This window comes from Rosa rugosa, chromosome 2 (genome assembly GCF_958449725.1).
Source record: "Rosa rugosa chromosome 2, drRosRugo1.1, whole genome shotgun sequence".
Lineage (NCBI taxonomy): Eukaryota > Viridiplantae > Streptophyta > Magnoliopsida > Rosales > Rosaceae > Rosa > Rosa rugosa.
This window is the reverse complement of record NC_084821.1, coordinates 64,805,902-64,869,720: the sequence shown is the minus strand read 5'-3', so window position 1 is coordinate 64,869,720 and position 63,819 is coordinate 64,805,902. Positions and strand designations below refer to the sequence as shown.

Genomic DNA, 63,819 nt, shown 5'->3' with positions numbered 1-63,819 from the left:
TCGTGGTCGTGGACACGAGTACGAAGCTTAGAGGAGTGTGGAATTAGTTCGAACGATTTTATTTTGAAAACTGAACGTTTTAGGGGGGGTCAAAGGAGTTGACTTTTTATACATTGGGAAATTGGGAAAACTTCCTTCATGAAAGTTGTAGAGCGCGTCGATACGAGTTCGTGGACATATGGAACGTAATATTCGGAGTTCGTATGAATAAGTTACGAATATTTGAAAATTGGGATTTTCTATAAATATGAAAAAAAATCCGAATATTGCAAATGAGGACAGAATTTCTGGAACTCCAGAAATTTCTCCCCATTTCTCTCCCGAGCCCAGCCGCGACCCCCTCCCTTCGTCACATTCGTTCTTCCTCATCCGGCCACCGATTGATGTGAAACAAAGTGGGTTTTTCTGGTCTCGACCCCCTTTACGAGTTTGTAGAAGAAATCGAAGTGAAATACGAGCTGTATGAGGCTCTACAAGGTCGAGAAGAGAGCCTCGTCGGAGACGAAATCGCTCTTCCCCACTTTTTCTGGGCTCTACTTTGTCTGGCCATATCTTCCTCTACAGGCCTCCGATCGACCTGATTCCAAAAGCAATTTTTCTCACCGTGAAGTTTTCTACAACTTTCCAGAAGACATCGACTTGAGATAACCATCGTGGTGGCCGCTAGAAGACCGAGAAGCCGCACAGCCGAGCTGGAAATCGTCTTCCTTCGCCACCTTGGTTCTCCCAGCTCCGGCCACTATAGCTCGAGTTCTTTGAGGGCTTTTCTAGCCCAGAGGAAGTAGAAGCTATCCCCAAGAAGGCTTGCAGCGATTTGATCCGGGGTGATCGAATTTTGAAGATTGGGAAACTAGGGTTCTTCGGGTTTCAAAACTTGCGAGGTAAAATTCTACTTTTTGGCTTATAATCTGACTTTGGTGTAGTTATGAAAAGTGAAATTGGAGTTGAGTTGAAGGACTTTGATGTTGGGAGTTTTGTCTAATTTTGACTTTGGATGGGTGGCGGTGCCGCCACTGTGATGGTGGTTTCCGGCGACCTCCGGACACCCCAAGGACAGTTTCTGTCCATTTTTGTGTTCTACGTGTCGATACGATCGTTTGCATATATAATTCATAATTTTTGGATATCGTATGATGAAGTTATGAATTTTTAAGTTTCGATCGATTTCGATCGTTAGATTTGTGATATGTGAAGTTAGGACCGTCAGATGGACTTGTAGTTTTGATACGATGATCTTATGACTGTCCCAGTGGCTTTGTGTGGTCATGGGCGAAGATCCGACCGTTGGATCTTCGTATAAATGCAAAACGGTGATTAGGGAGGCGATTCGTGAGAATCCGTCCGTCGGATTTTTGTATAAATTTGTGAAGATGTTAGTAAGGACGATTCAGGAAGATCTGACCGTTGGATCTTCGTGATGATTTTTGGGGGGTGATCCTAAAGGCGATCCGTGAGGATCCGACCGTTGGATCATCATTTAATTTCGATCCGACCGTTGGATTGTCGTTTGAGTATGTTTTTGAGCTATTGGCTAAGTTAAGGTCATGTGTGATTAGGTGATTGACGGTCTCCCTTGGGTGAACGATTTCGGTGTGTATTGTGTTGAATTGAAGACGCAGCGGGAATATCGAGGTGAGTAAATCGCACATGGTTCATTCACGAACCGAAATTCGGTGATTTTATTTAATTGAGAAATTGTGGAAATTGTTTTACGAAAATAAATATTTGTTTTAAATTATATGGACTTGATCGACTACGGTCCATAGGTAAGTAAAATGTATATAAACTATAAAAATGAATTTCTAGATTTTATTGCATGTGAACTATAGTTGGTATTAGTGGTCACTCTTGTGTGGGTGACTACGTATATATATATTTACGTGGAATATATATTGGATGGTGTGATTTACTGAGTTATATTTTGAGCATTACCCTTGGAATATGTGATTTATCTTAGATGTTGTGTTGTCTATGATAATGGGTAATTGAGTAAAGTGCGATAGTTGAGTCGTTGAGATGAATTAAATGAGGAGTCGAGTGAATTGAGAAAAGCAGTCATTCGTAAGGTGAACCTTGGCCCAGGTGACACTTTACGATACAGTTAGAGCTCTAGTCTGTCTGCCATCATACTGCTTGGGGGATAAACGAGTTATCATATGCCCTTGGGTATGACATGACATACTGAATGGGGTGATTAATATAATTAATCATAAGCCTGTAAGTATGATATACTGAATGGGGTGATTAATCTAATTAATCATAAGCCTGTAAGTATAATATACTGCATGGGATGATTTATATAAATAAATCATAAGCCTGTGAGTATATATTGAGTAAACAGTTGTTTGTTTTTGAGTAGTCATGTTGAGATGTGAGTTGATTGATGCTTGAAGTGACATTGTACACTTCAATTATTATGCAAAGAAAATACTTGAGTTAAATTTATGCATGAGTTGATTTGGTTACTTTAAATCGTGCAATCCTTTCATTTACTCATACGAGCTTTGCAAAAAGCTTACCGGGTTTGTATTGTTGCAATCCCGGTACACTATTCAAACGGTGTAGCGGGTAATCCTGCAGGTCAGGAGAATCAGGGCGGTGATCGAGCGGGTTAGAGTATTTGTTATAGTTTTACAGCATTTGTAATAGTGAGGTGAGTTAAGCTCATTGAGCCTTACAATTTGATTTAGTGAGAGTGTGTTGTAATAATTAACTTGAGGATTTGATTTATTGTAATATTGAGAGGTGTGAAGTGTGGTTGTTTGTGAGAAAAAAATTCAGGACGTTTATTCTATTAAGTTGTATAATTCATGTTTCGGATTTGGATTTGTTATTCAAAATCCGGGGCGTGACAGTTTGGTATCAGAGCGTAAGGTACATATTTGGTGATAATCAGTACTCCCCGAGTGATGGCCCGTCTGCAGCGGATCCCCATCATATACTCTTCGGTACTGGTATAATCATTGGGTATGTCTTAGTATGGGGTCTAGACAGCGTGTATGTCAGTAGGACGGTAGAGTTGTCTTCTAAGTTCGTATTAGAATAAGTTTAGTTTCCGCAGGTTGTAATCTTCGAGGAATAGAGACCTCTAGATTTAACTCTGATGAGTCGGTGAGATTTGTTTTATGGAAGTGAGGTCCTTTTGGATGTTGAAGTGTTGGTTGAAGGCATAATGTTGACCTATGCACGTACCTAGTGTGGATACGAGTATGAATTGATATAAATTTTGCCTTCTTAAGTTGGACGTACAGATGTTTGGATGGGACGTACGTATCAGGGATTAGATATCCTGTTTTGTAATGGGATGTGCTTGTGGAGTTTGTGAGTAAGGTTGAGGTTAGGGAAGAAATTATTGTGGTTAATTCTTCCTTGTGATTGTAAGTTGTTAAGCAGGGTTTAAGGTGCGAGACCAGAGTTTTATTTTGTACTCAATGGTTAGAGATGAACGACCATTGTTTTGGGTTGTCGTTGAGTACTATAATTCCTTCAGAATCAGGATTGTTGGTAGAATTGAAATTAGTAGTAGTTTTGGTGATTCTGAATTTGAATTGAGTTCGCGAGATGTGTCTTATATATGTGGTTGATGTTGCTAGCATCATTTTGGAACGATACTTTACGATTCACAAAGAAAACTGGATTTGAAATTTATTCATTTGAACATCATGGGTTGATGACCTGACCGTGACTTGTGAACCTAGTTTTGTTCAAGTGAAGGGAATTGAATTTTTGTGGCCTTTGTGTGGTGAACTAGTTTTCTTAAGTTTTGGATCGTAATATGGAGATGGACTGAAGTGAATTTGAAGTCGTGTGGTGTTTTAAGTTTACGTAGGCGGGACACTTAATGTTTTGCAATGGAGTTGATTTTGGTCAGTAAATAATTGGGAGAGTTAGAATCAACTCTTTGTAAAATGATATTGGACGATAGTGTGCGCCTTTGGTGGCTGATTTTAGATGAAGTGGTTAAACACAAATTTGAGTATTGATTTTAGTGACTTGTTAGGTATCCATAGTGGTTCAAGTGAATTACTATGTGATATGGAGTGTGATTCGATTTCTGAATCGCTAAATGTTAAGGATTGAATTGTGGTGAGTTTTTGTTGAAGCAATTGATAGATGGAATTATCGAGATTCTATAAGAGTTGTAAGAGTAACTCTAAAGATGTGGGTTTTTCCTAGCTAACTCAGGATGTGTTTAGCTTTATAAATCCCTAATCCTATCGATGAAATTGTTGTGTTTGGTTTGACTCAGAGGATACTAGCTAGACCTCGATGCGACTTAATTGATTGTTGGATTCTTTTTGAGTGATTGTTTTTATTGCATCATTATGAAAGATGTGTGCAGTAGAGTTGTTTATGGTTTTGAAAATAGTATTGGGTGACCAAGGTTCGATCCTTGGTGTTGTTGTTGGTTAAACAAAAAGAAAAGAAAACATGCACACCATCTTATTGATTTTACATTACAAAAAAAAAAAAAAAAAAAAAAAAAAAAAAAAAAAGGAAAACGAGGACCATGCTATACTAAGCCTAGTCAGCAGCTCCGGATGGATTGAGGCTGAGCTCAAGAGAAACGTTTGAGCCACTGTGGTAACCGCCTGAGCCACCAGAATAGTAACCAAACGCGCTACCTTCCTCGGAAGTAGCCTTCAGGTTACCAAAGACGTCCTCGCCGTGCACGGGGAACAGAGGAAGAGTTTGAACCTCCTGGTGATCTCCTCCTCGTTGTTGCAGGGATGTTTGTCCTCCTGTTGTGCCAAAAGAGTTGTACTGGTATTAGTGTTGAAGTGTGAGGAAGAATATGAAACAAAATTTAAATCAAGAAATCCTTCATTACCAGTAGAATAGGTGGAACCAAAGTTGAGATCAATGGATCTACCATCATCAGTAGAACTAGTGGACCCAAAATTGATGTCAATGGATCCACCAGCTGGCCCAAAATTGATGTCGATGGATCCACCAGTACCAAGAGCACTAGTTCCCATGGGCACTGGAGCAGCCTGATTACACCTATTCATCTGCTTCTCTCGAGCCCTGACGTTCTGGAACCAAAAGTAAATGTTCTTACCCTCAACATGTCCATACTGGTTCAGCTGGAGGCAGATCTCGTGAATGTGCTCTGAAGTTGGGCACTTAAATCCCTTGACGTAGTAAAGATCCTTGAGGATTCTTATTTGTTCTGGAGTAGGAATCCACCTGGTACGGCTTCGCCAGAAATCCATGTTGGCACTACTTCCAGCTGCTTGGGTGTTTCCTCCCTCCTCTGTTGGTTGCTGTTGTTGTGGTTCCATTTGTTGCGGGGTTTGGAGCTCCATTAGTTGCAGAGTTCGTGGCTCTTGGGTCATGGAGTGAGAGGATGTGAAAATCGAGGAATACATGGTTTAGTGTTTGAGGGAGATTTTGTTAGAAGGATTGGAGTTGTTGAACTGGTGATTGGAGATCTGAGATTCTCAGAGGAAAGATGAGATCGAATCTTCAAATGGAAGAAAAGATCTGAGAAAGAAGGATTGAAGATTTGGAGGAAAAGATTGAAGATCTGAGAGTGAAAAACTGGGGATTTGAGAAGAGAAAGGCTGAAGAGTTGAGAGAGAAAGGCTTGAGCTCGGAAGAAAATTTCTTTTCCTTTGGAGTGAACAGTCGCGTCTCCAGAATGCACCTATTTATAGAACAAGGTGAGCAGATCTCCACCGTTGGATGAACGATCTCAGAATTTGAATCCACGCGTTGGATTAAAGTCGCCCCGAAACCCGGAAAAGCTGTTGGCGCGTGTTGAGCGTGTAAGGGGACAGGCCGAACCTCGAGACGCTGTGGCAGACAGCTTTAGCAGAAAGTGATTTGCTTTCCGTAAATCACGGAAGAGACGTGTCGTGGCACGTGGAGTGTACCGACAGTTTGTTGTTATTCTATCGCTTATGATAGAATAAATGAAAGAAGTTGCATGGATAGTAACGAGAGCAGCTGGTGCTCTAGTGGTTGAAGAGCAAGGCTCTTGTACAAGAGGTCAGAGGTTCGAACCTTGCCTCTCGTTTATTTTTATTATGTTCGCTTATGACATAATAAGTATAACATTTGTACACATTATATTAAGCACAGCTTGTGCTCCAGTGGTTGGGGGACAAAGGTTTCGTGCGGCAGGTTGAGGTTTCGAACCTTGCCTTCCCCGTTATTTTATTTATGTCACTTATGACATAATAAATATAACACGTGAGCATATATTAATGAAGGCAGCTCTTGCTTCAGTGGTTGGGAGCAAAACCTTCGTGTTCGAGGTCGGGAGTTCGAACCTTACCTCTTACAAATATTTTTGGATCTCGTATATGCTTGATATACGGACGTATATACGGTATGTACGGTATACATACGTATATACGGTCTGTACGGTATGTATACGTATATACGGTATGTACAATTTCATACCGTAGCCGAGCTAAAAAGTTGTGGGCCGAATAGTAGGCCCGAATAGTAAGCCCAAATTTGGTTGGGCCTATTCAAAATGCGTTTGGTTCGGCCGATTGGTAGGCCCAAATAGTAAGCCCAATTGTTCGGCCGATTTGTAGGCCCAAATAGTAAGCCCAATTGTTCGGCCGATTGGTAGGCACAAATAGTAAGCCCAATTGTTCGGCCCGAATGGTAGGCCCAAATGTTAAGCCCAATTGTTCGGCCCAAATGGTAGGCCCAAATGTTAAACCTAAATTGGTTCGGGCCGGTTCGAAATGTGGATGGTTCGGTTTCTTCGGCCCAATTGGCCAGCCCTAATGCTTAGCCCAAGGATTGAGCAAGCCCAAGTCATCATCACTGGGTGTCAGATTTTATTGGCATGCTTTTGGGGATGATTTGTTTTGAGTGATGCATCTCTATTGTTGTGTAGAATAGTGCATGCTTAAGTTTTACTATAGAGATTTACCGTGATGCTAATTGAGTAGCGAAACGCTTTGTGAGAATGTTTACTGTGCTTGTATGCCAGTACAGGATGATGATCTATGTGAAGATCTATGTGATGATCTATGAGATGATCTATGTGAAGATCTATGTGAGGATCCATGTGGTGATTTTGTGTGAGTTTACTTTTGTGATGAAAGAATTTGTGGCCTTAGGAATGTATTTTTATACAAAGGGCTGTGGCTTTGTAGATTACTACAGCTTTGGAAAGGATGGAGATTCGATGGTTAGGTTAACCGTAATCGAGAGCAATTAACTTGCGCTTAAATTTCAGGACGAAATTTCTTTAAGGAGGGTGGATTGTAATACCCGAAAAATTCAAGTTAATTTCCGATGACGTTTTGGAAATGATTTCGTGGTCGTGGACACGAGTACGAAGCTTAGAGGAGTGTGGAATTAGTTCGAACGATTTTATTTTGAAAACTGAACGTTTTAGGGGGGGTCAAAGGAGTTGACTTTTTATACATTGGGAAATTGGGAAAACTTCCTTCATGAAAGTTGTAGAGCGCGTCGATACGAGTTCGTGGACATATGGAACGTAATATTCGGAGTTCGTATGAATAAGTTACGAATATTTGAAAATTGGGATTTTCTATAAATATGAAAAAAAATCCGAATATTGCAAATGAGGACAGAATTTCTGGAACTCCAGAAATTTCTCCCCATTTCTCTCCCGAGCCCAGCCGCGACCCCCTCCCTTCGTCACATTCGTTCTTCCTCATCCGGCCACCGATTGATGTGAAACAAAGTGGGTTTTTCTGGTCTCGACCCCCTTTACGAGTTTGTAGAAGAAATCGAAGTGAAATACGAGCTGTATGAGGCTCTACAAGGTCGAGAAGAGAGCCTCGTCGGAGACGAAATCGCTCTTCCCCACTTTTTCTGGGCTCTACTTTGTCTGGCCATATCTTCCTCTACAGGCCTCCGATCGACCTGATTCCAAAAGCAATTTTTCTCACCGTGAAGTTTTCTACAACTTTCCAGAAGACATCGACTTGAGATAACCATCGTGGTGGCCGCTAGAAGACCGAGAAGCCGCACAGCCGAGCTGGAAATCGTCTTCCTTCGCCACCTTGGTTCTCCCAGCTCCGGCCACTATAGCTCGAGTTCTTTGAGGGCTTTTCTAGCCCAGAGGAAGTAGAAGCTATCCCCAAGAAGGCTTGCAGCGATTTGATCCGGGGTGATCGAATTTTGAAGATTGGGAAACTAGGGTTCTTCGGGTTTCAAAACTTGCGAGGTAAAATTCTACTTTTTGGCTTATAATCTGACTTTGGTGTAGTTATGAAAAGTGAAATTGGAGTTGAGTTGAAGGACTTTGATGTTGGGAGTTTTGTCTAATTTTGACTTTGGATGGGTGGCGGTGCCGCCACTGTGATGGTGGTTTCCGGCGACTTCCGGACACCCCAAGGACAGTTTCTGTCCATTTTTGTGTTCTACGTGTCGATACGATCGTTTGCATATATAATTCATAATTTTTGGATATCGTATGATGAAGTTATGAATTTTTAAGTTTCGATCGATTTCGATCGTTAGATTTGTGATATGTGAAGTTAGGACCGTCAGATGGACTTGTAGTTTTGATACGATGATCTTATGACTGTCCCAGTGGCTTTGTGTGGTCATGGGCGAAGATCCGACCGTTGGATCTTCGTATAAATGCAAAACGGTGATTAGGGAGGCGATTCGTGAGAATCCGTCCGTCGGATTTTTGTATAAATTTGTGAAGATGTTAGTAAGGACGATTCAGGAAGATCTGACCGTTGGATCTTCGTGATGATTTTTGGGGGGTGATCCTAAAGGCGATCCGTGAGGATCCGACCGTTGGATCATCATTTAATTTCGATCCGACCGTTGGATTGTCGTTTGAGTATGTTTTTGAGCTATTGGCTAAGTTAAGGTCATGTGTGATTAGGTGATTGACGGTCTCCCTTGGGTGAACGATTTCGGTGTGTATTGTGTTGAATTGAAGACGCAGCGGGAATATCGAGGTGAGTAAATCGCACATGGTTCATTCACGAACCGAAATTCGGTGATTTTATTTAATTGAGAAATTGTGGAAATTGTTTTACGAAAATAAATATTTGTTTTAAATTATATGGACTTGATCGACTACGGTCCATAGGTAAGTAAAATGTATTTAAACTATAAAAATGAATTTCTAGATTTTATTGCATGTGAACTATAGTTGGTATTAGTGGTCACTCTTGTGTGGGTGACTACGTATATATATATTTACGTGGAATATATATTGGATGGTGTGATTTACTGAGTTATATTTTGAGCATTACCCTTGGAATATGTGATTTATCTTAGATGTTGTGTTGTCTATGATAATGGGTAATTGAGTAAAGTGCGATAGTTGAGTCGTTGAGATGAATTAAATGAGGAGTCGAGTGAATTGAGAAAAGCAGTCATTCGTAAGGTGAACCTTGGCCCAGGTGACACTTTACGATACAGTTAGAGCTCTAGTCTGTCTGCCATCATACTGCTTGGGGGATAAACGAGTTATCATATGCCCTTGGGTATGACATGACATACTGAATGGGGTGATTAATATAATTAATCATAAGCCTGTAAGTATGATATACTGAATGGGGTGATTAATCTAATTAATCATAAGCCTGTAAGTATAATATACTGCATGGGATGATTTATATAAATAAATCATAAGCCTGTGAGTATATATTGAGTAAACAGTTGTTTGTTTTTGAGTAGTCATGTTGAGATGTGAGTTGATTGATGCTTGAAGTGACATTGTACACTTCAATTATTATGCAAAGAAAATACTTGAGTTAAATTTATGCATGAGTTGATTTGGTTACTTTAAATCGTGCAATCCTTTCATTTACTCATACGAGCTTTGCAAAAAGCTTACCGGGTTTGTATTGTTGCAATCCCGGTACACTATTCAAACGGTGTAGCGGGTAATCCTGCAGGTCAGGAGAATCAGGGCGGTGATCGAGCGGGTTAGAGTATTTGTTATAGTTTTACAGCATTTGTAATAGTGAGGTGAGTTAAGCTCATTGAGCCTTACAATTTGATTTAGTGAGAGTGTGTTGTAATAATTAACTTGAGGATTTGATTTATTGTAATATTGAGAGGTGTGAAGTGTGGTTGTTTGTGAGAAAAAAATTCAGGACGTTTATTCTATTAAGTTGTATAATTCATGTTTCGGATTTGGATTTGTTATTCAAAATCCGGGGCGTGACATGTCTCCTTTCTTTTACCAAAAGTATTGGAACTTGGTTAGTCTTGATGTATCTAATGCAGTTACAAACTCATTGGAGATGGGGAAGTTTTGGGATCAATCTAATTATACCTACTTGTGTCTTATACCAAAAATAAGAGATCCAGCTCATTTCAGGCCTATTGCACTGTGCAATGTTATATGCAGAATAAGCTCAAAGGTTGTTGCAAATCGTCTAAAATAGTGCCTACTCGAAATCATATCACCTCTGCAAAGCGCTTATGTGTCTGGAAGACTGATATCAGATAATATATTGGTGGCAACAGAAGCTGCACATTTCATGCACAAGTTAAAACATCAGGAAACCGGTTTCTTCTCCCTCAAGCTAGATATAAGTAAAGCTTATGATCATCTGGAATGGTAATTTCTGCTGGCCATGTTAACCAAGTTAAGTTTTTGTTCTCAATGGATTGAAAGGGTTATGAGGTGTGTTACCAGTGTAAGTTATGCTATTCTTTTTCAAGATGAGCTAACATCCAAAATTCTACCCACTCGTGGTATTAGACAAGGAGACCCCTTGTCACCTTACCTATTCATATTGTGTGCTGAAGGGCTTTCAGCATTAATCACAAGTGCAGTACAGAGTAGTTTGATTACTGGACTCACCATGTGCCCCCAGGCTCCTACTCTTCACCATCTGTTCTTTGTAGATGACAATCTCCTCTTTGGTACAGCCAATGTAGCTGAATGCCACAACTTTCGTGCCATTCTCAATGTGTATGAGAAAGCCTCTGGTCAAAAGGTGAACTACCAGAAGAGTAGTATGGTTTTTAGTAAGAATGTTCCTTTGGAACAACAAAATTTCTTGGCCTCCATCCTTGATGTTTAGTGAGTTGAGGAGCATGATAGATACCTTGGACTCCCACTTCAAGCAGGAAAATCCAAAACAGTGATCTTTGAGTATATCAAAGAGAAAGTTAGCAAGAAATTAATTAGTTGGAAGTCCAAAATTTTGAGTGCAACTGCTATCTATTGCCTAAGATTTTGTGATGACATTCACCAATTATGTGCCTCTTTCTTTTGGGGTGATACTGATGAAAAGAAGAAAATTCATTCGCGCAATTGGGAGAGAATGTGTCTCACAAAGAAAGAGGGAGGTATGAGTTTTAAAAACATTTATGCGTATAATCTGGCTATGCTTGCTAAGCAGGGACGGAGACTTCTCTCAAACCCTCAATCTTTAATTGCTCAGTTGTACAAAGCAAGACATTTTCCCCACTGTTCTTTTTGGGAAGCAGATCTTGGAGATTCCCCATCTTTCTCTTAGAGAAATATACTAAATAGCAGAGCTGTTCTAAAAGCTGGAGTACAGTGAAAAATTGGGAATGGGTAGCGGGTTAACATTTGGAATGATAGGTGGCTCCCCGTGGCAGCACCTTGCTCGGTACAGAAGCCTATCAACACCACCATAGAGTATGTAGCCGACCTAATTAATGAAACTACTAGGGAGTGGATTCCTGCCTCAGTAAATAGCCTTTTCCCACCGGATATTGCTGCTAGGGTTAAGTATTCCTCTGAGCAGGAAAACATGTCAAGACAGGATTATTGTTTGGAGCTTGGAAAAGAAGGGCTTTTTTTTCTGTAAAGTCCACATATTGAATAGCTAGAGATCATACTCTTCAACATGTCTTAACGTCCACATCGAATGGAGATCCTTTTCAAGAGCTGTTGAGATAACTATAGAGAGCTAAAGTCCCCGGCAAGGTTCAGGTCTGCATTTGGAGAGCATGCAATAATTTATTACCAACAAGAGAAAGATTGCTTCTAAAGGGTTATCAAGGAGATATGAATTGTCTGTTATGCGACTCAAGGCTGGAAGACACTGCACATGTTTTCTGTAAGTGCCCCATTGCATTTGGAGAGCATGCAATAATTTATTACCAACAAGAGAAAGATTGCTTCTAAAGGGTTATCTAGGAGATATGAATTGTCTGTTATGCGACTTAAGGCTGGAAGACACTGCACATGTTTTCTGTAAGTGCCCCATTGTTGAAAGCATTCTATCTGCTCCTCCGTTTAACCTGCAACACACTTTACTTCCTAATATTAACTTCAAAGAATGGATGTTGGAAAGAGCTATGCATTGTTGACCTTTTTGCTAAACTCCTCATGATCTTATGGGCGGTCTGGAAGAACAGGAACTCCACTTTGTGGCAGAACAAACCTCAGACAGCTCAAGACCTCTTACTCGGAAGTTTTGCTTGGCTAGATGATTTTCAAAAGGTGCATTCCGGTAATAAAAAGCCTGCAGCACCGAAGAAGAAAGTTTGGAAGCCTGCCAAGCAAAGTCGACTGACTCTAACTGTAGATGCAGCGTTTCTCCCAAACCAACATCGAGGAGGCATTGGTGGTGTGTTACGTGATGGGAGAGGAAGATTTAAGGCTGCCTTTGTGCGTCCTGTACCTTATACAGCATCACCTAAGCAGTGTGAATTACTTGCCATAAGGGAAGGTCTGGACCTACTCTAGTACTTCCTCCAAGAGCATGATGTAACAGTACAAAGTGATTGTTTAGAGGCCATTTCTGAAGTTCATAGCCTTGATCACAATTTATTGGCAAACGGTGGTATCATTGATGACATAAAGCAAGTCTGGAATCGGTTGGCAGGTATTAAAATAGGGCACATTTCCAGAACTTGTAATGTGGTTGCTCACCGCTTAGCTGCTATAGGTTTTGAGGATGCTCAAGTTGCTGTTTGGTTACATCAACCACCTGAGTGCATCATTGATGTACTTCAACATGATTGTGAAATGCTCACTTGAGCAGATTATTTATAAAAGCTTTTGCTTTACCTTCAAAATAAATGTATTAAGAGGTGTAACCCTATAATCCTAATTGCAATAATTTACAACAGATATTTTGTAATATAACATAATTAACTACTAACGTCTCACTTGTTGAGATAACTTCTCATTATCTACACTAACTTTTCACGTGCTCATTATCTCACCACATCACTAGCCACACCCCAGTGTGTAAATTTTCTAATTTTGTTCTGGCTGAACGAAAATTAATGGCAATAATTAGGTTTTTAACATCAAAACTAAACTAGATACTTAACCAGCACGTATGAGCCACGTCAATAATTTAGCGGATTACATTTTTTTTTGAATGCATTAATTGAAATTCAATTGATATCCTATGTATTTTGAATTTATTGAGCTTTCTTTCCATCCCTATAAGAAGCATACAATTGCTATTTACTCTATTCCTGGAATCTCACAATTGTCAGCCGTACTGCTACTAGTTTCATTCCGCCCTTCAATTCTTAGAAGGTTGGATTGCTATTTCTTCAAAGGAGGAGCAACAGTACCGTCAACTACAAGGACAACAGGCTGCTGACGGTTTTGCATGGTTCCTCCCATCTTTACTGTGACTGGGTAGTATGCATCAATGCAGGTAAGCTTTAGCATATGCCTATCATCTCTATTTAGAGAATTATTTTATTCAGAGGTAACGCTATCTGTCCCCCTCCTTTTTTTTCTTTAAAAATAAAAAATAAAAAATTAAGATAAGACTATCATATGCCTATCATCTCTATTAATATACAACTAGAGAATGACAGAGAAAACCAGCAACAAGAATCCCAATATGGAACAAAATTTACTAAAACCACGGAAAGTAAACTTCGAAGTTCATAGAAAGAGTAAAAATTACGAGAGATTCTTATGTGGGCAAACGTACCACGTGATGGCGGGACAGTCCAATTAAAACTCAAAAAAAAATTAAATGTGTTTCCGAATTTATCTTATTAAAATAAAATACCTAAAACATCTCTTTGCATGTTCAGTCTTACCAACCACGTGGTACGTTTGTCTTACGTATGAATCTCTCAAAGATTACAAAAGCCAATAAATCAAGAATATTAAAATAATTTAGCTAGGTTACACAGTCTGTGCCGCCTTGCCCATGGCTATGTCTTTCTCTTGAACCACATACTTGCGCCAAAAAGGGTGCTGCTCCAACACCCTTCCCATCTCTTCGATGGGAACTGCTTTGGTCTCCGGCAGATACTTGAAGATGAAGCAAGTCATCACGAACAAGAAGAAATAAGAGAAGAAGAAGAACAATCCAAATTAACTTCATGTGGCAGAGCATCGCAATGAACACTTGGGCTATGGCAAAGGTGAAGATCATGTTGACAGAGACATTGATGGCCTGAGCAGCTGATCCTAGAGGTCCCAAGACCAACCAAATCCGGCAATATAGATGCAGATTAAGGTTACCAGAGTGGCAGCAAAACCCTCGGATAGTTCACCAGGGTTGCCACCAGTACCAAATTTCCAAGCCATTGCACTTCCAACTACGACCTGAGTTATGAACATCTGCAAACCACCCTCCAAGAAAATGAACCTTCTTCCAAACTCGTCAGCAAGACCAATTGAAACAAAAGTTGCAAAAAAATTAACCCCATTAGTGATCAGAGCAGAAGCGAGAGAAGCACTGCTTCCGAATCTTACAGTTTTGAACAAGACAGGAGCATAGAAAGTGATCACATTCATGCCAGTGAGTTGCTGGAAAGCAGGAATGCAGATGGCGAATACAAGCTGGGACCTGTATTTCCTCGTCAATAGTGTCGACCATGGATGTTTGACAAGCTTAGCAGCCTCACTAGCCTCCACCAAATCGTTGAACTCCTCGTCGACGTTGTCAACACCACGGAGCTTGAGGAGTTGGGCTTCTCTGTACTACTTTTTATTTGATTTTTTAATTAAAGTAGGGGGCTGTTTGCTCTCTTTATTAAAAAAATAAATAAATAAATAAATAAATAAAAAAAGAGTAAACTGTCCTAATCCTCTAGAAATACAATCTCCTATTCCTCTTAGACCTAGTCCTTGACCATGTCCTTTAATAAAGGACGAGCGTAATATTAAACCTATGTACCCTGCTATAAATTCTGTCGATTCTTGAAGCTTAATTTGAGGATACTACAAAAAGATGGAGATGGAGAAGAGGCACCGAGAAGAGAAGAAGAAGACGGAGAGAGGGTTAAGAGAAGCAACTTCTTGCAGGCCGCCGTTGCATATTCTGTTGTTTTACTTGTTTACATCGTTGTTTGGTCTGGTTTTATTCGGTGTTGTTCTTGTGGTGGTTTTTCCGGTTGTGTGTATAGGTTTTGTAGGAACAAATATCTATAGGGCGGATAGGTGGGTAGCAAACGCAAGCCGTCGAGTGACTCAATCGGCGACACGGTGTTTCACCAGCCGTCACTTAGAAGAAGAAGAAGAAGAAGAAGAAGAAGAAGAAGAAGAAGAAGAAGAAGAAGAGAAAGAGGAGAGAGTTTCAGAAGAAAAAACACGTGGACGTAGTTGGCCGCTGTATGAGATTTGTTTGCTTTTAATATTTTTATTGGTTTGCATACCGTCGGCTATGGTGTGTATACCGGTTACGTGTGTGGAAATTGTAGTTACCGGTATTTATGGGGTGATCGAATCAGCGATACAGCGTTTCACCGGCTCCGGTCACTCGGGAGAAGCAAGTGCAGAGAAGAAGAGGGAGAGAGAAGCACCTTCTGGTTGGGGTCTGATTCGTGTGTTTTTATTGGGTGCTCCAGTACTTGTGGTGGCTTTGCTGCTTGGGTGTACTGAATTTGTAGTTACAAGTATTTATAGGGTGGGTAGGTGGGTAGCAAGCTCGAGCAGTCGAGTGATCCGATCAGCGATACAGCGTTTCATCGCCTGTCATGATGATTGAGGAGGATGAATCCTCTGCTGATGATGATCTTCAGGATTTGGTAGTAAATACCAAATATATGGCATGGTTCTGCTTCTCTCTCTCACCCATTTATCTTTTTCTTTTTCAATATAAGAAATTTAGCTCACCACTGTAGACAGACTTCAATTGGGTTGGAGATAGTTTCACCCCTTTATATATACTTCCAATTTTCACACAGTTTAATAAAGACGTTTCGCGTCATTTATTTAGCCTATGTGAGGATTACATCAGACCTAGTTCTCGATCCTACAATACAATCGATATCAGGGTTGATCTCCTTAATATGTTTGAGATGTACGTAAAGGGCAACACACTGCCAATGCCAATGCCAATGCTAAGTTCCAAGAGCTCGAGGTTCAACCCACCCTATGAGATGGTCAAGGATCCAAAGCATCGAGACAAGTATGAGTGTTAGATAGCATTATTAGTATGTGAAGTGTCTGAAGAACCTCAATTGTATACTTTTCTGAAAACAGAAATTTTATGAAATTTACTTTTGTTCAACCAAATTAATCTGCATAGTCATTCATTCATTCTTACCTAATGTTATGAATTTGATTTTTGCATGTAACTAGCTAGTCATACTATTATGGTATATACTGATGCTTGAGAGAGAGTGTGTGTATATATATGTATATAGCAAGACATGAGTTGCGAATAAAATTGGTGTGACACTAAACTAGAACATGAGTTACAAAATCTGGATTGATGCATTTTAGGTTTCTTGTAGTTAATTCCATTATAGTTGTTAATTCATGATCCAAACATACAATCCACCTTTTTTTTTTTTTTTTTTTTTGGGATCATGCAATCCACCCTTTAGAATATCTGTCATTTAGATTTATATATATAAAAGACTTTGCTGATGAAACATTTGTTTGCAAATCTACCTATATATCTTTCATTATTTACTTATGGGGAAAATTTTGTTTAGTTCATGTACTATGACTCACTCATCGTTTTAGTCCCTGACATTTCAATTTCATCTGAAAAGTCCTTGAGGTCACAATTTCCGTCTTAATCGGTCCTTACTGTTAACATTCCGTCAAATTGGCCGTTAACTTGCTCATATGGCAATCCAAGCTACGCCACCTCAGCAATTTGCATGCCATGTAATCTGTAAATTATCCGATATACCCCTCCCCCCTACATTTTCCCCCATTCTTCATGAAAAATTCCCTCCAAATTGATTGAATTTTTCACTCCAAACCCCCAATTGCAGCAGTAACAAATAAAGCATTTATATTAAAACTCTAGCAAGAAATTAACATAATTAAACACAATCAGATAAGACTCAGACTTTGCCATGACCGGGAAAATCAAGCTCCAGATCGAAATGTGTGCACAAACATTCGAACATGATTAAAACAATCAGTCACCATATAAGTGAGTAGTTCTCATTCATATTCAGTTCCTTCGATCTCATGGCACACAACACAACCACTACAAAATAGAAATCTGTATCTTTCATCAAAACATTACCTTCTTCATAATCATTCCAATTTCTCCCTTCTAGGTGGTAGTCTCGGCTAATTTTCCTTAACCCAAAACTCTATGTATTCATCTCCAACCCCACAAAACAACGGTCTCAATAATCTCAATTTCACAGTTCAAAGCCTTAGGTTTCTTACCCTATTTTAATGTTTTGCCAAGGCCAAAACTCCACGATGTACTGGAACTTGCTATTTTCCTCAAATTTTCATCCTTCCCTTAAGGCTTAATAACAATCAAGACCAGAAGCTCTCCTTCAGATAATGAAAGAGGCTTCAGGGCTGGCTTACCAGAACGATTGGACTACGCCGGCATACACAGTGGAGCTATGGCAGTCCATGTGCCAGCAGTGGCGTGTGTGGCGGCTCTAATTAAGGTGCTGACTCTAATTACGGAAGTGGTTTAGCTCAATTCGAGCTGGAGGTTGGATAATGGAGAAGCATAGATTCGGCAACTTTGGCGATGGCGCGTACGACGTTCCAACCAACGGAGCCACCGCCAACCAACAGCTCATGTTCCTGATCTACAGCAAGGCTGGATTAGCGGTCTCCTCGACAAGATATGCCAGGCCCAGAGTAATAGCTTCTAGTATGGCTCCAATCGCTTCGAGAATCGCGGCTCCTTCGAAGACGACATCGCAGCTGTCATGCCCACCCACATCTTCAACTCCGCCAATCCCAACGTAGACTGGTGCGAATCGGATTGGTTTGAATTTGGTTTTGGGTAAGAAACTTGGATTTGGGTAATCTGAATCCAAATCCTCAACCCCAAATCACCATATCCGAACAAGACCTTAGGGTTTGGCAAATTCGAGATGTTTTTGGATGGTAAGCTTGGTAGTGGTGGTGCAGAGCTTGGTGGTGGTGGATTTTGGAGAAATTTTGAAAAATGACTAAGTTTTGGTCACCAATTTGATTTATAGCCTTGTTTTGTAAAATAGTTGAAATATAACCAAATGATAGTATAGAATGCCTTTACTACCCTTCATGAAAGATAAACAAAGTAATGGAAGCTGATTATTTTTCTATCCCCCTCTCCATATTCATCTGATGCATGCATGTATAATTTCAAACATGTGGCACACCACTATCTTGAGAAAGACAAAGCGTGCAGAAGACATTCTTGTGGAAACCAAGTGCAAACTGCTCATGCAGGCACAACGGCCAAACTAATGGTTGCTCTATTAATTGTCTGCTGTGGATAATTGTGCTTATGGTCTGGGGTTGGTCTCAACAACCTCTTCCTTATATTTTCTATCATTCCTGCTTCTATTCTATAACGACAACCAATTTCTCGTATAATCAAAACCTACACACTATCTTACTGATTTGAAACAAAATCAAAGCAAAGTTTCAGGACTACAATTTTTTTCTATATGCTGCATTTTACTTCTTCACCAAACTTTACATTAAGAAGCCATCTATTTTTTGATCTGGAAAATTCATCAAAGAAAGACAAAAGCCACAAAGAAAAACAAAGGAAGAACAAGAAAAAAATACATAAAGAATAAACTAAAACCAAATGACAAAAGCCTTCCAAACATCCTAATCTTGAGGGCGAGGGAGCTCATCACTTTGAAGAACAGCTAAGAGAAATATAGCAGATTGGTTTGTGCAGGTGAATAACATTGCAGCTAGCCAAGAACAACCATCAGTTTGGCCGTTGTCCCCTGCATGGGCACTTGGGCAGCTGCACTTGGTTTCCTACAAGAAAGTCTTCTGCACCTTTTGTCTTTCTCAAGATAGTCGTGTGCCCCATGTTTGAAGCTATACATGCATGCATCAAATGAATATGGAGAGGGGGAGAAAGAATAATCAACTTCCATTACTTTGTTTATCTTTTATGAAGGTTAATATAGACATTTTATACTATCATTTGGTTATATTTCAACTCTTTTACAAAACAAGGCTATAAATCAAATTGATGACCAAAACTTGGTCATTTTTCAAAATTTCTCTGGATTTTGCTCAACGCAAGGCTCTGTTCGGTAGTGCTGGATTTTGTGTGTAAAGAAAAGAAGGGAAAGAGACTGAACGAAATTAAAAGGAAAAAAAGAGAAAGAAGGAAGAACAGGGGTATAGTGGACATTATACCATCCACCTGGCTTACATGGCACTGAGTTGGCGTCTAATTGTGTGTCACGTCAGCTAGTTGACAGACTATTTAGACGGAGTGAACCGATTAAGATGGACCTTAATTAGGGACTTTTCAGATGAAATTGATGTAATACCCGCAATTTTCCATTTCGTCTCGTGAAATTGTGCGAATTGATTAAAGTGCTTTTGCACGAATATTACCCGAAATAATTCAACTTTTTGAATTATCGAAGTTTCGAAATATTCGTTTTAACAAAAGCTCGAATTGTGCGATTCAAGAAAAATCGACTTTTCTACGTACGGAATTTGGGAAAAACTTCCTTCATAAAAGTTGTAGAGCTCGTCGATATGATCGCGTGCATATGTCGAACGAAATTTTTGGAGTTCGTACGATTATGTTACGAATTTTGGAAATATGAGATTCTTTTTATAATCTCTTTTCCTCGGATTCTCTTTTAGAAATTTCTTTTTCTTCCTTTTCCTTTTCCTTTTCCTTTCCTCCGGGTCTCCTTCCTTCTTTTTCTTTTTCTCTTTTTTTTTCTTCTTTCTCTCTCTCGCTCGACCGAAACCGAAAACAGAGCAAAGGCTCTTCGGTCTCTCTCTACCTCCACCGGCCACCAAACGGCGTCGAACCACTTCCTTTTGCTTCGTCTCAGCCTTGCGCAGCTGCCAGAGGCAGCCTTGCACCGTGACACGGCCACCAGCGGCGGCGGGAAGCTCCGCCCGGTTTGAGCTCGTTTTGGAAACAAGCTTGATATCTCAAGCTACCGGTCACCAATCCTCACCAAAATCCATCCACAAGCTCGCCTCAACTTCCTGAAACTCCCAGAAGCAGCCTCACACGGCGGCGTGGCCCGTAGCAGTGGCTGCAAGTCAAACCCAACCAAGAACGAGACCGGAGCTATCGATCAAGATATCTCGAGCTGTAGGGCATCGTTTTGATTGATTCTTTTTCCAGTGGGTTCCCCTTGATGTTATTAACAACTCTCTAGAAGGCATCGAGGCCTGAAATTGAAGCTTTGACGTCGAAATCGAGCCTTGCCGGATTCTGCAAAATTCTGGAATTTTTCCGACCACCGAAGCTTTCGATCGGTATATCTCGAGCTACAGACCATATTTTTCTGTGATTCTTGAACCAGTGAGTTCTTCTTGAGTTTCTTAACAACTCTTCAGAAGGAATCGAAGCCTTAAATTGACGTTTTTACGTCGAATTGGAGCTCGCCGTTTTCTGCAGTTTCTCGCCGGTTTCTGGAAAATTCCGGCCACCTTCATACTGTTCAAGGTAATTTTCGACCCCTTCCGGTCATTTTCAGACTTCGTGCTAGTTATGAAAGTTGTCAAGCATGATGAGAGGAAGAAGAGCAGCCCGGCCCCGACACCATTGGTGGTGGTCGGCGGCGGCTCTGCCACTAACTCCGGCGGCCCTTTCCGGCCACCTCCGGGGATCAAAAATATGGTTTCTGTACATTTTCAGATTCTATATTTCAATACGATCATTTCGATATATTATACGCAATTTTTGGATATCGTATGATTAAGTTATGAATTTTTAAGTTTAGATCGATTTCGATCGTTAGATTTGTGATCTGTGAAGTTAGGACCGTCAGATGGACTTGTAGTTTTGATATGATGATCTTATGACTGTCCCAGTGGCTTTGTGTGGTCATGGGCGAAGATCCGACCGTTGGATCTTCGTATAAATGCAAAACAGTGATTAGGAAGGCGATCCGTGAGGATCCGACCGTTGGATCATCATGTAATTTCAATCCGACCGTTGGATTGTCGTTTGATTATGTTTTTGAGTTATTGGCTAAGTTAAGGTCATGTTTGATTAGGTGATCGACGGTTTGATTTGGCGGACGATTCGTGAAATTGTATTTTGAGCTGTTAAGAAGACGCAGCGGGAATTTAGAGGTGAGTAAACCTCACGTGGTTCATATTACGAACCGAGTACCTTTAATTACTTTATTTTCTGTAGTAATTGTGTGAAAATATTTATGGAATAAATATTTGTTTTAAATCATATGGACTTGATCAACTACGGTCCATAGGTAAGTAAAATGATTTAATTATACAAAATGAATTTCATGATTTTCTTGTGTGAACTATAGTTGGTATTAGTGGTCATTCCTGAGTGGGTGATTACGTATATATATATATATTTACGTGATTATATGTGGAATGGTGTGACATTGAAGAGTGTGGAATTGTGATGATTTATTTATTATGGTTTGAAATTTGACTTATCATATTTATATGTGATGATCATGATTGATGAGTTCTTGTTAATATTCATGATTTACATTGGAGTATGTATAGAGTTGGAGAATGTAGGATTCTGAGGACGAGGTGTCCGAAGTTTGACGGTTATGGATAACCGGAGTGTTTGTGTACTGAGGACGGGGATGTCCAAAGTGCGACGGTTTATTATTAACCGAAGTTGTGTACTGAGGACGGGGATGTCCAAAGTGCGACGGTTTATTATTAACCGAAGTTGTGTACCGAGGACGGGGATGTCCAAAGTGCGACGGTTTATTATTAACCGAAGTATATGGTGCTGAGGATGGGGATGTCCAAAGCGCGACGGTTATAGTGTTAACCGAAGTATTTTTGCCGTTGCTTGACCCTAGGCCAAGGTGTCAGAGGTAACGAGGCAGTTAGAGCTCTAACGTGTTATTGGGATGGACCAGAGTGGTGTTATGTGGGTTGGGTGTTTGCAGGACCAGTGTGGTGTATTGTGATTTGAGGATTGTGAAAATGTATTCCTTGTGGTTTTCCATGAGTGGTTTGATGTCTCTTTGCAGACGTAATACTGTTGAATTTTACTTGAATTGTAATTTAATAAATCAACAGTTCTTTCTTGTTTACTCATACTGGCTGTAAAAAGCTTACCGGGTTTTGTGTTGTTGCAATCCCGGTACACTATTCAAACGGTGTAGCGGGTAATCCTACAGGTCAGGTGAATCGGGAAGGTGATCGAGCTGCTTAGAGAAATTGCATTGGGTAAATCTGGATTTATATTGTGAGGTTTGTTATGCTCTTTTGAGTATTGTAAATTAAGTTGTGAGAGTGTGATGTAATAAGTAAATTGAAGATTGGTTTTTGTAATATTGAGAGGTGTGAAGTGTGGTTGTTTGTGAGAAAAAAATTCAGGACGTTATTTGTATTGATGTTAATCATGTTTCGGACTTTGAATCCTTTATTCAAAATTCGGGGCGTGACAGTTTGGTATCAGAGCGTAAGGTACATATTTGGTGATAATCAGTACCTCCCGAGTGATGGCCCGTCTGCAGCGGATCCCCATCATATACTCTTCGGTACTGGTATAATCATTGGGTATGTCTTAGTATGGGGTCTAGACAACGTGTAAGTCCGTAGGACGGTAGAGTTGTCTACTAAGCTCGTATTAGAATAAGTTTAGTTTCCGCGAGTTGTGATCTTCGAGGAATAGGAACCTCTGGATTTAACTCTGATGAGTCGGTGAGGTAGAGGTCGAGTCTGATGTAGGGACAGGATCTTTCTATGGAGACAGTTGAGGATGAGGTGGAGGCATTAGAGGTTGAGTTGCCTAGTCTACCTGTAGTTGATGTGATGGATGTTATTCTTGGGTTGAAATGGTGAAAGAGATTGAGACCCTAGGAATAGTTGAAAAGAGAATTGATCTCACCAACTCAAGATGATAGGAGTGTGAGAGATTATGAGACAGAATTCTCAAGACTATATTGGTGTACGAGTGTAGTGATGTAATTTGGGAGATACTTATGTTACCTTTAATAAGGGTAGTATGTTAAGTGATCATGGCATAGGTTGACTTTGTAAGTGAAGTGGTGGAGTTTGTGTAGCTTCTTTGAGTTATAACCTTTGAGGAATGGGAACCTTTGGATTAAACTCTGGTGGAGTTATTGAGGATGGTTTCCACAAAAAAACAGTATCCTTATGTGCATTGTAGTCGTTGGTTGTTGGGGTCATGGTGTTTGACCAATGCTTGTATCTAAAGTCGTTACGAGTATTTGACTAGTAGTTGTGATACTTTCCATTAGTTGGATATGCAGATGTTTTGAGTTGAAGAATACTTAGCAGTTATTGGTTGCTTAGTGATGGAATTGTGTTATAATGGAGCATTCATTCATGCTCAGTTGTTTGGTGTTTAGGATAGCTACTATATATTAGCTAAATGTCGGGGTGTGGTTTGAGGTCTGCGGATGGTATTGGAAATTATTGTGGAGTGCTGCTTCACTGACTATTGTTGAGTAGTAATGCATAATTCGTTGTTACTATGATGGATTTTGTGTATGGTTGACTTATGGAAAGATTGATATGACCTCGTGATAGGATTGACTGTGAAGAGACATTGTGTTGATGTATGAGCTTAGGTAATAACGTTGTTTTCAACTCTAGGAGTGCTAGGGTTGTATAACTAATTTATGAGGCCAGATACTGTTGTGAGGACAGATTATGGATTATGACGTGGTTAGTGTGAAGTGCTATAATCACAGAATTTTGACCACTAGATGTTGACTTACCACCAAATGAGCAGTGAGGTGATTCGTGGGTGAGATACTGAGTGTTGTACTAGTATCGATTAGTGGATGCTAAGATGGTACATATTGCATGTTGAAGCAATTGATAGATGGAATGATCGAGATTTTTTTTTTAGAGTTGTAAGTGTAACTCTAAAGATGTGGGTTTTTCCTAACTAACTCAGGAAGTGTTTAGCTTTATTAATCCCTAATTCTAGCGACGAAATTATTGTGTTTGGTTTGACTCAGAGGATACTAGCTTGACCTCTGTGTGACTTAATTGATTGCTAGGTTTTGAGTGATTGTTTTTATTGCATCATTATGAAAGATGTGTGCAGCAGAGTTCTCGATGGTTTTGAAAAGAGTATTGAGTGACCAAGGTTCGATCCTTGGTGTTGTTGTTGGTTAAACAAAAAGAAAAGAAAACATGCACACAATCTTATTGATTTTATATTACAAAAAGGGAAACGAGGACTATTCTATACTAAGCCTAGTCAGCAGCTCCGGATGGGTTGAGGCTGAGCTCAAGAGAAACGTTTGAGCCACTGTGGTAACCGCCTGAGCCACCAGAATAGTAACCAAATGCGCTACCTTCCTCGGAAGTAGTCTTCAGGTTACCAAAGACGTCCTCGCCGTGCACGGGGAACAGAGGAAGAGTTTGAACCTCCTGGTGATCTCCTCCTCGTTGTTGTAGGGATGTTTGTCCTCCTGTTGTGCCAAAAGAGTTGTACTGGTATTAGTGTTGAAGTGTGAGGAAGATTATGAAACAAAATTTAAATCAAGAAATCCTTCATTACCAGTAGAATAGGTGGAACCAAAGTTGAGATCAATGGATCTACCATCATCAGTAGAACTAGTGGACCCAAAATTGATGTCGATGGATCCACCAGCTGGCCCAAAATTGATGTCGATGGATCCACCAGCACCAGTAGAACCAGTGGACCCAAAATTGAGATCGATGGATCCACCAGTACCAAGAGAACTAGTTCCCATGGGCACTGGAGCAGCCTGATTACACCTATTCATCTGCTTCTCTCGAGCCCTGACGTTCTGGAACCAAAAGTAAATGTTCTTACCCTCAACATGTCCATACTGGTTCAGCTGGAGGCAGATCTCGTGAATGTGCTCTGTAGATGGGCACTTAAATCCCTTGACGTAGTAAAGATCCTTGAGGATTCTTATTTGTTCTGGAGTAGGAATCCATCTGGTACGGCTTCGCCAGAAATCCATGTTGGCACTACTTCCAGCTGCTTGGGTGTTTTCTCCCTCCTCTGTTGGTTGCTGTTGTTGTGGTTCCATTTGTTGCGGGGTTTGGAGCTCCATTAGTTGCAGAGTTCGTGGCTCTTGGGTCATGAGGTGAGAGGATGTGAATATCGAGGAATACATGGGTTAGTGTTTGAGGGAGATTTTGTTAGAAGGATTGGAGTTGTTGAACTGGTGATTGGAGATCTGAGATTCTCAGAGGAAAGATGAAATCGAATCTTCAAATGGGAGAGAAGATCAGAAGAGAAGGATTGAAATTGATGAAGAAAGGATTTGAGTTTCGAGAGGAAGACTGCAGAGTTTGAGAGAGAATGGCTGGGGAAAATTTCTTTTCTTTGGTGTGAACAGTTTTTCTCCAGGATGCACCTATTTATAGAACGAGGTGAGCAGATCTCCACCGTTGGATGGACGATCTCTGAGATTCAATCTACGCGTTGGATTAAAGTCGCCCTGAAACCCGGAAAAGTTGTTGGCGCGTGGAGAGCGTGTAAGGGGACCGAGGGAATCTCGAGGCGCTGTGGCAGACAGCTGTAGCCGAAAGCAGATTTGACTGCCGTAAATCACGGAAGGGATAAGCCGTGACACAAGTGGGCCGTACTTGGGCCTGTCTCGGATCAAGGCATCACTGTAGCTGTGGGTGGAGGCCTGATGGGCCGAGTTTCAGAAACAGTTTTGGACATGATGGGCCGAGTTTCTGAAACAGTTTTGGATGAGTTGGGCCGGATTTCTGTAACAGTTTTGGATATGTTGGGCTGGGTTTCTGCAACAGTCTTGGATGTTTTGGGCCGAATTGTTGAAACAGTTGAAACAGTTGGTTTAAATAAAAGGATTGGTATGGATAATAACGTGAGCAGCCGTGCTCGAGTGGTTGAGTGTAAAGTTCGTGTACAAGAGGTCTGAGGTTCGAACCTCGCCTCTCGTTTATTTTTATTATGTTCGTTTAAGACATAATAAGTTTAACGTTTGTACACATTATATTAAGCATAGCTTGTGCTCCAGTGGTTGGGAGCGAAGCATTGGTTTAGGGGGTCTGGAGTTCGAGACTTGCCTCCACTTATATTTTATTTATGTCGCTTATGACATAATAAATATAACAAGTGAGCATATATTAATGAAAGCAGTTCTTGCTTCAGTGGTTGGGAGCAAGACCTTCGTGTTTGAGGTCAGGAGTTCGAAATTTACCTCTTACATTATTTTTGGAATCTTGTATATACTCAGTATACGGACGTATTTTTATACGTAGAGCAGTAGTTTCGAAAATTTCTACAGTTTATTCTGTATAAACTACAGAAAACTTTAAATCGGGAGAAATGGACTCGCGATTAAATTTCGGGACGAAATTTCTTTAAGGAGGGTAGATTGTAATACCCGCAATTTTCCATTTCGTCTCGTGAAATTGTGCGAATTGATTAAAGTGCTTTTGCACGAATATTACCCGAAATAATTCAACTTTTTGAATTATCGAAGTTTCGAAATATTCGTTTTAACAAAAGCTCGAATTGTGCGATTCAAGAAAAATCGACTTTTCTACGTACGGAATTTGGGAAAAACTTCCTTCATAAAAGTTGTAGAGCTCGTCGATATGATCGCGTGCATATGTCGAACGAAATTTTTGGAGTTCGTACGATTATGTTACGAATTTTGGAAATATGAGATTCTTTTTATAATCTCTTTTCCTCGGATTCTCTTTTAGAAATTTCTTTTTCTTCCTTTTCCTTTTCCTTTTCCTTTCCTCCGGGTCTCCTTCCTTCTTTTTCTTTTTCTCTTTTTTTTTCTTCTTTCTCTCTCTCGCTCGACCGAAACCGAAAACAGAGCAAAGGCTCTTCGGTCTCTCTCTACCTCCACCGGCCACCAAACGGCGTCGAACCACTTCCTTTTGCTTCGTCTCAGCCTTGCGCAGCTGCCAGAGGCAGCCTTGCACCGTGACACGGCCACCAGCGGCGGCGGGAAGCTCCGCCCGGTTTGAGCTCGTTTTGGAAACAAGCTTGATATCTCAAGCTACCGGTCACCAATCCTCACCAAAATCCATCCACAAGCTCGCCTCAACTTCCTGAAACTCCCAGAAGCAGCCTCACACGGCGGCGTGGCCCGTAGCAGTGGCTGCAAGTCAAACCCAACCAAGAACGAGACCGGAGCTATCGATCAAGATATCTCGAGCTGTAGGGCATCGTTTTGATTGATTCTTTTTCCAGTGGGTTCCCCTTGATGTTATTAACAACTCTCTAGAAGGCATCGAGGCCTGAAATTGAAGCTTTGACGTCGAAATCGAGCCTTGCCGGATTCTGCAAAATTCTGGAATTTTTCCGACCACCGAAGCTTTCGATCGGTATATCTCGAGCTACAGACCATATTTTTCTGTGATTCTTGAACCAGTGAGTTCTTCTTGAGTTTCTTAACAACTCTTCAGAAGGAATCGAAGCCTTAAATTGACGTTTTTACGTCGAATTGGAGCTCGCCGTTTTCTGCAGTTTCTCGCCGGTTTCTGGAAAATTCCGGCCACCTTCATACTGTTCAAGGTAATTTTCGACCCCTTCCGGTCATTTTCAGACTTCGTGCTAGTTATGAAAGTTGTCAAGCATGATGAGAGGAAGAAGAGCAGCCCGGCCCCGACACCATTGGTGGTGGTCGGCGGCGGCTCTGCCACTAACTCCGGCGGCCCTTTCCGGCCACCTCCGGGGATCAAAAATATGGTTTCTGTACATTTTCAGATTCTATATTTCAATACGATCATTTCGATATATTATACGCAATTTTTGGATATCGTATGATTAAGTTATGAATTTTTAAGTTTAGATCGATTTCGATCGTTAGATTTGTGATCTGTGAAGTTAGGACCGTCAGATGGACTTGTAGTTTTGATATGATGATCTTATGACTGTCCCAGTGGCTTTGTGTGGTCATGGGCGAAGATCCGACCGTTGGATCTTCGTATAAATGCAAAACAGTGATTAGGAAGGCGATCCGTGAGGATCCGACCGTTGGATCATCATGTAATTTCAATCCGACCGTTGGATTGTCGTTTGATTATGTTTTTGAGTTATTGGCTAAGTTAAGGTCATGTTTGATTAGGTGATCGACGGTTTGATTTGGCGGACGATTCGTGAAATTGTATTTTGAGCTGTTAAGAAGACGCAGCGGGAATTTAGAGGTGAGTAAACCTCACGTGGTTCATATTACGAACCGAGTACCTTTAATTACTTTATTTTCTGTAGTAATTGTGTGAAAATATTTATGGAATAAATATTTGTTTTAAATCATATGGACTTGATCAACTACGGTCCATAGGTAAGTAAAATGATTTAATTATACAAAATGAATTTCATGATTTTCTTGTGTGAACTATAGTTGGTATTAGTGGTCATTCCTGAGTGGGTGATTACGTATATATATATATATTTACGTGATTATATGTGGAATGGTGTGACATTGAAGAGTGTGGAATTGTGATGATTTATTTATTATGGTTTGAAATTTGACTTATCATATTTATATGTGATGATCATGATTGATGAGTTCTTGTTAATATTCATGATTTACATTGGAGTATGTATAGAGTTGGAGAATGTAGGATTCTGAGGACGAGGTGTCCGAAGTTTGACGGTTATGGATAACCGGAGTGTTTGTGTACTGAGGACGGGGATGTCCAAAGTGCGACGGTTTATTATTAACCGAAGTTGTGTACTGAGGACGGGGATGTCCAAAGTGCGACGGTTTATTATTAACCGAAGTTGTGTACCGAGGACGGGGATGTCCAAAGTGCGACGGTTTATTATTAACCGAAGTATATGGTGCTGAGGATGGGGATGTCCAAAGCGCGACGGTTATAGTGTTAACCGAAGTATTTTTGCCGTTGCTTGACCCTAGGCCAAGGTGTCAGAGGTAACGAGGCAGTTAGAGCTCTAACGTGTTATTGGGATGGACCAGAGTGGTGTTATGTGGGTTGGGTGTTTGCAGGACCAGTGTGGTGTATTGTGATTTGAGGATTGTGAAAATGTATTCCTTGTGGTTTTCCATGAGTGGTTTGATGTCTCTTTGCAGACGTAATACTGTTGAATTTTACTTGAATTGTAATTTAATAAATCAACAGTTCTTTCTTGTTTACTCATACTGGCTGTAAAAAGCTTACCGGGTTTTGTGTTGTTGCAATCCCGGTACACTATTCAAACGGTGTAGCGGGTAATCCTACAGGTCAGGTGAATCGGGAAGGTGATCGAGCTGCTTAGAGAAATTGCATTGGGTAAATCTGGATTTATATTGTGAGGTTTGTTATGCTCTTTTGAGTATTGTAAATTAAGTTGTGAGAGTGTGATGTAATAAGTAAATTGAAGATTGGTTTTTGTAATATTGAGAGGTGTGAAGTGTGGTTGTTTGTGAGAAAAAAATTCAGGACGTTATTTGTATTGATGTTAATCATGTTTCGGACTTTGAATCCTTTATTCAAAATTCGGGGCGTGACAATTGAAATGTCAGGGACTGAAACGACGAGAGAGGCATAATATATGGACTAAACAGAATTTTCCCTTTACTTATTTTATTGGAGTATTTTCCCCATAAATATGTCGATGGAATGCCAACAAATATACCAATGGCAAAGATAATATCTACACTCTTCTATCCTTAAATTAGCAAACTAGCCTAACTATTATATTACGAGTTTCACATCTATCTGTCATTCTTAGGAAGAGAGTTTTTGGTTTGTATCATTAGAATCACTTGTTCCTTGTTAAAGTGGTTCGTCGTTCATACACTTGCATAGTTCTCTCGAGATCAGTGGAGAAATTCCTAGTGCAAGAAGATTGAAGGTCAAGAAGCTTTCGTGTGAAAAAGTTACAAGAGGTTCAAGTCAAATACATCATCTAGATAGTCTAGTGATTGTAGCCTTGGTTAGTGCTATTGTATGTTTGTATGAAACTCTTTCTTCACTATTAGTGGATTGCTTTTCATTTGGGCTCTCAAGAGTTAGAGCCGCAGTGTTTTTAACCTCAATTTGAGGTTTTCACTGGGTAAACAAATTACTGTGTGTATTGCAAATTTTTGTTATCAGTAACTTCACAATAGCAACCTTGCTTTCAATCCCTGACATCCAGAAAACGTTCATCCTAGCATTGTCAGAAACCTTGCTTGACTTCCGGGTGGCGTCTTTCGAAGTTTGAGAAGCTGGTTCTAGTGCGTGACCACCAGGTATCCAGTTCTAAAGGTTGGGCGATTCTTGGAATTCTTTATTTGTCAATATCATGGTACTCTCCGTCCAACTAGTTGCCGTTGTCATTGCCAGTATTAGTTCCGACGTCAATGGCGTCTTTTTGGCTTGACATCTTGAACAACCGCCATAAACTAGTTTACTAAAAACTAAAAGAACGAGAGAGAAGAGACTAGGAGAAAGACAGTAAAGACTGAGAATCTGAGAGTGAGATAGAAGAGACTAAGAGAGAGTGAAAATTTTTCTGGTTAATTTTCAGTTAGAGACGGTTGAAAGACGCAATGACTGTTATAGGAAGCCGGGTCTAAAGCTCAGGTTTCTTTTCCCTTGCCATTCCCGCCTCCATTAGCCATTACATTTTAAATTCTGGGTATTTTTCATTCAGTATTTAAAAAATAAAAAATAAAAACTTGTTCTACAAATTAGTTTATGCATGTTTTTGCACGCACTCAACAAATCAAAAGAATAATTGCAATTAGGGAGAAGACATATGTAGCTCAACCTCCCAATCCAAGAACCGACTTCTGTATTTTTCATCAACATAACTGACTTCTGTATATATATACAAGCTTGCTCTGGTAAGGAGGTCCGTTCCTTAGCTAAGAAACAGATTTCCATATTTTGACCACTTTTCGATCACATATTCACATCCTAACTGTTCAGTTTTTAGGTCCTACATCTCTACAAATTTTCAGCCAAATTGATGATCGTTAAGGTATCAAAACTGTAATTTACAATTATGAACACGAACGGTTCAGGTTGGACAGATTCGGTTTGTTCATTGATTTAATCAAGTTCGATACTTTAATGATCATCAATTTGACTGAAAATTTGCAAAAGTGATCTATACATTAGAACCTAAAAACTGAACAGTTAAGATGTGAATATGTGATCGAAAAGTGGTCAAAATATGAAAATCCGTTCCTTAGCTAAGGAACGAACCTCCTTAGCATATATATATATATATATATATATATATATATATATATATATATATATATATATATATACAAGGCCCTTCTAGTGAGGGATCCATTTTTTGGTCTTTTCTAGAGATAAGGCATTAGACCAACTTTTCGATCATATTTTTGCATCTCAACAGTTCAGTTTTTAGTTCTTAATGTGTAGATTACTTCTGTAAATTTTCAGCCAAATTGATTATCATTAAGGTATGCAAAATGACAATTTAAGATTATAAGTATGAACGGTTCAAGTTTGACAGATTTCGTTCGTTCATTGATTTAATCTAGTTTGATACCCTAACAATCATCGATTCGGCTGAAAATTTGCAGAAATAATCTACATATTAGGGCATAAAAACAGAACGGTTGAGATGCCAAAATGTGATCGAAAACTTGGTTTAATTCCCTATCCCTAGAATAGACTAAAAAAAGGGATCCCTTAGTAGAAAGCCTCTCTATATATATAAATAGCTGCAGTTTCACTCATTCCTTTCGCTCCTCGTCGGAGCAAGTACGTAGCCACTCGATCTTGTCACCCACTCTCGGAAGCTCAAGAACAATAGTATAGGGATACTCGGCCACCATTACAACGAGTTGGAAACCTTTCTTTATTTCCGGATGGCGTCTTCCAAAGTTTGAGACTGTGGTTCTCAAGCGTGGCCACCAGGTCTGTGGAGGTTGGGCGACTGTTGGAACTGTTGCTTTGTCGATGTCAGCGTACCCTCCATCCAAGTCACCCTCGCTATCTGTAACGCCCCGATTTGCACCTCATCAAATCGAGTACGTTACAGTGCCGCGGATTCCTAGAACTCAAGCCAAGATTCTTAACTCAAATCCTAAGAATCTGCTAGGCAAAACAAGGAAATTAAAATACTTTAATAAGTGCCTTACAAAAATTTGAGCGCGGAAGCATTTGTTTAAGGGAGGTGAAAACTATAAAGCTAACGGAAAATTCTTTAAACACAAATACAAGTCCTTTGAAAACAATTATCGAATATTAGTCCGGTTCAAGATCACCATCCGAAAAATTTACAAGAGGGCCGGTACTTTACGAACAATTACAAACTCGATAAACAAATTGTGAGGGAGTAAAAGAAACAAGAAAACCTGTCATGCAGATCTAACTCCGTCAATGACATAATTTGAAATATAATGTAACTAAGCCACACCCAGCGTCGTCCAGCTATCTCGTCTTCATACACAGTACCTGCATCCACAAACTGTTGTAGGGGTGAGCTTTCGTCCTCGCTGCTCAATAAGACTCTACCTCAGCTAGGTGTAAAAACAATTAAACAATGGTGCCGGCAAAGTAAGTGAGAAAACGATGCATATAAACAAACGTGTTCGAAAACACAAAACCATTGTTCGTATATATAAAAAAAAATACAATAGGGCCCAGAAGAATGAAACAGACCTGATGACCGTTCGCTATGCCAACTACAACCTTACCAAGATTAATATCGTTTACACAGACAAGGTATAGCGAGAGTGTCCACTTACGCCGTATCACCTAGAAGCAGTGCCACACCTCAAAGGATGTCAGACACTCTTCAGTCCATACAGCCCCTCCGGAGGTTTAGGGGATCGAAACCCAAGGAAGTCGCTATGCTCCTTTCACTCTCAGGTCATCAAACAATAACTCATAGAAAATGCAATAAAAACCAAATTCTTTTTCATGCATCATTAATTTCCTTAAAATATATGCATAAAAATTACTGAGGCAAGTCCAGAATCCCCTACCTGGAATATTGCAGCTCTGAACGCATTCGCTTTCCTAGGCCAACACCACCACGTTTCACATTTCGGGTAATTGGAGCCCCTAAGTCCGACAACAATAGTATTCTAGTGTTAAAACAAAATTCCATTCAATAACACACTGAAAATACTACCAAGTCCATTTAAATTATTTTCCTTCAAAATGAATTCCTTTCCTTATCGGGTGTCATCCTTTTTATTTCTTAGGACACCCAAAACTATTTACCCTTTTACACCACTCTTCAGTTTAAGCCAAACTCACACTCAATAACCGAGTTTTACTTGGTGACAATTTCATATGAACCCAAGTTCTACGTCATCCATTAACACACAATGTATATGTATACTTAGAACTTATGTCCAGTATCATAATTAATGACAAACAGAGTATACTGGAAACTAGCATATACCAGATTAACTAACAATCTATACACTTCCATCTCTCGGTTTCATAGTCTCACTAGCAAATGGTATAGCATCCAAATTTACAGTCATCGTTCTACTGGAAACTAGCATATACCAGATTAACTAACAATCTATACACTTCCATCTCTCGGTTTCATAGTCTCACTAGCAAATGGTATAGCATCCAAATTTACAGTCATCGTTCTTTTCTTTTTCATTCCACGTTTTTAAGACCAATTAGTCAATACATGATGCAGTTACCCAAAGATCTATATATCAACATTCGATTCCTAGTCTTTACACATCGAGCAATTTATGCTTTCCACAACTTGCGTTTTGATTTTTAGTCACCAATCACATATCAATTATCAAGCAGACAACTCACAATCAAACCTTATAATTCACCACCAGCCCAAATTGCAACGTCAACAAGTCCAAAAGCACGCTGTACTTCCAATAACTTGATTACAGCCACCAAGACTCTCTACCTTTAACAAATTATGCAATTAATAAACTCCCAAACAAATCAACTTCATACTCCAACCATTTCACAGCAATTCTTATCTATTTTTAGATCATTACCTTTGGTGAAAATCATAGTAACCACTCTCATTCTAGAGTTCCACACCCAAGTTTGGTCCAGCTCCACAAAGTCCCTTCTTGCGGCCTTCCACTCATGAACTCGACTCCAAACAAGACTAAAACATATGGGGTATTGGGGTTCACTCCTTTGACGAAGAACACATTAGCTGGGAAAAACCCTTCCTTTGCTCATTCCTCTACAATTTTACCCGGCACATAACAAGCCAATACATGGAATTTCGATTAACAAACTTCCATTCCAATAATTTCAGGCAGAAAACTTGAAGATAAACACAAAACTGATTTCAATTCTCCATGGAGAAATAGCTCACCTTGTTATTTACTGGAATTCCCAGCAGCGAACGCCAACGAGCTCTCCAACCAAACCATTCCATGAATTGAACATAACCGAGCTCCAATTCCAGTTCTAGGACGAGAATTTTTGTCGGGAATGAACCCAAAAACACAAGAAAGCCGCCGTGAACAGTGAACTCCGACGAAGTCCGATGACACCGAAAAACACAAATCATCAATCCGCCAATACCCAACCAAAATCGAAAACTAATTATACGAACATGTAGAGCTCGAAGAGCAGGTCACACTTCGTACCTCATGCACGACAAACGATCGCCGGAAAATGCTGCGGAACCGCCAGAAAGTTAGAAACTTTCGAGCCTCGATTTTCTCTCTTCGCTCCTTGCATGGACTATCCGTGACAAGAGGCACGTCGGCGTCGTCAAGACGAACCGAACGGTACCGGTGCGCCGCCCTATCTTCGCCAAATGGAGAGGTTCCGATCGATCACTACGCAGTTCGTCAGGTCGTTGATGGCTTTTCTCGACTTTTTTTTTTTTTTTGAATTGTCGATAGGCTATATCTATGGGGCCAATTCTTAGGTGCGGGTAGCCGCACCACGTGTACGGTGTGACTGCCCAATCAAATCTCAATTTTTTTTGTCTTTGTTCAGAAATTGTCCCTGATTTTTAAATGTGAAATACCCAAAATACCCTCCTTCTTGGACACTGATTGGTTAGCCGCATCACGTGGCGGTGTAGCTGCCCCACGCAAGAATCACTCTATATATGGTCCTTCCTTGAATGATTTTCAATAGCTCTGATCAAACAAATAATACACAGACGGCCAAGATTGCACCATAACATTTTCCTTTTGCTTTAATAATTTTCTAAATTTCAGAAATTAGTAATAAATAGCTCCCATATAAAAAAAATTCCAAAAAATTATCATGAACTCGTCGTGAAGCGTACTTTAATATCAAACCTTTAAATGGAAAGCTTCACCTCAAGAAGAATTTAGAAAATATTCTCAAAGGTCCTTAGCAATTACCGAGACTACAGATCAAATATCGAACTGTTTCACTTTAGCTCCTTGAATATTTCCGGAGCTCACACCATCGCCCTCTCCGGTATTATCTCCTGCTCCAATCACTTCTTCTTGGCTTGAGCCGCTTGACATTCTTGATCGGCCTCCAGAAACTGTTGAGAGAGAAGAGACTAGGAGAAGAGATTCAGGACTGGGAATCTGAGAGTGAAAGCTGAAAGAATGAGAGAGAGGAGACTAGGAGAAAGAGATTCAAGACTGGGAATCTGAGAGTGAGACTGTGAGAGCTGAAAGAATAAGAGAGAAGAGACTAGGAGAGAGATTCAAGACTGAGAATCTGAGAGTGAGAGAGAAGAGAGTGGAGGTTGCTTCAGTTAGAAACGGACGGTTGAAAGACGCATGCAATGACTGTTATAGGAGACCCGAGGCAGTTCAGGTTTATTTTCCTTTGCCGTTTTCTCTCTTCCCATTACATTTTCAATTCTGGGTATTTTTCTTTGATCACTCCATAAAATAAAATAAAAACAACGTGTTCTACAAATTAGCTTTGCACACACTCAACTAAACCAAAAGAATATTTGCAATTCCGGATAAGAAATATGTAGCTAAGGCTGCGTTTAGCTCCCCTGCTTATAAACACAACCAGGGGCGGATCCAAAACAATGATGGGTAGCTCAAGCCCTACCAGGAATTTTGGGAAAAAAATTTTACCTACATATACTATATATGAAACTACTTCATTTCGTTGTTGAAGCCCCACCCATAACTGGAGATTGGTCTTTACTCCCTTCGGCTACTCCGTCATACTCTCCATGACTCCACTCTCATCTATTAGTAGGTGCAGGAATGCAGCAGATTCGGTCTTTCCACGACTCCACTCTTCTCCGATACTCCGTCATACTGTCCAAGAGCCCATTCTCCTCTGATCGGTCTTTAAAGCTTCTTCTTCTCTATTTCACTCAAGCTTTGATTTAATTCTTGATTAAAGCTCTGGGTTGTTGCATTCATGTTTATGACCCAGTTTTGTTTTTATGTATTTCTTCAATTTATGAAAGTTAATGGTATGTAGGAAATTTGTTCTTTGCTGATATCAAAACCAAGCTTGAATCTTTGTTAAAAGTAATTTTATTTTGACAAAGGAAGCTTTTTTAAAAGTATAACACCAGTCAATTATATCAACTCTGACATAAAATTATATTCTGCTGCATTTGTAGCGGCCCTTGCCTAATAATATATATATCATCCTATTTCTGAATAAAGGGAAGTGATTGGTAATTTGGTATGGAGCCAAGAAAAAGACACAAGTCCAATTCCAAACTGAGAATGGAGTTGGATAGAATTAGCAACTTGCCAGGTGATGTTATAGAACTAGTTTTAACATGTTTGTCAATTACAAAGCCAGTAAGGACAAGCGTTTTATAGCTAGTGGAGGTACAGAGCAGCTTTGCTTCCACATCTTGTGTTTGATTATAAATGTGTGTTTTTGTTTGCATAGTGATCAATAAAAACTAAATCTTTTGTAGTAGCTTTAGATCAAAGGAACAAAATTGAGTCTTTTTGTTTGTATGGTAATCAATAAAGGGCATGTTTTCCTTCTAATTCATGCTTCTGTTTTGTTCTTTTTCTTATTCATGCTTGTGTTCTTATACATGAAGTATGTGGTCTGTTGCGACTTGCAAGAGTTCTTTGTAGACATGGTGTTAATCAATTAATCAATTTCTATTGCCAATATATATATATATTATTTTATTTTTTGTTAAGAAGTTCTAGCCCCACCAGGTTTTCATTCCTGGATCCGCCCCTAAGCACAACCCACTTTGGTGTTTGATAAAGTTCCTAACAGCCCGGTTCTCTAGGAAGCACCGGCTTTTTGAAGGTAAAAGCAGAAGCAGCTCTGGGCCTGCTTTTAGAATTGATGGTGAATGGTGGGTTTTGGAAGAAGCTTTGGAAATTCTTAATTCCTAATGCAGCCAAGATCTTCATCTGGAGGGTGTGTCACAATATATTACCCTCTCTAGAACGACTAGCTTCAAAGAGAGTTGAGTTGGAGTCAAAAGTGTGCTTGTTGTGTGGTCAGGGGGATGAATCTACCTTGCATATTTGTAGGGACTGCCCTTACACACAGGAAGTTCTGAAGCAGAATGGTATTTTGTGACAGGTTTGCTTTCATCCACAATCGATAACTTAAGTCTTTTACTTTGGTTGAGCTTTTGTGCAAGTCGACTGTCTTAAGTGATTTAGGGGGGTTATTTTGTCGTTTGTGGAGTATCTAGAGAGAGAGAGAGGAATTCTCGTGCTTGGGAGGATAATTAAGGCTAGCATGGCCTGTGATGTGATCATTAAGTCAGTTTCTCAACTTGAGGAGTTTAGGTACCATAATTCCAACTCTCATAACAACACTCGTAGAGGTAGCTAGGGTAGCAAAATGGGTGGCTACTCCGGTAGGTATGTGTAAAATTAATGTCGACGGTTCTTTCTTTCATGAAACTAGAACTGGGGGATTCAGTTTTGTTGTTAGAGATTCAAATAAAACTATGCTGGGCGGTGGAGCAGGTAGCATGAGGGGTTCAATCTCAGCAGAATATGCTGAGGTGCAGGCTTGCATGCATGCAGTTCATTTTGAGGCAGAACATGGGTTCAGTCCGGCTATTTTGGAAGGGGCCGTGACCACTTACCCAATTTTAACCTAAAAATTGCCCACTTGCTCCACTAAGAGTTTTTTGACCCCATTTACCCAATCTAACTTCTACTGACATAATTACCCTTATTTTAATCTCTCTCTCTCCCCCCTCACCGATTTCTCTCTCTCTCTCTCTCTCTCTCCCCCTTCCCCCCCAGCCGGACGGCCAGATGCCGAGCCACGACGCCTTCAGCACCATCTTCTCCGAGATCGGTGCCGGCAAGCATGTCCCAGGCGTAATCTTTGCCGAACTCGAGCCCACCATCTTCTTCTCCGAGATCGGTGCCGGCAAGCATATCCCAGGTGTAATCTTCGCCGACCTCGAGCCCACCGTCAAAGCCCATCGTCCCAGTCGCTGCTGCTCGTGCTGGAAGCTCCCGGAGGCGCTGGTCCCGATGTGGGAATTCGGGTCGGATAGGAACGTCGGCGTCCACCCCCGACTTGTAAGAATTCTTCCTCACCTCGATTCTTGTGCTCGACCACAGAGACATTGCACCTCTCTTTGCATATCCCAGGCGCTGCAGGTCCTCGTTCGTCTGGGCCGAGCGACGGCGCTGCTGGTGTCGCCGGAGGAGTGACATGGATTACTCCGGTTGCTGCGTTTTTTTTTTTTTAAGTATTGTTGTTCAGTTTTTTTTTTTTTTGCAAGGAATAGCATTTTTTTTTATATGTCTATTGGATTGGAGGCCAATGATCTACTATCTGTTCAACAATGTAAGTAATCTGACATTGCAATGTAACTGTGGGGTTTGTTTGATGGTCTACTGGGGGGCAGTAGACACATTATTGGCCCCCAGTAGACTTTGATACGAGGGACAGGGATTACTATAGTGTGGTGTTTTGATAAGTTACATGTTGTTTTCTGTGTATTAAAGTCAAATTATATGTGAATCCTACAAAAATGTGCATTTTTGGTGGTCTATTGGGAGGCAGTAGAGACATTGGACTTTGTATTGGGGGGCAATAATATGATTATTGGGAGGCAATAATATGATTATTGGGAGCCAATAATATGATTATAAATTGATCAATTGTGCCTGTAGTGTATTCATTTTGGTTTTGAGAGTTCATACAATTCACTGGACGGCAATAATATGATTTTTGGGAGGCAATAATATGATTATTGGGGGGCAATAATATGATTACTGGGAGGCAATAATATGGTTACTGGATATTATTAGGGACCGGTCGCCGGATTCCGGTCACCGGTCGTCGGATTCCGGTCAGCGTTTGCCGGATTCCGGTCACCGGTCGTCGGCGCCCTGCCACTGGTCACCAGAGGCCGGCAAGGTGGAGGATGACTTCTCCCTCTAAGTGAAAAAGAAGGAAAGGGCAAAAAAGTCTCAAAAAAAAATAAAAAAGAATTAATTGGGTAAAGGGGAAATAATCTCTTAGAGTGTTTTGGGTAAATGGAGTTAAAAAACAGTTGGTGGAGCAAGTGGGCAAATTTTAAGCTAAAATTGGGTAAATGAGCATTTTCCCATTTTGGAAACAGATGCTATGGAGGTTCAGAGGCAACTTGGCTCGCTCTCTACGACACTTAGTTGTTTATGTGAAGACCTGAGCAGCTGAGCTTGATGTTGGAGGACTTGTGTAATGTGAGGATAGTTTATGCTAATAGGAAGACAAACATATATGGTTGCCCATCTGCTGGCTGCACATGGGAATGATTTAGTGCAGGATAATTTTTACTTTTCTTCTCCTAGTTTTCTTATTACTGCTGTAGCAGTTGAATTCTATTCTCTGTAATCACTTTTTTATCAATAAATAGGGCTGACCTCCTTGCATCAAAAAAATGTACCACAATGATTAACAATGCCCTCATATTGTGTTTGCTATATGTGTTATTGTGTTAATAACGACTCAGTAATCAAACAATACGATTTTTTTGGGCAATTTTGTAATTTTGGTATCAATTGATTTTGTATATAAATAAATAACAATTCTTACGTTCACCCCTTGGGTGAATGAGCATATTCACCCTCTCTTGCGATATAATAACTTTATAATTTTATAATCCAACCATTCATGTTGTATATCGTAATACAAAGATTAGCTCTGTAAAAAACCAATCAAATTGAAGACCTTTTAGTTATTCATTTCTATGAAATACATGGACGATTCATCATAACAGTAGTAAGTGTTGTTAGAACTATCCATTTGTTTGATTCAATTAAATAATTAAACGATTTCTGATTTGATTGATTTTTTACAGAGATAATCTTTAAAGACTTATTTAATATATGTATTCTAAAAAAAAAAAAAAAACTTATTTAAGATATGAACCGTTGAATTATAAGTTTATTAAGTAAAAGTATGTTAATCGACAATGAGGGTGAATATTCTCGTTCACCCTAGGAGTGAACCTAAGAATTGTTCTCATATATATATATATGTCTCCACGATCAATATGAATTGTAGTTGAGATATACAACTAGACTCACTTTTCAAAAAAAAATACAACTAGACTCTAAACTGATATGGACTCTAGCTATAGTCCTAGTTCTTGTATGATACAATCGGGACTCTAACCCTAGGTGTTTGTATATAATTTTCAAATTACGTCAGAAACCTGCACCCTGCGCGTCCATCTCAGAGATCAATATGGAGAAGAAGAAAGTGGTCGTAGATCACTATAGGGTTCTGGGTTTACCATCTGGTGAGGAAGGCAGCAAGCTTAACAAGAAAGAGATTACAGAGGCATACAGAGCAAAGGCTTTGCAGTTGCATCCAGACAAGAGGCCAAACGATCCCAATGCCAAGGTCAAGTTTCAAAAGCTCAACTCATCCTATGAGATACTCATGGATCCAAAAGCCCGGAAACAGTTTGACTCTTCTATAAGACTAGACAATAAGCCATCCCCTCAACCAAAAAAAAAAGGCCTCTGAACCAAAAAAAAAAAAGGCCTCTAAACGAAACTGGGACGACCATGAAGTGATCATGTATGGTTTCTTTATCATTATTTTGGCTCCCATGGTTTTTCCGGCTGCGAGATCCCAAACCTTTTTCGCAATCAGGCCGTTATTTTTTCTGTTTGCGACTGATGAAATTTGCTTGCGTAAAGATTCAGTCCACTCGATGTTGGTTCGAGTAGGCAACTTTTTTAAACACAAGCCCCCTGAGGCTGCCAACAATCAAGAATCACAAGGAGACGATCATGAAGATATTGAGGTGAGCCTCGTTCAATCTTTACTAATTAATTAATTACTTTTTCTTTAATCAATCTGTGTTCGAGTTATAATTTTTATTTTGGTTTTTGCTGTAGGATTGGGTGATCGTTTAGCACCAGATATATAGATGATGGCCGAAGTACTCTTGTTTTGGGTTCGACATAGAAATTTGTTTTTGCTGTGGATTATGAGTAAATTCTTTTTCAATATATACAACAAATATTTCTCTAACGAGCTATTATTTTTTTTGTGAAATGGTGTAATTGGTCCTAGGTGAATCCAATGGGGTATTTTGAAAATCATGCTGCATGCATGAGTTTTTGAGGTAATTCAAAAGGTTATTTTAAGTCGACAACTATCATAGCATCCAAACTAGAAGCCATCCAAACTATCATAGCAGCCATCCAAACTATCATAGCAGCCACTACTCTGAAGGTAACATCAGGGATGAATGAGTTGTTAATGCAACCATACTCTAATGATGAAATTAAAGGAGCACTTTTTCAAATGCATCTCTCTAAAAGCCCCGGGCCTGATGGTATGTCTTGTAATACCCGAAAAATTCAAGTTAATTTCCGATGACGTTTTGGAAATGATTTCGTGGTCGTGGACACGAGTACGAAGCTTAGAGGAGTGTGGAATTAGTTCGAACGATTTTATTTTGAAAACTGAACGTTTTAGGGGGGGTCAAAGGAGTTGACTTTTTATACATTGGGAAATTGGGAAAACTTCCTTCATGAAAGTTGTAGAGCGCGTCGATACGAGTTCGTGGACATATGGAACGTAATATTCGGAGTTCGTATGAATAAGTTACGAATATTTGAAAATTGGGATTTTCTATAAATATGAAAAAAAATCCGAATATTGCAAATGAGGACAGAATTTCTGGAACTCCAGAAATTTCTCCCCATTTCTCTCCCGAGCCCAGCCGCGACCCCCTCCCTTCGTCACATTCGTTCTTCCTCATCCGGCCACCGATTGATGTGAAACAAAGTGGGTTTTTCTGGTCTCGACCCCCTTTACGAGTTTGTAGAAGAAATCGAAGTGAAATACGAGCTGTATGAGGCTCTACAAGGTCGAGAAGAGAGCCTCGTCGGAGACGAAATCGCTCTTCCCCACTTTTTCTGGGCTCTACTTTGTCTGGCCATATCTTCCTCTACAGGCCTCCGATCGACCTGATTCCAAAAGCAATTTTTCTCACCGTGAAGTTTTCTACAACTTTCCAGAAGACATCGACTTGAGATAACCATCGTGGTGGCCGCTAGAAGACCGAGAAGCCGCACAGCCGAGCTGGAAATCGTCTTCCTTCGCCACCTTGGTTCTCCCAGCTCCGGCCACTATAGCTCGAGTTCTTTGAGGGCTTTTCTAGCCCAGAGGAAGTAGAAGCTATCCCCAAGAAGGCTTGCAGCGATTTGATCCGGGGTGATCGAATTTTGAAGATTGGGAAACTAGGGTTCTTCGGGTTTCAAAACTTGCGAGGTAAAATTCTACTTTTTGGCTTATAATCTGACTTTGGTGTAGTTATGAAAAGTGAAATTGGAGTTGAGTTGAAGGACTTTGATGTTGGGAGTTTTGTCTAATTTTGACTTTGGATGGGTGGCGGTGCCGCCACTGTGATGGTGGTTTCCGGCGACCTCCGGACACCCCAAGGACAGTTTCTGTCCATTTTTGTGTTCTACGTGTCGATACGATCGTTTGCATATATAATTCATAATTTTTGGATATCGTATGATGAAGTTATGAATTTTTAAGTTTCGATCGATTTCGATCGTTAGATTTGTGATATGTGAAGTTAGGACCGTCAGATGGACTTGTAGTTTTGATACGATGATCTTATGACTGTCCCAGTGGCTTTGTGTGGTCATGGGCGAAGATCCGACCGTTGGATCTTCGTATAAATGCAAAACGGTGATTAGGGAGGCGATTCGTGAGAATCCGTCCGTCGGATTTTTGTATAAATTTGTGAAGATGTTAGTAAGAACGATTCAGGAAGATCTGACCGTTGGATCTTCGTGATGATTTTTGGGGGGTGATCCTAAAGGCGATCCGTGAGGATCCGACCGTTGGATCATCATTTAATTTCGATCCGACCGTTGGATTGTCGTTTGAGTATGTTTTTGAGCTATTGGCTAAGTTAAGGTCATGTGTGATTAGGTGATTGACGGTCTCCCTTGGGTGAACGATTTCGGTGTGTATTGTGTTGAATTGAAGACGCAGCGGGAATATCGAGGTGAGTAAATCGCACATGGTTCATTCACGAACCGAAATTCGGTGATTTTATTTAATTGAGAAATTGTGGAAATTGTTTTACGAAAATAAATATTTGTTTTAAATTATATGGACTTGATCGACTACGGTCCATAGGTAAGTAAAATGTATTTAAACTATAAAAATGAATTTCTAGATTTTATTGCATGTGAACTATAGTTGGTATTAGTGGTCACTCTTGTGTGGGTGACTACGTATATATATATTTACGTGGAATATATATTGGATGGTGTGATTTACTGAGTTATATTTTGAGCATTACCCTTGGAATATGTGATTTATCTTAGATGTTGTGTTGTCTATGATAATGGGTAATTGAGTAAAGTGCGATAGTTGAGTCGTTGAGATGAATTAAATGAGGAGTCGAGTGAATTGAGAAAAGCAGTCATTCGTAAGGTGAACCTTGGCCCAGGTGACACTTTACGATACAGTTAGAGCTCTAGTCTGTCTGCCATCATACTGCTTGGGGGATAAACGAGTTATCATATGTCCTTGGGTATGACATGACATACTGAATGGGGTGATTAATATAATTAATCATAAGCCTGTAAGTATGATATACTGAATGGGGTGATTAATCTAATTAATCATAAGCCTGTAAGTATAATATACTGCATGGGATGATTTATATAAATAAATCATAAGCCTGTGAGTATATATTGAGTAAACAGTTGTTTGTTTTTGAGTAGTCATGTTGAGATGTGAGTTGATTGATGCTTGAAGTGACATTGTACACTTCAATTATTATGCAAAGAAAATACTTGAGTTAAATTTATGCATGAGTTGATTTGGTTACTTTAAATCGTGCAATCCTTTCATTTACTCATACGAGCTTTGCAAAAAGCTTACCGGGTTTGTATTGTTGCAATCCCGGTACACTATTCAAACGGTGTAGCGGGTAATCCTGCAGGTCAGGAGAATCAGGGCGGTGATCGAGCGGGTTAGAGTATTTGTTATAGTTTTACAGCATTTGTAATAGTGAGGTGAGTTAAGCTCATTGAGCCTTACAATTTGATTTAGTGAGAGTGTGTTGTAATAATTAACTTGAGGATTTGATTTATTGTAATATTGAGAGGTGTGAAGTGTGGTTGTTTGTGAGAAAAAAATTCAGGACGTTTATTCTATTAAGTTGTATAATTCATGTTTCGGATTTGGATTTGTTATTCAAAATCCGGGGCGTGACAGTTTGGTATCAGAGCGTAAGGTACATATTTGGTGATAATCAGTACTCCCCGAGTGATGGCCCGTCTGCAGCGGATCCCCATCATATACTCTTCGGTACTGGTATAATCATTGGGTATGTCTTAGTATGGGGTCTAGACAGCGTGTATGTCAGTAGGACGGTAGAGTTGTCTTCTAAGTTCGTATTAGAATAAGTTTAGTTTCCGCAGGTTGTAATCTTCGAGGAATAGAGACCTCTAGATTTAACTCTGATGAGTCGGTGAGATTTGTTTTATGGAAGTGAGGTCCTTTTGGATGTTGAAGTGTTGGTTGAAGGCATAATGTTGACCTATGCACGTACCTAGTGTGGATACGAGTATGAATTGATATAAATTTTGCCTTCTTAAGTTGGACGTACAGATGTTTGGATGGGACGTACGTATCAGGGATTAGATATCCTGTTTTGTAATGGGATGTGCTTGTGGAGTTTGTGAGTAAGGTTGAGGTTAGGGAAGAAATTATTGTGGTTAATTCTTCCTTGTGATTGTAAGTTGTTAAGCAGGGTTTAAGGTGCGAGACCAGAGTTTTATTTTGTACTCAATGGTTAGAGATGAACGACCATTGTTTTGGGTTGTCGTTGAGTACTATAATTCCTTCAGAATCAGGATTGTTGGTAGAATTGAAATTAGTAGTAGTTTTGGTGATTCTGAATTTGAATTGAGTTCGCGAGATGTGTCTTATATATGTGGTTGATGTTGCTAGCATCATTTTGGAACGATACTTTACGATTCACAAAGAAAACTGGATTTGAAATTTATTCATTTGAACATCATGGGTTGATGACCTGACCGTGACTTGTGAACCTAGTTTTGTTCAAGTGAAGGGAATTGAATTTTTGTGGCCTTTGTGTGGTGAACTAGTTTTCTTAAGTTTTGGATCGTAATATGGAGATGGACTGAAGTGAATTTGAAGTCGTGTGGTGTTTTAAGTTTACGTAGGCGGGACACTTAATGTTTTGCAATGGAGTTGATTTTGGTCAGTAAATAATTGGGAGAGTTAGAATCAACTCTTTGTAAAATGATATTGGACGATAGTGTGCGCCTTTGGTGGCTGATTTTAGATGAAGTGGTTAAACACAAATTTGAGTATTGATTTTAGTGACTTGTTAGGTATCCATAGTGGTTCAAGTGAATTACTATGTGATATGGAGTGTGATTCGATTTCTGAATCGCTAAATGTTAAGGATTGAATTGTGGTGAGTTTTTGTTGAAGCAATTGATAGATGGAATTATCGAGATTCTATAAGAGTTGTAAGAGTAACTCTAAAGATGTGGGTTTTTCCTAGCTAACTCAGGATGTGTTTAGCTTTATAAATCCCTAATCCTATCGATGAAATTGTTGTGTTTGGTTTGACTCAGAGGATACTAGCTAGACCTCGATGCGACTTAATTGATTGTTGGATTCTTTTTGAGTGATTGTTTTTATTGCATCATTATGAAAGATGTGTGCAGTAGAGTTGTTTATGGTTTTGAAAATAGTATTGGGTGACCAAGGTTCGATCCTTGGTGTTGTTGTTGGTTAAACAAAAAGAAAAGAAAACATGCACACCATCTTATTGATTTTACATTACAAAAAAAAAAAAAAAAAAAAAAAAAAAAAAAAAAAGGAAAACGAGGACCATGCTATACTAAGCCTAGTCAGCAGCTCCGGATGGATTGAGGCTGAGCTCAAGAGAAACGTTTGAGCCACTGTGGTAACCGCCTGAGCCACCAGAATAGTAACCAAACGCGCTACCTTCCTCGGAAGTAGCCTTCAGGTTACCAAAGACGTCCTCGCCGTGCACGGGGAACAGAGGAAGAGTTTGAACCTCCTGGTGATCTCCTCCTCGTTGTTGCAGGGATGTTTGTCCTCCTGTTGTGCCAAAAGAGTTGTACTGGTATTAGTGTTGAAGTGTGAGGAAGAATATGAAACAAAATTTAAATCAAGAAATCCTTCATTACCAGTAGAATAGGTGGAACCAAAGTTGAGATCAATGGATCTACCATCATCAGTAGAACTAGTGGACCCAAAATTGATGTCAATGGATCCACCAGCTGGCCCAAAATTGATGTCGATGGATCCACCAGTACCAAGAGCACTAGTTCCCATGGGCACTGGAGCAGCCTGATTACACCTATTCATCTGCTTCTCTCGAGCCCTGACGTTCTGGAACCAAAAGTAAATGTTCTTACCCTCAACATGTCCATACTGGTTCAGCTGGAGGCAGATCTCGTGAATGTGCTCTGAAGTTGGGCACTTAAATCCCTTGACGTAGTAAAGATCCTTGAGGATTCTTATTTGTTCTGGAGTAGGAATCCACCTGGTACGGCTTCGCCAGAAATCCATGTTGGCACTACTTCCAGCTGCTTGGGTGTTTCCTCCCTCCTCTGTTGGTTGCTGTTGTTGTGGTTCCATTTGTTGCGGGGTTTGGAGCTCCATTAGTTGCAGAGTTCGTGGCTCTTGGGTCATGGAGTGAGAGGATGTGAAAATCGAGGAATACATGGTTTAGTGTTTGAGGGAGATTTTGTTAGAAGGATTGGAGTTGTTGAACTGGTGATTGGAGATCTGAGATTCTCAGAGGAAAGATGAGATCGAATCTTCAAATGGAAGAAAAGATCTGAGAAAGAAGGATTGAAGATTTGGAGGAAAAGATTGAAGATCTGAGAGTGAAAAACTGGGGATTTGAGAAGAGAAAGGCTGAAGAGTTGAGAGAGAAAGGCTTGAGCTCGGAAGAAAATTTCTTTTCCTTTGGAGTGAACAGTCGCGTCTCCAGAATGCACCTATTTATAGAACAAGGTGAGCAGATCTCCACCGTTGGATGAACGATCTCAGAATTTGAATCCACGCGTTGGATTAAAGTCGCCCCGAAACCCGGAAAAGCTGTTGGCGCGTGTTGAGCGTGTAAGGGGACAGGCCGAACCTCGAGACGCTGTGGCAGACAGCTTTAGCAGAAAGTGATTTGCTTTCCGTAAATCACGGAAGAGACGTGTCGTGGCACGTGGAGTGTACCGACAGTTTGTTGTTATTCTATCGCTTATGATAGAATAAATGAAAGAAGTTGCATGGATAGTAACGAGAGCAGCTGGTGCTCTAGTGGTTGAAGAGCAAGGCTCTTGTACAAGAGGTCAGAGGTTCGAACCTTGCCTCTCGTTTATTTTTATTATGTTCGCTTATGACATAATAAGTATAACATTTGTACACATTATATTAAGCACAGCTTGTGCTCCAGTGGTTGGGGGACAAAGGTTTCGTGCGGCAGGTTGAGGTTTCGAACCTTGCCTTCCCCGTTATTTTATTTATGTCACTTATGACATAATAAATATAACACGTGAGCATATATTAATGAAGGCAGCTCTTGCTTCAGTGGTTGGGAGCAAAACCTTCGTGTTCGAGGTCGGGAGTTCGAACCTTACCTCTTACAAATATTTTTGGATCTCGTATATGCTTGATATACGGACGTATATACGGTATGTACGGTATACATACGTATATACGGTCTGTACGGTATGTATACGTATATACGGTATGTACAATTTCATACCGTAGCCGAGCTAAAAAGTTGTGGGCCGAATAGTAGGCCCGAATAGTAAGCCCAAATTTGGTTGGGCCTATTCAAAATGCGTTTGGTTCGGCCGATTGGTAGGCCCAAATAGTAAGCCCAATTGTTCGGCCGATTTGTAGGCCCAAATAGTAAGCCCAATTGTTCGGCCGATTGGTAGGCACAAATAGTAAGCCCAATTGTTCGGCCCGAATGGTAGGCCCAAATGTTAAGCCCAATTGTTCGGCCCAAATGGTAGGCCCAAATGTTAAACCTAAATTGGTTCGGGCCGGTTCGAAATGTGGATGGTTCGGTTTCTTCGGCCCAATTGGCCAGCCCTAATGCTTAGCCCAAGGATTGAGCAAGCCCAAGTCATCATCACTGGGTGTCAGATTTTATTGGCATGCTTTTGGGGATGATTTGTTTTGAGTGATGCATCTCTATTGTTGTGTAGAATAGTGCATGCTTAAGTTTTACTATAGAGATTTACCGTGATGCTAATTGAGTAGCGAAACGCTTTGTGAGAATGTTTACTGTGCTTGTATGCCAGTACAGGATGATGATCTATGTGAAGATCTATGTGATGATCTATGAGATGATCTATGTGAAGATCTATGTGAGGATCCATGTGGTGATTTTGTGTGAGTTTACTTTTGTGATGAAAGAATTTGTGGCCTTAGGAATGTATTTTTATACAAAGGGCTGTGGCTTTGTAGATTACTACAGCTTTGGAAAGGATGGAGATTCGATGGTTAGGTTAACCGTAATCGAGAGCAATTAACTTGCGCTTAAATTTCAGGACGAAATTTCTTTAAGGAGGGTGGATTGTAATACCCGAAAAATTCAAGTTAATTTCCGATGACGTTTTGGAAATGATTTCGTGGTCGTGGACACGAGTACGAAGCTTAGAGGAGTGTGGAATTAGTTCGAACGATTTTATTTTGAAAACTGAACGTTTTAGGGGGGGTCAAAGGAGTTGACTTTTTATACATTGGGAAATTGGGAAAACTTCCTTCATGAAAGTTGTAGAGCGCGTCGATACGAGTTCGTGGACATATGGAACGTAATATTCGGAGTTCGTATGAATAAGTTACGAATATTTGAAAATTGGGATTTTCTATAAATATGAAAAAAAATCCGAATATTGCAAATGAGGACAGAATTTCTGGAACTCCAGAAATTTCTCCCCATTTCTCTCCCGAGCCCAGCCGCGACCCCCTCCCTTCGTCACATTCGTTCTTCCTCATCCGGCCACCGATTGATGTGAAACAAAGTGGGTTTTTCTGGTCTCGACCCCCTTTACGAGTTTGTAGAAGAAATCGAAGTGAAATACGAGCTGTATGAGGCTCTACAAGGTCGAGAAGAGAGCCTCGTCGGAGACGAAATCGCTCTTCCCCACTTTTTCTGGGCTCTACTTTGTCTGGCCATATCTTCCTCTACAGGCCTCCGATCGACCTGATTCCAAAAGCAATTTTTCTCACCGTGAAGTTTTCTACAACTTTCCAGAAGACATCGACTTGAGATAACCATCGTGGTGGCCGCTAGAAGACCGAGAAGCCGCACAGCCGAGCTGGAAATCGTCTTCCTTCGCCACCTTGGTTCTCCCAGCTCCGGCCACTATAGCTCGAGTTCTTTGAGGGCTTTTCTAGCCCAGAGGAAGTAGAAGCTATCCCCAAGAAGGCTTGCAGCGATTTGATCCGGGGTGATCGAATTTTGAAGATTGGGAAACTAGGGTTCTTCGGGTTTCAAAACTTGCGAGGTAAAATTCTACTTTTTGGCTTATAATCTGACTTTGGTGTAGTTATGAAAAGTGAAATTGGAGTTGAGTTGAAGGACTTTGATGTTGGGAGTTTTGTCTAATTTTGACTTTGGATGGGTGGCGGTGCCGCCACTGTGATGGTGGTTTCCGGCGACCTCCGGACACCCCAAGGACAGTTTCTGTCCATTTTTGTGTTCTACGTGTCGATACGATCGTTTGCATATATAATTCATAATTTTTGGATATCGTATGATGAAGTTATGAATTTTTAAGTTTCGATCGATTTCGATCGTTAGATTTGTGATATGTGAAGTTAGGACCGTCAGATGGACTTGTAGTTTTGATACGATGATCTTATGACTGTCCCAGTGGCTTTGTGTGGTCATGGGCGAAGATCCGACCGTTGGATCTTCGTATAAATGCAAAACGGTGATTAGGGAGGCGATTCGTGAGAATCCGTCCGTCGGATTTTTGTATAAATTTGTGAAGATGTTAGTAAGGACGATTCAGGAAGATCTGACCGTTGGATCTTCGTGATGATTTTTGGGGGGTGATCCTAAAGGCGATCCGTGAGGATCCGACCGTTGGATCATCATTTAATTTCGATCCGACCGTTGGATTGTCGTTTGAGTATGTTTTTGAGCTATTGGCTAAGTTAAGGTCATGTGTGATTAGGTGATTGACGGTCTCCCTTGGGTGAACGATTTCGGTGTGTATTGTGTTGAATTGAAGACGCAGCGGGAATATCGAGGTGAGTAAATCGCACATGGTTCATTCACGAACCGAAATTCGGTGATTTTATTTAATTGAGAAATTGTGGAAATTGTTTTACGAAAATAAATATTTGTTTTAAATTATATGGACTTGATCGACTACGGTCCATAGGTAAGTAAAATGTATTTAAACTATAAAAATGAATTTCTAGATTTTATTGCATGTGAACTATAGTTGGTATTAGTGGTCACTCTTGTGTGGGTGACTACGTATATATATATTTACGTGGAATATATATTGGATGGTGTGATTTACTGAGTTATATTTTGAGCATTACCCTTGGAATATGTGATTTATCTTAGATGTTGTGTTGTCTATGATAATGGGTAATTGAGTAAAGTGCGATAGTTGAGTCGTTGAGATGAATTAAATGAGGAGTCGAGTGAATTGAGAAAAGCAGTCATTCGTAAGGTGAACCTTGGCCCAGGTGACACTTTACGATACAGTTAGAGCTCTAGTCTGTCTGCCATCATACTGCTTGGGGGATAAACGAGTTATCATATGCCCTTGGGTATGACATGACATACTGAATGGGGTGATTAATATAATTAATCATAAGCCTGTAAGTATGATATACTGAATGGGGTGATTAATCTAATTAATCATAAGCCTGTAAGTATAATATACTGCATGGGATGATTTATATAAATAAATCATAAGCCTGTGAGTATATATTGAGTAAACAGTTGTTTGTTTTTGAGTAGTCATGTTGAGATGTGAGTTGATTGATGCTTGAAGTGACATTGTACACTTCAATTATTATGCAAAGAAAATACTTGAGTTAAATTTATGCATGAGTTGATTTGGTTACTTTAAATCGTGCAATCCTTTCATTTACTCATACGAGCTTTGCAAAAAGCTTACCGGGTTTGTATTGTTGCAATCCCGGTACACTATTCAAACGGTGTAGCGGGTAATCCTGCAGGTCAGGAGAATCAGGGCGGTGATCGAGCGGGTTAGAGTATTTGTTATAGTTTTACAGCATTTGTAATAGTGAGGTGAGTTAAGCTCATTGAGCCTTACAATTTGATTTAGTGAGAGTGTGTTGTAATAATTAACTTGAGGATTTGATTTATTGTAATATTGAGAGGTGTGAAGTGTGGTTGTTTGTGAGAAAAAAATTCAGGACGTTTATTCTATTAAGTTGTATAATTCATGTTTCGGATTTGGATTTGTTATTCAAAATCCGGGGCGTGACATGTCTCCTTTCTTTTACCAAAAGTATTGGAACTTGGTTAGTCTTGATGTATCTAATGCAGTTACAAACTCATTGGAGATGGGGAAGTTTTGGGATCAATCTAATTATACCTACTTGTGTCTTATACCAAAAATAAGAGATCCAGCTCATTTCAGGCCTATTGCACTGTGCAATGTTATATGCAGAATAAGCTCAAAGGTTGTTGCAAATCGTCTAAAATAGTGCCTACTCGAAATCATATCACCTCTGCAAAGCGCTTATGTGTCTGGAAGACTGATATCAGATAATATATTGGTGGCAACAGAAGCTGCACATTTCATGCACAAGTTAAAACATCAGGAAACCGGTTTCTTCTCCCTCAAGCTAGATATAAGTAAAGCTTATGATCATCTGGAATGGTAATTTCTGCTGGCCATGTTAACCAAGTTAAGTTTTTGTTCTCAATGGATTGAAAGGGTTATGAGGTGTGTTACCAGTGTAAGTTATGCTATTCTTTTTCAAGATGAGCTAACATCCAAAATTCTACCCACTCGTGGTATTAGACAAGGAGACCCCTTGTCACCTTACCTATTCATATTGTGTGCTGAAGGGCTTTCAGCATTAATCACAAGTGCAGTACAGAGTAGTTTGATTACTGGACTCACCATGTGCCCCCAGGCTCCTACTCTTCACCATCTGTTCTTTGTAGATGACAATCTCCTCTTTGGTACAGCCAATGTAGCTGAATGCCACAACTTTCGTGCCATTCTCAATGTGTATGAGAAAGCCTCTGGTCAAAAGGTGAACTACCAGAAGAGTAGTATGGTTTTTAGTAAGAATGTTCCTTTGGAACAACAAAATTTCTTGGCCTCCATCCTTGATGTTTAGTGAGTTGAGGAGCATGATAGATACCTTGGACTCCCACTTCAAGCAGGAAAATCCAAAACAGTGATCTTTGAGTATATCAAAGAGAAAGTTAGCAAGAAATTAATTAGTTGGAAGTCCAAAATTTTGAGTGCAACTGCTATCTATTGCCTAAGATTTTGTGATGACATTCACCAATTATGTGCCTCTTTCTTTTGGGGTGATACTGATGAAAAGAAGAAAATTCATTCGCGCAATTGGGAGAGAATGTGTCTCACAAAGAAAGAGGGAGGTATGAGTTTTAAAAACATTTATGCGTATAATCTGGCTATGCTTGCTAAGCAGGGACGGAGACTTCTCTCAAACCCTCAATCTTTAATTGCTCAGTTGTACAAAGCAAGACATTTTCCCCACTGTTCTTTTTGGGAAGCAGATCTTGGAGATTCCCCATCTTTCTCTTAGAGAAATATACTAAATAGCAGAGCTGTTCTAAAAGCTGGAGTACAGTGAAAAATTGGGAATGGGTAGCGGGTTAACATTTGGAATGATAGGTGGCTCCCCGTGGCAGCACCTTGCTCGGTACAGAAGCCTATCAACACCACCATAGAGTATGTAGCCGACCTAATTAATGAAACTACTAGGGAGTGGATTCCTGCCTCAGTAAATAGCCTTTTTGTAATACCCGAAAAATTCAAATTAACGTCCGATGTCATTTTGGAAATGATTTCGTAGGCGTGGGCACGAATACGAAGCTTGAAGGAGTTGTGGAATTAGTTCGAACGATTTTATTTCGAAAACGAACGTTATTTAGGGGGTCTTAAAAAGTGACTTCTTATACGTACAGAATTTGGGAAAACTTTCTTCATGAAAGTTGTAGAGCTCGTCGATACGATCTCGTGCGTATGTTGAACGCAATATTCGGAGTTTGTATGAATAAGTTATGAATATTTGAAAATCGGGATTTTTTTTCTATAAATATGGAGAATTTCTGGAATTTTTCTTAAATCCCAAAATTTCCTATTCTTTCTATTTTCTCCCCCGGTTTTCTCTCTTCTCTCTCCTCTCCCCCGACCTTTTTCTCTTCTTTCTGGGCGTTCTTCCTCTGCCAGCAGCGCCACCGTCCGGCCACCTCAAGCCGCTCTCGAGGTGTCCACGGCTTCGCCTCGACGTCGTCTAGCTACTGGACGTGACCACTTTCCCCGGAACGGCCTCAAATCCGGCAAACCGGAGCTGCAAGGTTTGAGCCAAAAACAGTCAACGCCGGTTTTCTCCTAATTCCGGCCACCAAAACTCACGATCCTTAGCTCCCTGAACTCACCTCAACATGCTGATCATCATCCTAGAAGGATCGCACCTGGAGTGACCGGATTCACGTTCGTCGGAGCTCGGCCGGCTTTAATTCGAAAACCACCTTCGAATCCGATTTTCTCGAGTTATAGACCACCTTTTCTTGTGATTCTTGGCCTGGTGAGTTCACCTTGAGATTATTAACAACTCTCAAGAAGGGATCGAGGTCTGAGGTTGAAGTTTTTACGTCGGAATTCAAGCTCGCCGGATTCTGGAAAATTTCCGACCACGAAGACTTTCGATCAAGATATCGCGAGCTGTAGTGCATCGTTTTGATTGATTCTTTTTCCAGTGGGTTCCCCTTGATGTTGTTAACAACTCTCTAGAAGGCATCGAGGCCTGAAATTGAATCTTTGACGTCGAAATCGAGCCTTGCCGGATTCTGCAAAATTCTGGAATTTTTCCGACCACCGAAGCTTTCGATCGGTATATCTCGAGCTACAGACCATATTTTTCTGTGATTCTTGAACCAGTGAGTTCTTCTTGAGTTTCTTAACAACTCTTCAGAAGGAATCGAAGCCTTAAATTGACGTTTTTACGTCGAATTGGAGCTCGCCGTTTTCTGCAGTTTCTCGCCGGTTTCTGGAAAATTCCGGCCACCTTCATACTGTTCAAGGTAATTTTCGACCCCTTCCGGTCATTTTCAGACTTCGTGCTAGTTATGAAAGTTGTTAAGCATGATGAGAGGAAGAAGAGCAGCCCGGCCCCGACACCATTGGTGGTGGTCGGCGGCGGCTCTGCCACTAACTCCGGCGGCCCTTTCCGGCCACCTCCGGGGATCAAAAATATGGTTTCTGTACATTTTCAGATTCTATATTTCAATACGATCATTTCGATATATTATACGCAATTTTTGGATATCGTATGATTAAGTTATGAATTTTTAAGTTTAGATCGATTTCGATCGTTAGATTTGTGATCTGTGAAGTTAGGACCGTCAGATGGACTTGTAGTTTTGATATGATGATCTTATGACTGTCCCAGTGGCTTTGTGTGGTCATGGGCGAAGATCCGACCGTTGGATCTTCGTATAAATGCAAAACAGTGATTAGGAAGGCGATCCGTGAGGATCCGACCGTTGGATCATCATTTAATTTCAATCCGACCGTTGGATTGTCGTTTGATTATGTTTTTGAGTTATTGGCTAAGTTAAGGTCATGTTTGATTAGGTGATTGACGGTTTGAGTTGGCGGACGATTGTGAATCGTATTTTGAGCTGTTAAGAAGACGCAGCGGGATTAGAGGTGAGTAAACCTCACGTGGTTCATATTACGAACCGAGTACCTTTAATTACTTTATTTTCTGTAGTAATTGTGTGAAAATATTTATGGAATAAATATTTGTTTTAAATCATATGGACTTGATCAACTACGGTCCATAGGTAAGTAAAATGATTTAATTATACAAAATGAATTTCATGATTTTCTTGTGTGAACTATAGTTGGTATTAGTGGTCATTCCTGAGTGGGTGATTACGTATATATATATATATTTACGTGATTATATGTGGAATGGTGTGACATTGAAGAGTGTGGAATTGTGATGATTTATTTATTATGGTTTGAAATTTGACTTATCATATTTATATGTGATGATCATGATTGATGAGTTCTTGTTAATATTCATGATTTACATTGGAGTATGTATAGAGTTGGAGAATGTAGGATTCTGAGGACGAGGTGTCCGAAGTTTGACGGTTATGGATAACCGGAGTGTTTGTGTACTGAGGACGGGGATGTCCAAAGTGCGACGGTTTATTATTAACCGAAGTTGTGTACTGAGGACGGGGATGTCCAAAGTGCGACGGTTTATTATTAACCGAAGTTGTGTACCGAGGACGGGGATGTCCAAAGTGCGACGGTTTATTATTAACCGAAGTATATGGTGCTGAGGATGGGGATGTCCAAAGCGCGACGGTTATAGTGTTAACCGAAGTATTTTTGCCGTTGCTTGACCCTAGGCCAAGGTGTCAGAGGTAACGAGGCAGTTAGAGCTCTAACGTGTTATTGGGATGGACCAGAGTGGTGTTATGTGGGTTGGGTGTTTGCAGGACCAGTGTGGTGTATTGTGATTTGAGGATTGTGAAAATGTATTCCTTGTGGTTTTCCATGAATGGTTTGATGTCTCTTTGCAGACGTAATACTGTTGAATTTTACTTGAATTGTAATTTAATAAATCAACAGTTCTTTCTTGTTTACTCATACTGGCTGTAAAAAGCTTACCGGGTTTTGTGTTGTTGCAACTCCCGGTACACTATTCAAATTGTGTAGCGGGTAATCCTACAGGACAGGAGAACCAGGACGGTGATCGTGCGGTTAGAGCAATGGTTATAGTTTTACAGCAATTGTAATAGTGAGGCGAGTTAAGCTCATTTGAGCATTACAATTTGATTTGGTGGGAGTGTGCTGTAATAAATAACTTGAGGATTTGGGTTATTGTAAATTTGAGAGTTGTGAAGTGTGGTTGTTTGTGAGAAAAAAATTCAGGATGTTAGTTGTAATTTGTTATTATTCATGTTTCGGATTTGAATTGATTATTCAAAATTCGGGGCGTGACAGTTTGGTATCAGAGCGTAAGGTGCATATTTGGTGATGTGTCAATACCTTCCGAGTGATGGCCCGTCTGCAGCGGATCCCCATCGTGTGCTCTTCGGTATTGGCTAAGTCATTGGGTATGCGTGAGTGTTGGGAGTTGTTTAGACCGCTAGGTCGTTTTAGGAACGTGAATACCTTCCCTATAGTATTGACTTGGTTAATATGAATTTGTATTTGACTTATACTGTGTTTTAAGTGTTATACATGTATTAGCCAAGCATACTATACTCCTTAGGTGATGGATATTCGAAGGGGTTGTACTTAGAACCTTACAGTTGTCTTGTAGGTTCGTATGGGAATAAGTTCAGTGGCCGCGAGTTACAATCCTTGAGGAATAGGAACCTCTTGATTCAACTCTGTTAAGTCAACGAGGATTGTTTTATGGAAGTGAGGTTCTTTTGGATGTTGAAGTGTTTGGTTGAAGGCATGATGTGGACCTATGCACATACCTAGTGTGGATACGAGTATTAATGGATAGAAAGTTTGCCTTCTTAAGTTGGACGTACATATGTTTTTGGATGAGATATACATGTCAAATAATAGATATCTTGTTTTGTAACGAGATGTCTTAGTGGGGTTTTGGTAATTGGCATGGGTGATGTGTTTAAAGTGGCTTTGAGATAACTATGCTAATCTTGTGTGAGATTGAGTTATTAGTATAGATTGAGAAGGTTTTGTAGTGACGCTATATACACAACGTGATGAACTTTTAGAAGGAAAAGTTATGAGTAAAGGTATGGGTTTTTCCCTGATGTCTATAGTAGACTTGTGCATATGGCAGCGTTTGTGGCAGTGCCAGTAATGATTTTGTAGCAGCTTTCGTAGCAATGCTTATGTGATAGGCAGCTTGTGTAGTAGTGCTTGTGTGGCAGTGCTGGTAGTGCTTTAGTGGTAGTTTGTGTGACAAGGAATTTTATGGGGGCTAGATAAAGCTAGGCTTTATCTTGATTGTATTCTAAGTGGTAGGACACCTGTAAACAGGGATTGGAAATTCTCCGTTTGGACACCTTGGTCTGTTGACCTGACTATGACTTGTGGACATAGTTTTATTTAAGTGAAGGAAATTGATTTTGTGAACTAGTTTTCTTAAGTTTTGGATCGTAGTATGGAGTTGGACTGAAGTGAATTTGAGGTTGTTGTGTTTTAAGTTTAAGTAGGCGGGACACTTAAAGTTTTGAAATGGAATTTGATCTTGGTCGGTAATTAATGGGGAGATTTAGAGTCAACTCTCTGTAAATGTTATTAGATGAGGGTGTGTTTCTGTGGTGATGGATTTTAGGAGAAATGGTTAAGTGCAATTTTGGGTATTGATTGTAGTGACATTGTTGGGTATCCATAGTGGTTCAAGTGAATTACTATGCGATATGGAGTTTGATTCGGTTTCTAAATCGTAAATTCATAGGGTATGAATTGTGGTAAGTTTAATGGAGAAATTAATAGAGGAAATGGTTGAGATTTTATAAGATTTGTATGAGTAACTCTAAGGATGTGGGTTTTTCCTAGCTAACTCAGGATGTGTTTAGCTTTATTAAACCCTAATTCTAACGACAAAATTGTTGTGTTTGGTTTGACTCTAAGGATGCTAGCTAGACCCCTGTGCAACTTAATTGATTGTTTGTGATAAATCATTATGATTGATGTGTGCAGTAGAGTTGTTTATGGTTTTGAAAATAGTATTGGGTGACCAAGGTTCGATCCTTGGTGTTGTTGTTGGTTAAACAAAAAGAAAAGAAAACATGCACACCATCTTATTGATTTAATATTACAAAAAGGAAATTGGAACTACGCTATACTAAGCCTAATTGGTAGCTCCGGATGGGTTGAGGCTGAGCTCAAGAGAAACGTTAGAGCCACTGTTGTAACCGCCTGAGCCACCAGAATAGTAACCAAATGCGCTACCTTCCTCAGAAGTAGTCTTCGGGTTACCAAAGACGTCCTCGCCGTGCACGGGGAACAGAGGAAGAGTTTCAACCTCCTGGTGATCTCCTCCTCGTTGTTGCAGGGATGTTTGTCCTCCTGTTGTGCCAAAAGAGTTGTACTGGTATTAGTGTTGAAGTGTGAGGAAGAATATGAAACAAAATTTAAATCAAGAAATCCTTCATTACCAGTAGAATAGGTGGAACCAAAGTTGAGATCAATGGATCTACCATCATCAGTAGAACTAGTGGACCCAAAATTGATGTCAATGGATCCACCAGCTGGCCCAAAATTGATGTCGATGGATCCACCAGCACTAGTAGAACCAGTGGACCCAAAATTGAGATCAATGGATCCACCAGTACCAGGAGAACTAGTTCCCATGGGCACTTGAGCAGCCTGATTGCACCTCTTCATCTGCTTCTCTCGAGCCCTGACATTCTGGAACCAAAAATAAATGTTCTTGCCCTCAACCTGTCCATACTGTTGCAGCTGGAGACAGATCTCGTGAATCTGCTCTGTAGTTGGGGTCTTAACTCCCTTGTCGTAGTAAAGATCCCTGAGGATCCTTATTTGATCTGGAGTAGGAACCCACCTGGCACGGCTTCGCCAGAAATCTGTGTTGGCACTACTCCCGGCTGCTTGGTTGTTTCCTCCATCCTCGATTTGTTGCTGGGTTTGTAGCTCCATTAGTTGCAGAGTTCGTGGTTCCATGGTGATGAGTTGAGAGGAAGTGTAAATTGAAGAACGAAGTTGTTGAGTGTTTTTGGGAGATTGACCTTAGAAGGATTAAGGTCGATGAAGGGGTATTGGAGATCTGAAAGTTCAGAGGAAAGAAGAGATCGAATCTTCAAATGGAAGAAAAGATCTGAGAGAGAAGGATTGAAGATTTGAGAGTGAAAAAACCTGGGGATTTGAGAAGAGAAAGGCTGAAGAGTTGAGAGAGAAAGGCTTGAGCTCGGAAGAAAATTTCTTTTCCTTTGGAGTGAACAGTCGCGTCTCCAGAATGCACCTATTTATAGAACAAGGTGAGCAGATCTCCACCGTTGGATGAACGATCTCAGAATTTGAATCCACGCGTTGGATTAAAGTCGCCCAAAAACACGGAAAAGTTGTGGGCGCGTGGAGAGCGTGTAGGGGGACCGAGCGAATCTCGAGACGCTGTGGCAGACAGCTTTCGCCGAAAGGGATCTGCTTTCCGTAAATCACGAAAGCGACGTGTCGTGGCACGTGGAGTGTACCGACAGTTTGTTTTTATTCTATCGCTTATGATAGAATAAATAAAAGGAGTTGCATGGAGAATAACGAGTGCAGCTGGTGCTCTAGTGGTTGAAGAGCAAAGCTCTTGTACAAGAGGTCAGAGGTTCGAACCTTGCCTCTCCCGTTATTTTATTTATGTCGCTTATGACATAATAAATATAACACGTGAGCATATATTAATGAAGGCAGCTCTTGCTTCAGTGGTTGGGAGCAAAACCTTCGTGTTCGAGGTCGGGAGTTCGAACCTTACCTCTTACAAATATTTTTGGATCTCGTATATGCTTGATATACGGACGTATATACGGTATGTACGGCATACATACGTATATACGGTCTGTACGGTATGCATACGTATATACGGTCTGTACGGTATACATACTTATATACGGTATGTACAATTTCATACCGTAGCCGAGCTGGAAGTTGGTAGGCCCAAATAGTAAGCCCAAATAGTAAGCCCAATTGTTCGGCCCGATTGGTAAGCCCAATTGTTCGGCCCGAATGGTAGGCCCAAATGTTAAACCCAAATTGGTTCGGGCCGGTTCGAAATGTGGATGGTTCGATTTCTTCGGCCCAATTGGCCAGCCCTAATGCTTAGCCCAAGGATTGAGCAAGCCCAAGTCATCATCACTGGGTAACATATTTTATTGGCGTGCTTTTGGGGACGAATTGTTTTGAGTGATGCATCTCTATTGTTGTGTAGAATGGTGCATGCTTGAGTTTTACTATAGAGACTTACCGTGATGCTAATTGAGTAGCGAAACACTTTGTGGGAGTGTTTACTGTGCTTGTATGCCAGTACAAAGTGTTGATCTATGTGAGGATCTATGAGATGATCCATGTGACGATTTTGTGTATGTGATGTGGAGTGTTGTTGAGCAGTTGTTGTGTGAGTTTACGTTTGTGATGAAAGGATTTAGTGGCCATAGGAATGTATTTTTATACAAAGAGCTGAGGCTCTGTAGATTACTACAGATTTGGAAAAGATGGAGATTCTATGGTTAGGTCAACCTTAATCGAGAGGAATTGACTTGCGCTTAAATTTCGGGACGAAATTTCTTTAAGGAGGGTAGATTGTAATACCCGAAAAATTCAAATTAACGTCCGATGTCATTTTGGAAATGATTTCGTAGGCGTGGGCACGAATACGAAGCTTGAAGGAGTTGTGGAATTAGTTCGAACGATTTTATTTCGAAAACGAACGTTATTTAGGGGGTCTTAAAAAGTGACTTCTTATACGTACAGAATTTGGGAAAACTTTCTTCATGAAAGTTGTAGAGCTCGTCGATACGATCTCGTGCGTATGTTGAACGCAATATTCGGAGTTTGTATGAATAAGTTATGAATATTTGAAAATCGGGATTTTTTTTCTATAAATATGGAGAATTTCTGGAATTTTTCTTAAATCCCAAAATTTCCTATTCTTTCTATTTTCTCCCCCGGTTTTCTCTCTTCTCTCTCCTCTCCCCCGACCTTTTTCTCTTCTTTCTGGGCGTTCTTCCTCTGCCAGCAGCGCCACCGTCCGGCCACCTCAAGCCGCTCTCGAGGTGTCCACGGCTTCGCCTCGACGTCGTCTAGCTACTGGACGTGACCACTTTCCCCGGAACGGCCTCAAATCCGGCAAACCGGAGCTGCAAGGTTTGAGCCAAAAACAGTCAACGCCGGTTTTCTCCTAATTCTGGCCACCAAAACTCACGATCCTTAGCTCCCTGAACTCACCTCAACATGCTGATCATCATCCTAGAAGGATCGCACCTGGAGTGACCGGATTCACGTTCGTCGGAGCTCGGCCGGCTTTAATTCGAAAACCACCTTCGAATCCGATTTTCTCGAGTTATAGACCACCTTTTCTTGTGATTCTTGGCCTGGTGAGTTCACCTTGAGATTATTAACAACTCTCAAGAAGGGATCGAGGTCTGAGGTTGAAGTTTTTACGTCGGAATTCAAGCTCGCCGGATTCTGGAAAATTTCCGACCACGAAGACTTTCGATCAAGATATCGCGAGCTGTAGTGCATCGTTTTGATTGATTCTTTTTCCAGTGGGTTCCCCTTGATGTTGTTAACAACTCTCTAGAAGGCATCGAGGCCTGAAATTGAATCTTTGACGTCGAAATCGAGCCTTGCCGGATTCTGCAAAATTCTGGAATTTTTCCGACCACCGAAGCTTTCGATCGGTATATCTCGAGCTACAGACCATATTTTTCTGTGATTCTTGAACCAGTGAGTTCTTCTTGAGTTTCTTAACAACTCTTCAGAAGGAATCGAAGCCTTAAATTGACGTTTTTACGTCGAATTGGAGCTCGCCGTTTTCTGCAGTTTCTCGCCGGTTTCTGGAAAATTCCGGCCACCTTCATACTGTTCAAGGTAATTTTCGACCCCTTCCGGTCATTTTCAGACTTCGTGCTAGTTATGAAAGTTGTTAAGCATGATGAGAGGAAGAAGAGCAGCCCGGCCCCGACACCATTGGTGGTGGTCGGCGGCGGCTCTGCCACTAACTCCGGCGGCCCTTTCCGGCCACCTCCGGGGATCAAAAATATGGTTTCTGTACATTTTCAGATTCTATATTTCAATACGATCATTTCGATATATTATACGCAATTTTTGGATATCGTATGATTAAGTTATGAATTTTTAAGTTTAGATCGATTTCGATCGTTAGATTTGTGATCTGTGAAGTTAGGACCGTCAGATGGACTTGTAGTTTTGATATGATGATCTTATGACTGTCCCAGTGGCTTTGTGTGGTCATGGGCGAAGATCCGACCGTTGGATCTTCGTATAAATGCAAAACAGTGATTAGGAAGGCGATCCGTGAGGATCCGACCGTTGGATCATCATTTAATTTCAATCCGACCGTTGGATTGTCGTTTGATTATGTTTTTGAGTTATTGGCTAAGTTAAGGTCATGTTTGATTAGGTGATTGACGGTTTGAGTTGGCGGACGATTGTGAATCGTATTTTGAGCTGTTAAGAAGACGCAGCGGGATTAGAGGTGAGTAAACCTCACGTGGTTCATATTACGAACCGAGTACCTTTAATTACTTTATTTTCTGTAGTAATTGTGTGAAAATATTTATGGAATAAATATTTGTTTTAAATCATATGGACTTGATCAACTACGGTCCATAGGTAAGTAAAATGATTTAATTATACAAAATGAATTTCATGATTTTCTTGTGTGAACTATAGTTGGTATTAGTGGTCATTCCTGAGTGGGTGATTACGTATATATATATATATTTACGTGATTATATGTGGAATGGTGTGACATTGAAGAGTGTGGAATTGTGATGATTTATTTATTATGGTTTGAAATTTGACTTATCATATTTATATGTGATGATCATGATTGATGAGTTCTTGTTAATATTCATGATTTACATTGGAGTATGTATAGAGTTGGAGAATGTAGGATTCTGAGGACGAGGTGTCCGAAGTTTGACGGTTATGGATAACCGGAGTGTTTGTGTACTGAGGACGGGGATGTCCAAAGTGCGACGGTTTATTATTAACCGAAGTTGTGTACTGAGGACGGGGATGTCCAAAGTGCGACGGTTTATTATTAACCGAAGTTGTGTACCGAGGACGGGGATGTCCAAAGTGCGACGGTTTATTATTAACCGAAGTATATGGTGCTGAGGATGGGGATGTCCAAAGCGCGACGGTTATAGTGTTAACCGAAGTATTTTTGCCGTTGCTTGACCCTAGGCCAAGGTGTCAGAGGTAACGAGGCAGTTAGAGCTCTAACGTGTTATTGGGATGGAC

General features: G+C 40.4%; 2 protein-coding genes, 6 long non-coding RNA genes and 1 pseudogene across 9 annotated transcripts in view; 6 read left to right on the top strand and 3 right to left on the bottom strand.

Moving 5' to 3' along the window:
• Positions 1-7,223: 7,223 nt before the first annotated feature.
• On the top strand, positions 7,224-10,308 carry LOC133729345 (uncharacterized). The gene is made up of 3 exons (XR_009856337.1): positions 7,224-8,167; positions 8,843-8,918; positions 9,852-10,308. It is a non-coding gene; the product is annotated as an uncharacterized LOC133729345 (long non-coding RNA).
• A 3,754-nt stretch (positions 10,309-14,062) lies between these two features.
• LOC133731288 (sugar carrier protein C-like) lies at positions 14,063-15,962 on the bottom strand (annotated as a pseudogene).
• A 4,456-nt stretch (positions 15,963-20,418) lies between these two features.
• LOC133729346 (uncharacterized) lies at positions 20,419-22,623 on the top strand. The gene is made up of 3 exons (XR_009856338.1): positions 20,419-20,762; positions 21,316-21,394; positions 22,420-22,623. It is a non-coding gene; the product is annotated as an uncharacterized LOC133729346 (long non-coding RNA).
• A 1,544-nt stretch (positions 22,624-24,167) lies between these two features.
• Positions 24,168-25,196, bottom strand: LOC133728331 (uncharacterized). Its single transcript, XM_062155748.1, has 2 exons — positions 24,798-25,196; positions 24,168-24,708 (listed from the first exon to the last, which is right to left on the bottom strand). The coding sequence occupies exons 1-2, from the start codon at positions 25,024-25,026 to the stop codon at positions 24,491-24,493; spliced, it is 447 nt and encodes a 148-aa protein (XP_062011732.1). The 5' UTR covers positions 25,027-25,196; the 3' UTR covers positions 24,168-24,490.
• Positions 25,197-26,539: 1,343 nt separating this feature from the next.
• Positions 26,540-29,695, top strand: LOC133734319 (uncharacterized). Its single transcript, XR_009858231.1, has 3 exons — positions 26,540-27,779; positions 28,333-28,411; positions 29,437-29,695. It is a non-coding gene; the product is annotated as an uncharacterized LOC133734319 (long non-coding RNA).
• Positions 29,696-32,433: 2,738 nt separating this feature from the next.
• On the bottom strand, positions 32,434-34,973 carry LOC133728428 (uncharacterized). 2 transcript variants are annotated; one of them, XR_009855848.1, is made up of 5 exons: positions 34,500-34,973; positions 34,168-34,364; positions 33,979-34,073; positions 33,166-33,244; positions 32,434-32,645 (listed from the first exon to the last, which is right to left on the bottom strand). It is a non-coding gene; the product is annotated as an uncharacterized LOC133728428 (long non-coding RNA). The 2 variants fall into 2 exon arrangements; XR_009855849.1 differs by lacking the exon at positions 33,979-34,073.
• Positions 34,974-40,789: 5,816 nt separating this feature from the next.
• On the top strand, positions 40,790-41,469 carry LOC133731287 (uncharacterized). Its single transcript, XM_062158696.1, has 3 exons — positions 40,790-41,010; positions 41,204-41,357; positions 41,452-41,469. Exons 1-3 carry the CDS (start codon positions 40,790-40,792, stop codon positions 41,467-41,469), a joined length of 393 nt encoding a protein of 130 aa, XP_062014680.1.
• Positions 41,470-49,177: 7,708 nt separating this feature from the next.
• LOC133729343 (uncharacterized) lies at positions 49,178-52,263 on the top strand. Its single transcript, XR_009856335.1, has 3 exons — positions 49,178-50,121; positions 50,797-50,872; positions 51,806-52,263. It is a non-coding gene; the product is annotated as an uncharacterized LOC133729343 (long non-coding RNA).
• An 8,367-nt stretch (positions 52,264-60,630) lies between these two features.
• The window catches only part of LOC133733062 (uncharacterized), a 3,699-nt gene continuing 510 nt past the window's right edge, over positions 60,631-63,819 (top strand). Inside the window, exons 1-2 of the long non-coding RNA XR_009857470.1 lie at positions 60,631-62,418; positions 62,972-63,046. This is a non-coding gene — a long non-coding RNA (uncharacterized LOC133733062). The remainder of the gene's footprint in view (positions 62,419-62,971; positions 63,047-63,819) is intronic.

Coding starts and splice junctions, on each gene's coding strand:
- LOC133728331 (XM_062155748.1), bottom strand. CDS start 25,026: ATGAATAGGTGTAATCAGGCTGCTCCAGTGCCCATGGGAACTAGTTCT. Junction 24,709..24,797: donor TGGTTCCACCTATTCTACTG/GTAATGAAGGAT, acceptor TTGGCACAACAG/GAGGACAAACATCCCTACAA.
- LOC133731287 (XM_062158696.1), top strand. CDS start 40,790: ATGGAGAAGAAGAAAGTGGTCGTAGATCACTATAGGGTTCTGGGTTTA. Junction 41,011..41,203: donor GATCCAAAAGCCCGGAAACA/GTTTGACTCTTC, acceptor TTTCGCAATCAG/GCCGTTATTTTTTCTGTTTG.